Genomic DNA, 72089 nt, shown 5'->3' on the forward strand with positions numbered 1-72089 from the left:
CTTTCATATCAGACTCAGGCCGACTAAGATCTATAATTTTTCAATGTAAAAAGGATAAAAAATATGAAATTTATCGGGTATGGTCTAGGTCTAGTTCATTTAATCGTTGTAGGATTCGGGTATGGTTTTTCTTATGGTGGGTCAGATTAAACCAAAATCTGAACCCAGTACGAGCATCTCAAATCAGGTCTGAGTCTGGTTTCACTTGAGTCTAAATCAAACCCAACCTGTTGACACTCCTAGTTAGCCCATCTCAACAAAGAGGCCTTTCATATTTTACATGAGGTGTTGGTTTCCCATAGAAGCCATGCCTCTTTTACCTTTTGAAGTGAGTGTTTGCTTTAGGGTGAGTTTGAGGCTCTTTTTCTGTGAAGAAAGGGATCTCCAAGTTTTTGTGTTGCCACTGAGCCTCGCAAAAATGTATCAAAAGTAGAACATTTCTCTGCAGACTTGCCCTTAGCCCTTAGTACTAGGGGTGTCAACGAATTGGGTTTGGTTTGGACCCATGTGAAACTAGACTTGGATCAGATTTTCAGGTATGGTATTAGGTCCAGACACGGGTCTAATTGGGTTTACTATAAGAGAAATTATACCCAGACCTGAACCTTACCCGATAAAATAATATTTCTTATTATTTTTACATTGAAAAATTTTGGGTCTTAATCGGAACTCAGTTTGATCCCGGGTCTGGTATAAAATTTCACAAATTATACCTAGGTCAATGTATTAATCGGACCTTCGAGCCTGAACCTGTGTCTTCTTATTTGTCCTTGTTTTTACGATGGGTACTTGCCTTAGGCACTTAGGTATTGGGAGGGTGGTGTATGTTCTCCCCCTATGATTCACTGAATCCCACATCTGTGTTCGGGGGGGGCGAATGAGCGCCACATATTTATGCACATGGAGCTCGTATTCCCGTGTATGTTGACATAACTTTGCATCAGACTCTGGTGCTGTTGCAAAGACTTAATCACCCTTACTTGCTTTTCTTGCCCTGAAATGACGGTTCTAGGAAATGACAAAAATATCCTTCATTCAAAAGTTGGGAAACTACGGTTTGAGAAAATGGCAAAAAAGTCCTCCATCCAAAAAGTTTGATGTTAACTATATAAGGTGTAGACGTTCGCTATTCATTAAACTCTTGCGCCATCTGCTGTAACAATAGCTCCCATTGTCAATGCAAACTTTGCCTTAGTTTCCAGGTAATTCTCTCTTGCTATTTAAGGTTTCCGCCTTATTTTGTATCCTATTTTACAACACATTGTCGCCTTCTCATGCCTGCCTTGTGTTACAAAACATTCACGTGTCTTCTCTTCATTTTCGTTGTCGTTAGGCATTATGGAAGAAATCAATGATGCACAAACATTCCAACCAGTGTCATTAAGGCGCTGTGAGTAGCTTTCCATCTCATCATGCTATCGATGAAGAACACATGTCGTCTTGTGTGCCATTAAGGCATTGTTTTGTTACTGCAGGTAGATCTTGTTCTTACGATAGTTAGAAACTTATCGATATTTGTAAGACGCTGGGACCTGTTGATAAGAATGCTTGTTTATAAATGCTAGGAAGGGCCTCCACCCCAATAGGTATCATACATTCACTCATTATATGCATTGTATCTCAAACCGTTGTATTAGTAACATACTACCGATTTGTAAGATATTGTTTTCTTAGTTAATATCGATTTGTTTGCTATTATGCTAAATTTCTTTCGTATCGATTTGTAATTTATTGTGCGATATATTTATCTACCTTTTAGATATTATGGTTTTATATTGTCGATTTGTAAGTTATTATGTTGAACTGTTGTATCGATTTTCAATATATTATTCGATATGTATATCGATTTATAAGATATTATATGTTTTGTAATATATATTCATAAGATATTTGTACACACACTTTGAAAACGTGTGTGTGCAGAAATACATTGTTACACACATTCAAATCGTTGCTCTGTCAGCATTTTGTATTGAACTCGTTTCACAGCCTCTTGGATCTACTTACAACGTTATCATCAACACACATGTACGACGTTTCGAGTCTTTTATTGGCATGGTAAGTGACAACTCGATGCTCAGTATAAGAAAATATCAAACCGTTGTTGCTTTTATATTGTCGTTCATTAAATCGATTCTTTGACTTGCTAACCCTTATCAATATCCGTTGTTATATACATTCTGATTAAATCGTAGTAAACGTATGCGGTTGCTAATGCAACATGATATATTGCTTACAAAACATTCCCATGTCTTCTCTTCTTTTGCGTTGTCGTTAGGCATTACGGAAGAAAGCAATGACGCACAAACATTCCGACCAGTGACATTAAAGCATCGTGAGTAGCTTTCCATCTCATCATGTTGTCGATGAAGAACGCATGTCGTCTTGTGTTCCATTAAGACATTGTTTTGTTACTGCAGGTCGATCTTGTTCTTATGATGGTTGGAAACTTATCGATATTTGTAAGACACTGGGACCTGTTAACAAGAATGCTTGTTTACAAATGCTAGGAAGGGCCTCCACCCCAACAGGTATCCTACATTCACTCATTATATGCATTGTATCTCAAACTGTTGTATTAGTAACATACTACCGATTTGTGAGATATTTTTTTCTTAGTTAATATCGATTTGTTTGCTATTTTTCTGGCAACACAAACTGATATATTGCTTATAACATTGTTGAGCTTATAATCAGGTTGTAATGAAGACAATGTAGCTCAATCAATTGAAAGTTATGGAGAATTGAACATCTATAGTAATGACGCAACTGAAGAATTGAACATCTGCACTAATGATGCACATGATAAGAAGGGTGCAGGCATTAGACCCACTCTTGACTTGAATGTTCCAGTAGAAGAAATGCAATTCAATAATGAGGTAGATCATCATGACAGTACACATAATAAAAGTGTAGGCACTGCGAATGAACATGGAAGTACAATAGACTATGTTCCGGTAGAAGGAATGCAGTTTAATAATGAGAAAGCTGCATATAAATTTTATAATGATTATGCCCTAAAAGTTGGCTTTAGTGTGAGAAGGTTTTCTTGGTCCAAAAATGCACAGGGTGTCGTGGTGAGAAAGACATATGTTTGTTCCAAGCAAGGTTGAAAGAAATCAATGAGAAATCTAACGAGGAGCATTCCAGAATCAAGATGTGGATGTCAAGTGAGAATGGTTTTGAGAAGACATCTGAATGAGAAATTTCTAGTTCGTACTTTAATCAGTGATCATAATCATGATTTATCTGCATCATTTATGACTCCTATGTTAAAGTCACATCGTAAAGTAACTGTAGCGCATGCTGCAATGACTGAAATAGCCGATAACGCCAGCATTGCACCAAGGAAGACATATAATTTATTTGCCCACATAGACGGTGGTCGCAATAATGTGTCATTCACACCTTTGGATCTAAGAAACCACTTGAGAAGGAAGAGGACAAATAACATGAAGAATGGAGAAATATGTTCTTTGGTTGATTACTTACAGAAGAAATCAAACAATGACTCTGGTTTCTTTAGTGCAATGCAACTGGATGAAGATGGATATGCTGTGAATATGTTTTGGGCTGATTCAAAGTCAAGAGTAGATTATGAATGCTTCAATGATGTGCTTGTATTTGATACTACAATAAAGATTAATACTGAACATTGGTCATTTGCGCAGTTTGTCGAAGTGAACCATCACTCACAGAGTTGTATATTAGGCGGCACATTTTTGTATGACCAGACCAAGGAAAGCTTTGAGTGGTTGTTCAGAGTATTTACACAGGCAATGAACGGGAAGCAACCTGAAGCTGTACTTACAGATGGTGATCACGCAATTGCGGCTGTAGTGCTTCATGTGTGGCCAGATGAACATCATCGGCTATGTTTTTGGCATATCTTTCAAAATGCAGCAAAGAACATAGGACACATATTTAATCAGAAGACAGGGTTTGATAAAAAGTTTACTAGGTGTGTGCTTGAAATCGTAGACGAGATCACCTTTATGTTTGATTAGGAGAAAATGATTCAGACATACGACATTGAAGATTGTTTGTGGTTACAAAATTTATATGCAGAAAAAGAGAAGTGGGCATTGGCATATGGAAGACAATACTTTTGTGTTGGTATGATAAGCATACAAAGAGCTGAATCTATGCATGCCACACTGAAGAAAACCTTGTATTCATGTTTAACAATGTTTTGCTTCATGGAACAATATGAATTATTTATAGACGGTCTCAGACAGAATGAACTTGAACAAGACGTGAAATGCTTCAATACACAACCTCTAACTTTTGGCAAGAAAATATTGATGTGACCTGCATATTTGTATACACTAACTATATTTGAATGGATCAAAAAAGAGGTGTTTCATGTCATGAATTGCAATATTGAAGGAATCATGCAAACCGAGAATATGCACAAATACTGTATTTTATGGGAGGGAAAAAAGCATCACAAAAGGCAAGAAGCGCATGCCACGTACAATGTGGACAATAAAAAAGTTGAATATTCGTGCAAAATGTATGAATTCAAAGATATTTTATGTTGTCATACATTAAAGGCACTTAATTAAGAGAAAATACAAGAAATATCAGAGTCTTATGTAATGCAAAGATGGAGAAGACAAGCAAATATTGAAATGCTTGGAGAAGACAATGTGAGTAAATCTGGTGTCGACGAGAAGTGCCACATAGCCTTCCGTTACCAACAACTGTGTAGGTCATTTATGCATGTTGCTGATTTGACATCGAGAAGTGAAGAAGGCTATGTATGCATGAGAAAAGCGTCAAGGGAGTTACTTGAAAACGTGCAGTTAATTAACATTCAGTTTGTTCCAGTGAATGAATACTAGTCGAAGATAATGGGATCAAACAACGTAGGTGAAAATCATGCTTCGCTTGACACTCCTGAGAAGTTGCGCCATAGCCTAAACATCATCTTCAACAAGTCGGTAGTTAACGTTGTTGATTATGATGGACATATTCATGAAGCAAAGGATATCAAAAGAAAACCTGCCTCTGATTGCAGTTGTCGGAGGACAAAGGGTGCACTAGAATTGGTTGGAAGAAAATGTCTAAGAAACAACCAACCTCTAATCAAAATCAACAAAGCCCTTCTCATGAACAGGTATGTAAGACATTATATTGCTTCCCATTACGTGAAGCTTGTCAATATCTAACTCATGTAATGTTCAACATGCAGCAATACCCTAAAGACATAATACCCAACGTGCTAACCTTCATTCCTTCCGACCAGATTTTCGGCAACGATAGCTTCAGTTTTACAAGTCTTTTGGTATATAATCAATGTTGGGATGATATTTCCATTTCTTGTGAAACTTAAGGCAATGTTTTATATTTTGTGTTTCATGACAGGCTCTGATGAATTCGCAAGAGAAAACTTGTACACAGGAATCTCGTTTGGGCTATTAATTAAGTTGTCATGCCTCTTTGCATGACCTGATTACCACATTGTCGGATTTGTTAAGAGTTTAGGGTTTTCAGCACAGCTCGTTTACTGAGAAATTGTTAGGTTTCTCTTCTTATTTGGACCGCAGTAGAACTCCCAGGACGTCCACTGATCTTGCCAAGGAAGTCTTTCGTATTTGCTGGATTTTGATTTGTCGGTGACGATTTGTGCTCCGTGGTTGGTGGTGCGTGAATCGATTTTGTATTCGCTGTATAGTGATTTGTACAGTCATCCAATTGTGATTTGTATGAGTAATCTATACCAGTCATTTGTATAAGCTTAATACATATTTACAACGACTCGTAGTTCAAATCATGTGCATAGATTTTATGAGAAATTTATAACAAAGTAACGATTTCAATACAAAAATCGATGTACGTACAACATAATACAGTACAAATTGAGAAAAAAATTAAACATGAAGCCTCAACCTGATTGCCTATAACATAAACCCTATACCTTATACCCTAAACTGAATGAACATCGGACAACACATTTGCGATTTATACGGTCAACACAGGCATGTAATCGACGTTCGGAAATGATAAAAGTAAAGATCTATAAAAATTGATTGACGTTCATAAATCGCTGTAATTCTCTACCTTCTGTACTAAAAAATGCAAAATAAATTTGTGTTGTATGCTGTAAAAAAACATGCTAATGTTCCCCGTTGAATGATAATAGTCAGCAGCGACAAGGTACATTTGTCGTTCAGAAATCACAATTTTCCTCGTCGTCATTAAATGTAAATCACATGACACATATGCGATTTGTACGGACCGTAAAGGATATAATGCCAAAATTTCCATTGATCGTACATTATTCATTGATCACAGTGGTTGAGTATTAGATCTTTTACCTCATAAGTTGCACAAGTATTGGACGGTGTGATTATCTTCTACTTCGTGAATCAGCAACGGTCAAACCGATTGTTCCTTTATAAACCTAGAGTTCCTCAATCGAACATGTAACCAGCTGCATAGCAAATTGTGGTCGATGAGGCAGACAAAGACAACTACACGACCAACAATGGCGAATCAGGCGTATATTGTCTACACATCATCTTCATTTTCATCAAAATCTGTCTCTTTCATGCCGTTTTTGTGATTTTTGTTGTGTACTGTATAATGTAATTTCAATATCGTTCATTGCAAATTCCTTTTTCATTTCAGTAGAACATCCACCGACGAAGTTGGGCGAAAACTTAGTGAATCACTCCTGAAGGACATCAAACGAATGCATGATGAATTCACACAATGCAACATGATCAGTAATTTTGTTCGTATGAAACTAGTAGGAGTTGTCTATATATGTAAGTCATGTGTACGTACGTTAACAACATCATATTTGCTGCAAATAGACTATATCTGATTTCGTCAGTTATATTAAATGCAACGCAACAAGCAAAACTATAAGCATTGTCAGCACGTATTTCATGGTATATCGGTTGTATTTTATATTGTTTTTGGTTATTGATTTAGTCCAATTGATTCATATTTTAATATTGTTGTTAACAATGTTTTGGTGTGCATACTATCTTACGACGTTTGCCATACTCCAGTGGATTTAAAGACGGCCTACCTTACTGGGTTAACGGTAATCATTGCAGAGACCTTTGTCAAGTGAAAAAGTAAGTAAACAAACCTAGAGCGCAAAGTTACAACATTACAGTGCTAACAACATTTTTACGATCCATTTGCAGATATTGATTCCTACACTCTGGCAATCTGAAAAGCATTGGGTCTTATACGTGATGGATTTACATGAAAAACAACTATGGTGTTACAATTCGTTGGAAGTTGACAGTGGTTTACGGCTTGACATTTCCCATCTCGTAAGATTTCATCTATATGAGTATCGTGTCTTGTACTGGGGTCATGAATTTACTTTCGTTCACATTATTCTCAGATCAGTTTCGTCAAAGGCATTTTGGGAGTCGACATCAGTAAGTGGATCTATCGCACGGCATACCATGCTCATTTATAAAATAATGGCGTTGATTGCGGCGTATTTGTAATGAAGTACATTGAAGCGATATACAATGGTGCAGAACCCTGTTTTGATGTTGTATGTCATTTCTTGGCCTCTATTATTGGGGATTAAATGCATATCTATTGGTTCCACATTAGAGTTTTTTTATGCAGGTTGATATACCTAGATTCTGCGAAGAACTCTGCAAAAAATTGATGGTCTTTCTAATTGCGGAGGAGAAACTAACGTAGCCGTCACGAGGATCTAAAAGGCAACGAACAACGGTGACCACCACGCCAGAGTAATTTCATGTTCATCTATGCCAAGTAGATTTTAGAGACGACACAACAAACTTGTGTGTAATCTATCCTATTTCGACCGAATATTACAAGTCGTTGTTGACCGCATGAATCGCAATCCTATTTCGTGGTTTGCAATTAAAGTGTCTCAGCAAAAGAGTGATTCCTGATCATCAAACATATCTTACCGCTATTGACCTTTATCATGAGCGTATATCTTACAACAAACATGATTTATGCATGCTCTAAAAAACCATGTATGTTCGCCCAAAAATAATAATACTCAACAGCGATAAAGAACGTTTGTTGTTTTGAAATTGCAATATTCTTCGTCGTCATTGAATGCAAATCGCAAGGAAAACATGAGATTTATACGGTAAGCATGCGCAAATAATGAAAGCTTGTAATTGATTAAAGATGTGCTCTCAACCCGCATGATTCACAGTCGCAGAATTAGATTGTGATGTATGCAATCAACAAAGGCTTCTAATGTTCGAAATGATAATAGTCAACATTGATAGGAAATGCTTGATGTTTACACATCGCTTTATTGCTGACACTCACAGAATGAAAATCACAAAAGAGATTCACGACGAGTGCGATCAACAAGTGCCATTAATGTCACTTTCGTAATTATAAATAGTACACAGCGATAAGATAGGTTTGCTATTCAAAATGGTGGTCTAACGTCATCTTCACTGCTACTACCATGACATCTTGTGCAATAATTTAAAAAAAATTGGACTGTGAAACGTTGTTTCCTTTAATTATGAGTTTGCAAACATCTGAAATAAGACTGGACGGATACCTCATTTGCGTTGAAGCCGCTTATACACTCAATTCAAGAACAAGTTGTTTATGGATGAATTGTCGGTTTGTCGGTTCCTTATTCACGAAGCAAAGTGGAACACATCCTTAACCTGTGTGATGTGTCATCCATATATAAATGAAACATCCTATCATTCTCCACCAGTTTTAAAAAAAATACGACAGTTTTGATAAACACAGAGCAAATCTCAAATAAAATACACTACGCATTAATGAAATTAAACAATGTCATTTCATACAGCTGTATACAAAACTAATCATTGTGATTGGACATAGTAGTTCAAATCACGATAGCACGTATCGTGTGGGTTTGATTTTAGAAATAGTTTTTGGTCTTATACAAATCCACAACTTCGTCCACCCTCGTCCCAACAAATCGCTTTAGTATGGACTTACACCTCGACAATGAGTCGACCCGAGTCACTCTCCCAACTAATCCCTTCACAAAAAATGAGACATTGTTTAGACTGGTTCATCATTTGCGATTTTAATTCAATAACATTGAGCAATAGAACGATTTCTAAGTATCAAGCATCTTTTCTAGCTATGCACTAATTTTGTTCACGATGGGGCATATATATTACAATTTGCATTCTCATAAGTTCAGCAATACAACAATTTCTGAATAAGAAACCTTTCTTATCGATAATTACTTCGTCATTTGTTAAGGGCGAACATTATATGCCTTTGTGGACCACAAATCGTTGAAATCTATTTCCACGATTTTCGTTCATGGAGTGTGAGTTATACAAAGATTTCGAAACAGCAACAGAATATCTTTCGTTGTGCAGTATTTTTATTACGATTTTTATTCTCGTAAGTTTAGCAATACAACGATTTCCGAGGAACAAACCTTTCTTATCGATAATTACTTCATCATTTATTAAGGGTGAACATTACGTGCCTTTGTGGATCACAAATTGCTGAAATCTATTTCCGCAATTTTTGTTCACGGAGTGTGAGTTATACAAAGATTTCGAAACAACAACAAAATATCTTTCGTTGTGCAGTATTTTTATTATGATTTTCATTCTCGTAAGTTCAGCAACACAGCGATTTCTGAGGAATAAACTTTTTTTATCGATAATTACTACGTCATTTGTTAAGGGTGAACATTACGTGCCTTTGTGGACCACAAATCGCAGAAATCTATTTCCGCGATTTTCATTCATGAAGTGTGAGTTATACAAAGATTTCTGAATAACAACAAAATATCTTTCGTTGTGCAGTATTTTTAATTACTGAAGAGCAGAATTACTAGCATTGGTTCACCGCATACAACACAAAACTATTTCTCGTTATGATTTAATGAAGTAGATGAAGCAGTACAACGATTTACAAGCGTGTTTTGTAAAGTTCAAATTATATTTCAACAAAGACAGATTTATAAAATTTATATGCTTACAAATTTTTCCTACGGAAATTGGTGTAGACAGTCTTCAAAATCTGTTAGAAATCTATTTACATCCTTGTAAACTTTTCTGGAGCGTGTCGTTTGTTTCCTTTGTAAGTAATCTTGTTGGCTGATTATTTGTCTGCCGACTTTTTGAACTCAATCAAATTTTGGCATAGTTCGTCGCGTACTTCCGGTATATCTTCATGCAACAAAATATGTAATGTGAAACCAATATATAACATGATTTCCCAATAACAACGGATACAAAGCTCAGACAGCGTCAAAACAAGGTTCTTCTCTATTGTATATTGCTTCAATATGCTTCATTACGAATATGCCACAATCGACACCATTACTTTGTAAAAGACCATCGTTAGCACAGAGCAACATCCACTCGGCAATGTCGACACCCAAAAGGTCGTTTAAGAATCATGCCTGTGATAAATGGAGAACGTAGTAAAATCTGATCCACCTCAAATAGCTACAATTCACCTATAGATAGAAGCTTACCAAATGCATAGCGTCACGTTCTATACCACTGTGGCAGTTCAATGAGTTGTAGCACCATAGTTTTTTTTCCCGTAAATTCATCTCGTATAAGACCCAATGTTCGAGATTTTGCCAGAGTGTAGGAAGTAAAATCTGCGAATCGATACAATATTTTATAAATCCATAGACATATCGTGATGGGGATGTTAAGACTAAACCTTGGAGAAGAGGTTTGTTCACTTACCTTTTTGAAATTCGAAAAGTCTACACAGTCATCATCAGTATTCCAACAAGGTAGTGCATCTACGAATTCACTACTGTATGGCTTTCGTCGGACGTACGTCTGGTGCACGAAATAATAAGGTTTAACCACCAAGAAACATGAGTAAGTCATAAAAGCAAATAAAACAATAACAGAACAGACATACCATGAAATAAGAGGTGATGATGCGTACGATATTGCTTGTTGCGTTGCTTTGAATATAATTGACAAAATCACACATTGTATAGTTGCAAAAATTTTTGAACTTCAAATGCATGTCAAACCGATGACATAGAAAATGATAGTGATTACACACGTACAAAATTACTCATAGTGTTCCCGTCTGCAAATTCATCTTGCATCTGATTGATGTTATCTTCGAACTCTTTAGAGCGTTGTCGCCCACCCTTGTCTGTGGATGTTGCACTGAGTGCACCATGAACATAGTATTCAGAATTCGACATTGAAATTATTTTGTACAATAAACAATACAAATCGAATATACGACATAAAAAGGCAAATGTTGTCTTTTTAGGTCATGAGGTTCAAAAAATATACGCCTTAAGCGATAGTACTGGTCCTGTGGATGTGGTTGTCTTCTTCTTCGGCACTATGCCTGGTCGTATTGCTCCCATCGTCCTCTTCTTCGGTGCCATGACTGGTCGTATTGCTCCCATCATCATCTTCTTTGACGCCATGGTTGCTCCCATCGTCCTGTTCTTCGGCGCCATGCCTAGACGAAAATATTGATGACACCTTTGCAACGTAGCTATGGAATCGACGTCGTCAGTGAAATATAAAGGAAACGTCATTTCACATACCGCCTTTTTTGAAAACCGCCCGCAAATTAATTGATTGTATTTTAAATAAATAAAAAAACGTCATTTCGACTGCATATTATAACAATAGTTGAGTGGAAGATTGACCCGACCCGACATAACCCGGTGTCCAGGTATGTATAATCTTTGACGATTATTGTATTGATTATCATATGTGGATACATCGATATATTCATGCCACAGACTTTCCTTATCGGTTTTTTAACAACAAACGTTCATTATCGCTTTAGACTATTATCATTTAACATCGGCAAAATTGTTCCGTCTTGTTGTCCGCATACATCACAAATCGATATTGACTTACACCATTTACAAAGAGCGATTATTACCAGCCATTGGCGGTTGCATGAATCGCTAACCTATTACTCGACCAAACATTAGTAACCTTTGTTAATTGCATACAATTGAAATTAACGTGTATAGCGATTGTTAACAATATACGTCGCATTCATAGAGGTTGAGCTAATAGAGTCATTTTTTGCTCCATTAATCGCGTATGAGTTTTGCAATTTTTATTCATTGGCTACGAGGAAAATTGCGATTTCTAAACAACAGACGTTACATTTCCTACATGGCCAGCCTATTGATGACCTATATCCCTTTCCACTTAGTGTACTCTAGAACATGCGAGGCGTGTCAGTAATACGATGATTGGATGAGAATGCCTTATGACCTCGATTAATGCTTTGTGCACGTTGTTCAGCAATACTACCATTTGCGATCAACAAAATCTTCTTACCGATGACTGCGTTTACCAAAAGCCGAATATTATAAGGCATTGTTGAACTCATGAATTGAAATCCTATTTCGCGGTTTGCATTTAAGGTGTCCCTGCAAATGAGCGATTTCTGAGCAGGAACCATATCATACCACTTTTGGCCGGCAACCTATGGCGCAATTTGAATTTACTGATGATCATCAATAGCGATTTCTGAGCATCAAATTTTTTGTGTCGCTATTGACTGATATCATTTACGACGTCAGAACTTGTTCAATTATTGTTCACGGCATACATCATAAATCCTTTTTGCGAATTTCTATCAAGGCGGAGTCAAATATAGCGATTGCTGAACAGAAATGATCTATTATATCGATACTGACCTTAATCATTTTCTAACATCGATTACGGGACCTTGTTGACTGCATAAATCACATGTGTTCTGCGATTTTCATTCAAAAATGATGAGTTATATTGCAATTTGTGAACAATACATCTAATATGATTTTCATTGCGATTGTCATTCAAAAATGATGAGTTATATTGCGATTTGGCATTCAATCATCACGTTAAGACAATTACTTATAGAATTACGTTATGACAATTAGTTATAGAATTACAACAAATAACTATAGCGATTTCTGAGCATCAAACTTTTCGTGTCGCTATTGACTGATATCATTTACGACGTCAGAACTTGTTCAATTATTGTTCACAGCATATATCACAAATCCTTTTTTGCGATTTTCTATCAAGGCGGAGACAAATACAACGATTGCTGAACAAAAATGATTTATTATATCGATGCTGACCTTAATCATTTCCTAAAGTCGATTACGGGACCTTGTTGACCGCATAAATCGCATGTGTTTTGCGATTTTCATTAAAAAATGATGACTTATATTGCAATTTGTGAACAATATTACTCATGCCAATCATACATCTATTGCGATTTTTATTGCAATTGTCATTAAAAAATGATGAGTTATATTGTGATTTTCCTTCAATAGTCACGTTACGACAATTACTTATAGAATGATGTTACAACAATTAGTTATAGAATTACAACAAATAACTATAGCGATTTCTGAGCATCAAACTTTTCGTGTTGCTGTTGACTGATATCATTTACGACGTCATAACTTGTTGAATATTGTTCATGGCATACATCGCAAATCCTTTTTGTGATTTTCTATCGAGGCGGAGACAAATACAACGATTGCTGAATAGAAATGATCTATTATATCGATGCTGACCTTAATCATTTCCTAACATCGATTACGGGACCATGTTGACCACATAAATCGCATGTATTCTGCGATTTTCATTAAAAAATGATGAGTTATATTGCGATTTGTGAACAATATTACTCATACAAATCAGACATCTATTGTGATTTTCATTGCGATTGTCATTAAAAAATGACAAGTTATATTGTGATTTTCATTCAATCAAGGAGGTTAGGCAATGCCACAATTTCTGCACAACAGACATCTATTTTCAATTAAAGTTTATTTATTTACGAGATCCATAGACGAAACATCTCTGTTAGATGTAATAAAAAAGAATTAAACAATAAAAGAATGTCACGTTACGACAATTACTTATAGAATTACAATAAATAACTATCATGATAAAAAAGAATAGCTAGGGTTTATTCTGTGACACTTGACGAATCAGATGAAATATGATAGACAACTTGTCTCTTTCTTTTTCTTGGCGGACTGTCTATCCTCAGTGGCCTCTTGGTTGTGTCCATCTGATTAAAAAAATTGGTCATCATCTCTACCATTGAGTTCAATTGTCTCCCTATATTGCTTATATCCGTCATTAATTTCTTATTCTCTCTCTTCATCAGTTCGAACCTTGCGGCGGAGACAACATTCTCTTTTGTAACATGTGTTCGCTCTTCATCGCGATTTGTTACTGAGAGAATCATTGTTGTAGCCAGAGGGGGACGACAGACTGATTGTAGATGCTGGGATGCAACATGAAAGGGGGCAATTGGGAGGCATGGGTTCCCAATTTTCTCAATCTCCAGATTTCGCCGCATAGGTTTCCAATACCTTTGGAAATAGAAGGGATCAAATTGTCATCCTTTATAATCATACGATACGTCACGAACACCACCTGTGTTCCAAATTAATAATTCATCCTTGTAGCGTTCGCGCCAATTCACGTTCCTGCCCCCACCACTATTCATCTTCCTTCTTACTTCCAAAAGCTTATTTGGGATAGACTGCCCCAAGCCAGATTGTAGGAGAACTCGACTACCATGCTGCAACTCAGCTTCATAATTGCAAAACAACCACAAATCGTGGTCAGACAATCTAGCAGCTTCTGCAACAATGTCTTGGTCATCGTCCTCCCCATCTCTATACGGTCTCCACAAAACATGTACAATGGTAATTCTTTTTAATAACAAGTGACAAATATATTACAATTTACTTAAGAATGATATGACGACAATGATATGTACTATGGATGACAAAATTCTACAATGATGATTACTTAAGAATGCTAAACATTACAACAATTTATAATATTGAATGATAAATGTTGACCTGATTGTAAACAATTTTAGAACGTTTACCTCATTTAGTTGCAGCCCATCTAAAATGGACTTAGAATTATGAACTGTGACGTTTATTCTAGCTCAACGATCGATCTTTGGAAAACCATAAATCACAGGGCCACAATATGGACGCAATGAGATAATATGTTCTCACGCCCAAGCCTAACAAAAACAATATATTAGTAACACTACAACCTTTAATAAGCTTAGTCTATAATTACTAAGTATGTAATAAACAAATACCTGAACAAATGGCCAAAATTCCCTGACTGTTTTCGTACCATTACTCGCACGGTAGAGTTGATTGTACAAGTGTGCGAGCATAGCGGCACCCCATGCATAGTTGTCGACTTTGTCTAAGTCTTCCAGGTACTGCAGTCACATGTAACTTATTCTTGAACCAGAACAATCGAAAAATAAAGTAAGACCAAAAAAATAAAGAATGAAGCCACGCAACTCTTGGTCAGCTATTTCAGATGCACAAGTAGCAGAGCGACCTTCCCATTTATTATGAAAAGATGAGACTTTCATTGATGTGGAATTGATTCCACCAGAAATACATTGACTCCATTCGTCCATCAACATTCCTAGAACGTACATTTTTCCCTTGCATTATAGTTTGAATGCCGTAATAGGACAACACTGCCATCGCACTTAAGGCCAGTGATCCTCGACATATCTTCTAGAGTCATGGTGATCTCAAAAGAATCAAACTGGAATGTGTTTGTCTTAACATTCCACTTATTTACCAGGTGGGTCATGGTATTCCAGCAAGTTTCAAAATATTGTTGGTCCAAAAGACCACCAAAGTGCATGTTTCGTAATCGGTTCTTCTGATATGCACTCAACTGACCATACCACGACAGAATTACAGGCCATTGACACCGACCTCCTAGCTTTTCACCTGGTGCTCTACTTTTTCTGTGACCTCCCTGTAACACACAATAACATATTATTCCTACCAATTATAAATTAGTATCATTTGTACTTATAAATAATATTCTATTAATCGTTATAAATAATATTGGTTGCACACACACTATCACAGTAATCGCTATATATATTAATACCTAACATAGTAATCGCTATACCAAAATCGCTAAACATATTATTAAATCTTCACAGACAAGATGAATTTATTTACCTTGGTCGCACTTTTCTCCTGTTTAACTAATCCCTCCAACCTAGGCCTTTCAGGTTGGTCCACTGTCTTTCCCTTTCCTTCTCCTCTTCATCCACCTTCTCCTTCCTTTCTCTTTCCTTTTTTTTCTCGACCTCCTTCTTCTTCTGCCGCCTTTCTTTCTCTTCCTCAAGTTGTTTTCGTCTTTCTTTTACTTCCTCTTCCTGCTTCTTTCTTTCTCTTTCCTTTTCTTCCTCTTCCTGCTTCTTCCTTTCTCTTTCTCTTTCTCTTTCCTTTTCTTCATCCTCCTCCTTCTCCTTCCTTTCTCTTTCCTTATTTTTCTCATCCTCCTTCTCCTTCCTTTGCCTTTCCTTCTTTTCCTCAAACTCCTTCTTCCTTTGCCTTTCCTTCTCTTCCTTAAACTTCTTCTCCCTCATTCGTCTTTCCTTTTCTTCCTCATCATGAAGCTTATTCAGTTCCTTCTCTTCCTCCTCCTTATTCAATTGCCTTCGCCTTTCCTCCGCCTCCTTCAATAGCTTTACCCTGTTGCGCATTGCTATATGCTCCAACAACAGCTTTCGTGCTTGCGTCTTAGCATCCTCCTTTAAATTGTTTAATTGCCTTTCCATCTCCTCTGCCTTTTCTTTTCATTCTCCTCCTTATTTCTTTGCTTTGCCTTCTCTTGGTCATCCTTCTTCTGCATCTTTAGTTGTTCTGCATCCCTCCTTTGGTCTGCAACCTTGATATCTGCTGGATAATCCTCCGCATGATACAATTTCAACGCTTTTTCCTTATCTTTATCATTCTCAATGTTAAGTATATTTTGGTACCTTTCAAAAACCTTAGATAGATGGGACTGACGGATCACTTCTCTAATAGACAACGCATAGAACGCTGAGGTATTTCTTCTCTGTTGAGCCGAATACATTGCTTACCTGCACAACACATTAAACGATCATCATGATTACAAATCGTCGCAATATTTGGCTTCATAAGTACACATCGTTGTAAGATTTAACAAACTTATGTACAAATCGAGGTATCTTAATAAACACACGTCGTTATTGCTTTGAATGTATAAATCGTTGCCGATTAAAACTTAGAAATCATTGTATAAGAAGCAACCTTCAGATTGCATAACGAAAGCTTACACGAAACTCACCAAAACGATAGGATTTTGGATATTCCAACTGTAGAGTAAGAAACAGTAAGAACGTATACGGCAACAGAAGAAGGCAACGGATGATCCGGCGACAACAGATGAAGGCAAAGTATGCTCCGGTAGAGTTTTCTGCTTAGGGCGAGAATAGATTGTTTTGAACTATTTAAATCCTACAACATACAGCTTGCTACATACGCAAACTTTGCTTAAAATTTTGGCGCGATAACGATGGAGAGCAGTTTTGTCCTTTTCACGAACCACCGTCTCAGTTTTCTAGATGGAAGGCATTTATGTCCGTTCTAGGAAGAGGAAGAGAATGGCTGTAAAGGGTACTTAAGTCTTTGCGACAACACCAAATTATGATGTGATGTGATGCAGACACACATAGGGATACTACTCGGTCTGCATCTTATACGTGGCGCTCTTTGGGAACCCCCGAACATGAAATGGATCTACCGGCCCTATTGGGGGGTAACATATTCTACGTATGTTTTTTTAGAGTACTACATTTTCTACGTGTTTAGTAGTAAGTAATAAAAGAAAAGAGTAATTTCCTTTTTCTTTTTTTTTAAAGGCAAGTTCGGGTTAGTGAGACCCCACCAGTTACTATTCAACTTGTCACTGGGTTTGAACCTGCAACGTCCCATCATAAAGAGACGTACACTGTAGCTCCTACCAACCACTCCTGAATCAGACTTACCTTTCTCTGACATTAGACAAATAACAACGTTGGATTAGCTCCAGAAAATTCTTTTAAGTGTGTTTAGATTTCCTATTTTACCCTTACCAGAAATACATGATGGACCTTATAAATCACAAAAAACCCAAACTAGACAACAAAACCATGTTGAACATTAATGAGTTAAGTCATGTTGCCACAAAAGTAGAAAAATCACATACAACCAAAAACATGCTAAATAATACCAAGTTACTTCAACAGAGAAATTGAATATGAGGCTCCAAGTAGGGCTGCACATGAGCCGCATGTTTTAGCCGAGCTTGAGCCAATCATGAACAGTAGGGGTGGCAGTGGATAAGGGGAAACGGGCCCTGCCCAGCCATGCTTCATTTGGACCGGAGATGGAGGTTAAAATCAAAACCTGTGTGGGGATGAAGGTGAGGATGGACTTACTCTTTCCCTGTCCCGCCCCGTCTTCGATCCCCGCCTTGCCCTGTCCCCGATCCTTTTTTAAAGATGACAGTAGACTGAGAGAAAACAGAACTCTGCCCCACCTCGTCACGTTTGGACAGGGGATGGAGAACATGCAACAGGGATGGAGGTTAAAATCAAAACTCTTGCAAGGATAGAGGGTAGGATTTTGAGACTGGCCCTGTCCACTGCCATCCCTAATTAACAGCTATTTGTCCATGTGCACACACCCAGTTGAAACAACTTCAGTTTAAATGCTTTTTGAAACAATGTAAAACAAGTTTTGAAAAACAATGAGAAGAGCTGGTGGCTTTCAAACTCATTAACCTCACCTATAAATGACTAGGGGTAGCAAAACCTGACACGACCCGCCAACCCGCCTCTTAGGCGGGTTCGGGTTGGGCAAAAATGAACGGGTCGACCCGCCTAACTCGTTTATTAAACGGGTCAGGTTCGTGTTAGGGGTATGCCAACCCGTCAACCCGGCTAACCCGTTTAATAAACGGGTTAGGTGGACGGGTCAACCCGCCAACCTGACCTGCTAACCCGACAACCTGTTTACCTGACCCAACCAGTTTATTAAGCGGGCTGGCGGGTCGTGTCGGGTTACCCGTTTAATAAACAGTTTGTGTTTGCCACAGCCGACCCATTTAATAAACGGGTCGGGTTCGGGTTGAGGTATGCTGATCCGCCAACCCGACCCGATTGCCACCCCTATAAATGACCAACATCTAACCCATCATGGTAAGACGGCTTTATTTGTTTATTTTGTAAACAGATTATGCACTTATATGAGTTTATATCGTTATATAACTCAATAAGCTGAGCCTGATCGGGTTTATGCTTAGCTCGTTTATGCTTGTGCTCATTTATATTTTCGAACAAGTTCAAGCCGACGAAAAAAGATGTCAGGTGGGAACGATGGAGAAAAGACGAGCTGAGGAGTGCCGGAGATGGGAAAAAGAAAAGGTAAAAGGGTACTTTTGTCTTTTTAAAATATCTAACTCAGGTTAACCAAATGAGGGTAAAGGTAGGTTACAATAATTCCTTATTTGACTGTAGAAAAAGTTAGATTCATTTCAGAAAAGGTGGAACCTGAATTTTAGGAGAAAGGTTTTAATGTATCAAGAAATTAACCTGTTTTTTTTTTTTTTAATCTTAATCATTTGTTATTTTTTCTTTTCTCTGGTATGGCCATTTGCCATGTTTGTTTTTGGATATGTGATGAGTCAAAACTAAATAGCTATAGTTATTTGTTTCTTAAAAAGAGCAACATGGACACGGTAAATTAGCTAAAGGTATTTACCATTTAACTCTATTTTTTCTTTTTGTATAATTTGATATATATTTTCTTTGTTTTATTTGATTCGTTATTTTGGTAGATGTACATTTATTGATATTTTTTAAGCTTAAAATTTGAAAAAATATTGAGGTTAACGCGTCACTACGCCCCTCGTTCGAATATTCAAAAAAATCCTCTTTTCGCTCGTGCCTTTTAAAGGCCTTGCAAATGATAATAATAATACTCTTTTTTTTATTATAAGGGTAAATAAGTTACTTTTGATTTCAAAGAGGTCAGCATGGCAGCCGGCCCGGTCCACTGCCATCCTTAAGTGTAACTTAAAAAGATCATGTTTTCCAATATGATGGACCTTCTTGAGGTCCCTATTTGGCAGTTTTCAATAAACTTGTAGCACATATCAAGAAATTCAGAAATGTTAGGCCAACTTTTGAAATTAGGAGCAAAAGGTGGGGCTTCTTAAATGAAATTTTCCCTTTCTAATAAGTTTACAAAGACTCACTCCCGTGCAATAAGTCTTGTAGAAAAAATGACTATTGAGGATTCATCATATGTAAGATTTGAAAATAAATAAATAAATAAATAAATACACAATCGCTGTATATGTATATATATGTGCACTTTGTAACATATTAAATTGTGAGCCTCCCAATGTCATTACTTTCTATGTCTAAGATCATTCAAGAAAACATTTTGTAACCTCTATTCAAGTAGAGAAGCGCTATTATCATGAAAATTAATGAGAAAGCGTACAAGGAAATCAATTACTAGCGTAGTAGAGAAGTACTCTAGAAGAGCTTTGAATTAGTGATGGATTCCATACTATGAATGGCAAAACGAGTTTCATTAACAAATATGCAATTGCTAAAGATGGAGAACCAAAAATGTTTAGTTCACGAAATCATTCAGTTTGTTTACTATGGTGTAAGAAAATATGATTCCATGACGAAAATTGTCACTTTTTAAAAAGCACTAGTTATGAAATTCAGGGTTATTTACATGTAGGTACCTGATACATGGAACATTTACATTTAACTAGTTTGGTTTTCAAGCATTTAAGATAAAGACTTACCTTTTCAAATTCGGATGGGATGTGGCCGACACGGTATTCGATTAATAGGATGTTGGATAAATGAATTTGAACTCGGATTTGGATGGTCAAGCTCATAGCAGATCATTTACCTACTCAATAAAATTTCTTATTTGCCCTCAATTGTAGCTACAAGTATGAGAAGCTTATTGATGTCTTCTTTTTGTTTTATGAAATATTTTTGAAAAGATTTTTATATGAAAAGTAATGTGAAAACCAGACACCAAATATAAAATCAGTCCTCACAAGTGGTGGAGATCGGGTCGAACTCAAAGAACAGGGGATACTTGTATTCAAACACACAACTAAACTATGCTTTATTACCAAAATGAAAAAGTACTAGAAAAGTAAAGCTAATTAACTATTACAACAAATGAATACCCTACGCAGAGGGTTTAAAATAGTTTTATTACAACCCAAAAATTGAATTGAATTCCTAAATTCTAAAAGAAAAGCAAAAGGTGTCTTCTACGCTCGTGCCTCGTGTTGCATGTCGAATGCGTGTGCAACAAATATCACTCACTTGCTTTCCCTGCACAATTCAAAAGTACACAAGCAACATAAGAGAAGATAATAAAACTATACTATTATGCACTAAATGAATACTTAAAGCTAAATGCTAATACAAACACAATCAAATGCTAAAAAGCTAAACATACACACATGACAATGCTAAAGTATACTAATGTAAAATAAAAGGCTAAACACACTCACACATTTAATGAATGCTGAGTAACCATACAAAACTAAGATTCTAACTAACTAATGTGCATGTGCTAATATACATGTGACTAATATAATGTGCAATGTTGTGACTAACTACTATGCAAATACCACAACACACTCTCACTCAAACTGCTCACAACACTCACACTATCACTCTAACTCACACTCACACACATATGCTAACACAAACTTACAAACATTTATGTAAACAACACTATTGCTATTCACTCAACACACACTCAACACACAATACTCTCACTGCACAACACACATCACTCTCACTCACAATCGACACTCTCACAACACACACTATCACTCAAAGCACACACTGTAGCCGCACACTCTCACTATCTGTCACAACACTCACAATCTTGCTCACTCTCACTCTTACTCACAACACACCGCACTCTCAACCACAACACTCAGTACTCTGTCACACAACACTCTTAACCTCAGATGAATTCACTCACCAATTTGAACTCCCACAAATAAGTTGTTGTGAATCAAATTCACACAACAATAAATCAATATGATATGTGATACACAAACACTCACTTACAACACTAATTCAAACTCAAACAACAATTTGACTTTAGCAATTACCTTTACAACTCGATTTATCATATGTTGTAAATCAGCAGATCGACCTCACAGACTGATATGAAACTTAGATTAGCAAACGCTGATCTAAGTTTCAACAAGCATTTCAAGTCACGTCCAGCAGATGCACAAAACCTGATCAACCTACATAATCTGACAGGTGTGCAAACTCTGGCAGATGTGTAGAAAGAGTTCAAAGCAATTCACCGTGAAACAGAGTTTCACAGTGAATGAAAACATGAATTTCTCCTATGCTACAACAGAGAGATGGATATAAAAATCAGATACTATGCCATGATTGATGCAGTTGCAGGTTACAGAAACATGATGCATTCATTTATGTTGGATATGATCTGATGAGAATGATAAGCAACCATGGATTAAATCCAGCAAACGCTAGATCTGAAGTGGTGAGAATGATGTTGTAGATTGCGAATTAGAATCTGCTGTGTAGATGCACAAATGTAGGAAATGCAGGGTGAGTCGATACAGGATCAAAACATGATGCAATTACTACAGAAGATGCAAAAATCAAATGCATCTGAGATGAAACGACGCAATAGAGAATAAGTATAAACTAAAACTTGAAATGTGATATGAAAATTTCTGAAGCAAAATACGGCAGAACAAAGCATGAATTCTAAAACACTAAAACACAAAAATGCAGAATTAAGAACAAGCTAAAATGCAGGATCAAACGAAAATTAATCTAACAATTTTTTCTGTTTTGATTTCAAGTAGCCTATTGAATTATTTTAATGTGAAATGTAAGGGGGAAGAGAAATGAAGAGAAGAAGGAGAGAAAGACAAAAAGAAAAAAGAAAGGGAGAAGAAGAATTTTATCGTATCAGTTTGGGTTGAAAGAAGATGTGACCTCCCCTTTGTGCCACCGTCGAATGAACATCCTTACCATGGAGAAAAGAAAAGAGAAGGTGAAGAAGAGAGAAGAAGAGGGGAAGAAGGGAAAAAGGCATCTACTAAGAAAGGAAAGACCCCTCTCTCCTTTGCTAGGTGGGGGTTAAAAAGGAGAGAGGGTTTGTTATTATTTTTAAAAAATGCACCAACTATTTCTCTGAAATTTCAATAAGGGGCTTAGCTACAAGCTTTTTCCTAAAAAGTTCAAAAATTCTTTTCCTATTTAACCTAAACTACTTTTATTAATTTTATTTTTATAACCTAACCTTCTAAATTAATTACAAATGATAAACTTTGAAATAAATTACAAAATAAACTTGTTTTTCAAGCATTTTTTATTTTTTATTTTTTATTCTTTTTGCATGTTTTCTTAAAACTAATAATAAACTTGAGATTTTAATGCATTTTTTTATAAAATCATGTATAGTTTAATATGAATTAAACCCTAAAATGTATGCATGATCACTTATAAATTAACAATCAATCATTAAAGAAAAAATAAGGTTAAAAGTGTCATTTTAAACAGTTGACATGTATATATATATATATATATAGAGTAATGAGTCTGTGCTAAACCCATTTGGTGTTAAACGACATGGTCGATTGACTAAGAATCTACACTTGGATAATGTGTTTTCCGTGAAAAAAATGATGTTTGGAGCCTCAAAAGTTCACAAAGATTTTGGACAGTTGATTTTTTGAATCTTATAAAAACCCACCCATGTGTTGGAATCAAATGCTTCAAGAGCTGATCCCTCTAAAATTAAGTGCATAGATCACATTTGTATGATCAAAATTTAAAAATAAAATGAAAAAAGCTCAAAAAAATCTATTTACCATGTTGTTTAGCACCAACCCATTTTTTCTATATATATATATATATATATATATATATATATATATATATATATATATATATATATATATATATATATATCTGAAAACTGAAAATATGAGAATTAATGTGTGAACTGCAGTTTTCATAGGTTTTTTTTGTTCTTTTCTCTTGAATCTAATAGTATTGGTTTTATAAGAACCCCTCTTGAATCATCTGATTTTGATGCAAAAATCATGATTTTTAAGGCTTTATAATCATTGGCTCATAATTTTCATAAATATTCAAACATTCAAAAATCACATTTTTATCGAAAATACATGATCCAATGGTTGATTTCTAGCAAATTCAGATTTGCAAAAAAAGGGTTAAAAATGCCCAAATTTCTAGTTCTCTTATTCTAGTGAGTCTCTCTCTCTCTCTCTCTCTCTCTCTATATATATATATATATATATATATATATATATATATATATATATATATATTTTGGAGCAAATTATTAAAAAGTTCGGTTGTATCTTAAATATTTGAAAGCTAAGGCAGCTACACGTAAATGTATCACAAGTCAGGCGTCTATACGTAAATTAGCATAAAAGTTATTTTTTTTCGGCATCCTTTATGCCTAACGTGCTATTTCAGTCGTAAGCTTGATTTTGATATCCAAGTAGACTGAGTGAACTCTAAAAACAAGCCATCTGGAGTATATCTTCTAGTGGTTGACGTGGCAGAATTTTTTGAAAGATCTTGATGATGACGTACATACGATGTCACTCAGGCCTTCTCCTCAATTAACTTAACTCCTCCACGATGCCCGATAATTCCAACTTCGACGTCCATGTGTCAGATCACCATCCGTCATTGCTCCCCATATAACCCCCATCGCCACGTTCTCTCGCTCTGCAATTCCCTCCCTCCCTTCCTCTGAGGGAAGACAAGAAGGATCGAAAAATTACGGGAATACCACTGTTTCTCTTCCCTTCTCGCTCGTCTGCCCTAGTTCCTTCTCTCGGAAGCAAGATGTCGTCTCTCCACCTCTTGCAATGCTCCTCTTCCCTCTGCAACGCCTCCTCTAGGATGAAACCCCCCGGAAATTCCGACACGAAAGTCTTCCGGAGGAAGCTTCGCCTCTACCTCCCTCCCGGTGGATTGGTTCTCGTCGGACCTCAGTGGAGATCGCGCCGGGCTTCCTCTCTCGCCGTTCGCAGCGCTGCCGAGATTTCGTCGTCCGAGAGGTTTCGAATTCCTTGCTTTTTGATTCTCTGTCGGATGCTTTACTTCTGGTTTTTATCTAGTGCTTACTTTCATCAACCGGTTGTTTATTCGCTTAGATGACACAAGATTTATTGCTTCGGATAATTGCGTGCTGAGTGCAGTTATCTTGATCTTCTGCTTAATGTCATTTTCTCTGCGTTCTTTTCTGGCAATTTAGCAAGAATTTGATTCTTCGTGAAGGGATGGAAATCAGATTGAGAAATAATCTTTGTTCTCTTGTGTGAAATTTAGCCGGCAAAATCTTCTGCTTAATCTCTTTTTCTCTGCGTTCTTTTCTGGTAATCTAGCGAGAATGCGATTCTTGTGAAGGGGAGGAAAGCGGATTGAGAAATGATTTTGATCTCTTGTGTGAAATTTTAGCTGGCATTTATGTAATCGTGGCGGAATGTGTTTGCTAATTATTTTATTTCAATCTGGCTTTACATTCGATTAGTGAAAAGATGGATAATGCTTCCTGCGGTAAGCTTTTTACTTTGTGGTGATGAAATCATACTAGATTGAAGAATTTGTGGTTAACAAGTGAACAGTTTGTTCTGTTCTTGGTTTTTAATGGTTGTTTTTTTGTGATATTTATTTTTACTTGCGTTAGTCAAATTACTCACCATAAGATTAAAACTTTAGTGGCGTTGGTGGCTCCGTTGTTTATTTTAGGTGCTTTAGTGGTTTTTTTGTTTGCACATTCTGAAAATTTTGGCTGTCCTAGTCTACACCCTTTTGATTTTTGATGGAGACTAACCAACAGAGCATGGGATGTCCAGCATCATTAATCGGCAATCATAATATGCGGAATCACCTACTGACAGAGGTGACTCCAGTAAAATGATTTTACACAGACTTGGGACACGTCTGTGATCATCTGACGAATTCTAAATGCAGTTTTTTCTTTGAGGATTACCAGCTTACCTCTACCTCCTCGCTGGTTACTGATTCCTGATGCCCCGAAGGTCATTTCCCTTGTCTTCCAGTGCATTATTATGTGCTCTCCCTTGTTTATATCAAATGCTTATTTAATTATTGAAAATGAATGACTGATGAAATCTAATGATTCAAAAGATTAAAGTGTATCTGACCTTTCAATTTAATTATTGAAAGAAGGAAAAAAAGGCTGATGAAATCAGAAGCTCCTCGGAGGTTAATGGTCCTCGTTATTGCTTTATGATACTCTCTCTCTCTGTCCACACACACATACACACACTCGTTCATACTCATACCAATGATAAACTTTAGTCATAAAAAAAATCAGGTTTCCTGAGTTTTTCACTTATGTGGCTAGAGAAGTGATGACGTCATCTGGTTGGGAACATGGAAAAGTAGATCTTCATGTCATGTTAGACCATCAAGTGCAATTTGGTGAATACATTGCTATTGTGGGTTCTTCTAAGGAGTTTGGATGTTGGAAAAAGAAGGTAAAGATGTCATGGACAGAAGATGGATGGGTATCAGATTTGGAACTGAGAGGTGGCGAGACTGTTGAGTATAAATTTGTAATTGTAGCTGGAGAGAAAAATATTTTGTGGGAAGAGGGTGATAACCGAGTATTGGAATTACCGATGGAAGGGAAGTATGAAATGATTTGTCACTGGAACATGACAAATGAGGCTGTGGTTTTAATTGGAGTGCCAGGTGAAGTTGCTTCATCCCAAGAAGTATTTGCACAGGAGATGAGAGAAAGCAGTAATGGGTCTATGATTAGTACCCCTGTTTCAGTCGACGAGCCTAGCTCTTTTGTCCAAGAATGGCAAGGAAGTGATATCACATTTATGAGGTCTAATGAGCACTATGCAAGAGAAACTGAAAGGCGATGGAACATGGATGGATTACAGGGTGTGGCATTGAAACTAGTTGAAGGTGATCAAAATTCAAGGAATTGGCGACAAAAGGTATGACATTTTCTTTTTCATGATTTATAGAGCTTTGTTATATTCTTGAGCTTATGTACAGTAATACTTGGCAGGATTGAGTATTTCACTATGATGACTTCCCCATCTTTTGAGTTTCACCAAATGATAATTCCTTGTGCATTTTCAGTTTCCACCTCATTCTCTAGCAATTTTAATGATTGCTATTAAATATTTGTTTCTTTTTTTCCTTTTTTTTCATGTTTATTATGTTAGCTTTGTGGTTCATTAAAGAAAACCAGAAAAATACGCCATTTTCTCTTTTTATGTTTGAGATGTATGGAAAACATTTTACATGTATTTTATGGTTTTCTCATGTAACAAGAAATAATTGAGATCTTTGAGAAAAATATCGATTTGATTTATGAGAAAAATTTTCATGGTTTATTCGTTATGTAATGATTTAGTTTAGCTATATTTTCCATTGGAATGTTTAGCTGGTATCTGCAACATTAATTTCATCTAAGAATCAATTTCTTTTCTTTTCTTCCTTGAAACAGTTGGAAGTTGTGCGTGAGCTATTAGTAGGAAACCTAGAGAGGAGTGACCGCTTGGAGGCTCTCATCTATTCTGCCATATATTTAAAGGTTTTTCTGTTTTGAGATTATTTTTCTGGAAAATTCTATCCAGATTCAACACAATTTAGGTTTACAATGATGATGTCTGGGAATGTGTGCTAATGAACTTTTTTCAAATAGTGGATCAACACGGGGCAAGTTCCTTGCTTTGAAGATGGGGGCCATCACCGGCCAAATAGGCATGCTGAAATTTCAAGACTTATTTTTCGTGAGTTGGAGAGATTTACTTATGGAAAAGATACGTCACCACAGGTACCTCATATAATGTGCAATGATTTTACATTGCGAATTTGACATTTCTCATAACCTTCGTGTCTTTTAACTCATGCTAGAACAACAACTTATTTGAAGGGGTTCAACTTTCATATGTTAAAAGTGCATCTATTGTTTAACTTGATTGGAGCTTGTTGTGTGATGTTTTATGGCCAGCTTGTTTTTCTAGGCCTATTTTATCCCCATCACATCATTTAGCTTCAGTGGAAAATGAAGTAAATCAATTTCATCTGTTAAAGTCATTACTTCTGTGTTTCTTTTCTCTGTTTGGGAGAGGAAGGTAAATTTATATTTGGACACAAGCAGATACGTATCTTTGGATAAATCTTTCCTAGGAAAATTTTCCAAGCCAATTCCAGAATTTGTTTCACGGGAAATTCTTGGTAACACTTAAGAGAGGCAATTCTCATGGGAAAATAATCCTGATAATTTTCTATTTTAGTCTTGAGAATATTGTGAAAACTAGGATACTAAAATGTACTTTCAAAATTTGTGACCTGTGTCACATGGATACTCCATTTTGACACCTGTTCCGTATCCCCTTATATATTTGTCATATTATAAATCTCATAAAATGGCTATACTACCATATTTACAACCGTATCCATTTGACATTTTGTAACAAATTTTTGGCTTTCAGAAAAGTTGTGATAACATAGAATCTTGGAAAACTTGACATTCTTACTTTTGAATTTCTTGGTTGATAAAATTGGTAGAAATTAAAAAAATCTTATCTTTTTCTGTGTTACCGAGTCCAATCACTGTCAATATAAAAAGGTAACAATACATGGTCAACATGTGAGCCATTCATGATTGATTGATTTTTTTTTTTTATGGTTGGAGCTCTTCATGCTTCTTTTTAACACTATTATTGTGGTCATGTCATCAACGGCCAGCCATTAACCCATGATGAAAGCACTCACTGGACGAAAAATGCGAATACCTGTGAAAAAATTTGTTAGTGCAGTCTATCATCTGATGCAAAAGGCAGTTCACTTGTCACTACTTAGCTATTGTTTACACACCTTTTGATTTACAACTGTTTTTATGAACTCATGAGCTAACAATACTGCTCAATTTGAAACAACCCAGATATAACACCAATTGGTTGATTCTTCATATGGATTCTTGCCACATGAATAGCTATGGATATCCTTGTACCTTTTCTTGTGGGTGATACCTTAGTATTACCCATTCTATATGATCATTCCTTTTGCTTTCATAGTAAATTTAATTTTCTTTGACTTTCAAAAGAGAAGAAAATAACAATGCTTTCGATAATTCATCTTTTGTTGAATATTTTTGCTTTCTGTTCTTTGATCTCTTAGGCAACCTTGGTTTCTGAGATTACTGTTGGTCTTTGCATGATGTCCAGTTTTGCACATTCATTTTTGTTTAGTAGTTTGAACATAGTTGTTGCATTTTCACCCCTTGTTCCATCAGCAAAATTCTTGTTCTGTATGTGCAGGAAATGCTTGTTATCCGCAAGATTCATCCATGTTTGCCTTCATTCAAGTCAGAATTCACTGCATCTGTCCCTCTAACTCGAATAAGAGATATCGCACACAGAAATGATATACCTCACAATCTTAAGGTTTACTGTTGCTGCAAAATTTAGAGGTTTACATTTATGTTGATGCCTTATTTTGTGTAATCTGATATTCTCTTTCATGGCAGCAAGAAATCAAGCAGACAATCCAAAACAAGCTCCATAGGAGTGCTGGTCCAGAAGATTTGATTGCCACAGAGGCCATGCTTGCCAGAATAACTGAAAAACCAGGAGAATACAGTGAAGCATTTGTAGAACAGTTTAAGATATTCCATCGTGAACTTAAGGACTTCTTCAATGCTGGAAGGTATGCTCTTAACTAGGGTCTGATTACAATAATCTGTGATTATTACGGTTATTCACTTGCAGATATGTTAATACTTCTGTTACTAGACAGTGTTTGATGAGTGAAGAACCAATTTACCTGCACCCACATAGGTGCTTCATTGCAGACCTGAATATTTACCTATGTCACTTTCTTCAAAATCATCAAGTAATAATGGTTATGATTAGAAAATACCCTGCATTTTGGGGTTCATCTGTAAATATTTATGCTTAAGTGTTCGGTTATAATTTATATGTTCAAGGAGGTCTATTCATCACCTTAACATACAGAGTAATTAGCCCATGTCAAATATTCAGGCTAGATTTGTTGCACATTAAATATTTTATTGCTTAGGGAACTGTTAACTTTTAAAGTCAGTCAATTTTCTTCCTTATAAAGTTAGATTTTTATGTGAACAGTTTGTCTTATACATCTTTTACATTCTTCTCTGTCCTATCTGTAATTTCTTTTTCTTCGTATCTGGTGAGATTGTGCTTTTCCTTTTGATTTTGCCTGCATGAAGGAGCACCAGGAACCTCTATTTCATTCATTCTTTTCATATTCTTCATTGCAGCATTAAGGACAGTGGAATGGGAATTGTGATCACTCCATTTTTTTATACACTTAAACTTTAAAGGTATCAAAGAAATGATGGCCAAGAAAGGAGCGTATGCAACCTAGTTTACTGGGAGGACAACTGGGGAAACTTAAGAAAGGTCATAAGAAATATGGTTTTTGTACAACAACAACAACAACGCCTTCAAGAAACATGGTTTTTGTGATTCTATGAAATCCAAAATTTAAATATCATAAGTATCTTACTACCAAAAGAGATTCACAAATATGTTAACAGAATATAAACTAGCCAGTTACAAAATCACCATGTATTATGTACAGGTTTGCTATCATGTCAGGCTAGTTAAATGGATGGTCAATGTGATTGCATTTAAATGAACAGAAAGATGGAAGGCTATATATATTATCAATAAAACTTGAAACACACAGTAAGGGACAGTGACCTGTTTCGAAACCTCAATTTTCATGGTTGGAGTTGGAGATTTGGTAGCTAGAATACCCTTCTCAATCATTTTCATAACCAATGAAACTGCACTGAGATGTGGAAGTACAACTTTTCTTCAATCTTATCACATGTAATTGTTAAAATATATGTACCATATATATATATATATATTTATATATTTCCCTTTATCCTTTGTAATGCCCACTAGGGGCAATTTAGTCTTTTCCTTGCTTGTAAAATACGTATGACCAATAGGGTCTTTTTTAGTTTCTTTTATTTTTCTTATTTTCATTTTATATTTTTTATTTTAAATATGTAAAAGGGGCCCTGACTAGAGCCATTGGGATACCGCCCAACGGTCATAAATGTGACCGTTTGGGGGCTCCCAATGACTATGGGAGCCCACTTGGGTCCCTTTTGTGTGTATAAATATGGGGTATTTCCCCATCTCTCTTTAATGCTTTTTCAAGCATTTCATAATACATTGTGACTTGTATTTTTAAGTTCTCTCTTCTCACCTTGTGTATGTTTGGTGTTTGCGCTTTGTGTCACATTGTATTTGGTCCATTAGTGACATCTTGCTTATGTATTTGTGCCTTCTTGTAGTCACTTTGTGATATTGTTTTTTGACCCTTGTATTTCATTACAGTAATGATCCAACAGATGAGAAAAGAAAAAGCAAAAGTATGTAGGACTTGCTAATCATATGCTTTCTAGGACTGCACATCTTGACTTCTTTTACCTTAGCTTGTTAAATGTGATTTGGCGCTTCCTCCATATTGTTAGTAAGCAACAGGCAATGAACACATTGTAATCCTGACCATCTGCTAAAGGTTTTAATTTTCTTGCTTATGTATTTGTGCCTTCTTGTAGTCACTTTGTGATATTGTTTTTTGACCCTTGTATTTCATTACAGTAATGATCCAACAGATGAGAAAAGAAAAAGCAAAAGTATGTAGGACTTGCTAATCATATGCTTTCTAGGACTGCACATCTTGACTTCTTTTACCTTAGCTTGTTAAATGTGATTTGGTGCTTCCTCCATATTGTTAGTAAGCAACAGGCAATGAACACATTGTAATCCTGGCCATCTGCTAAAGGTTTTAATTTTCTTCCATATTTGTTTTGTTATAGTCTCTTATTTCTTAGTATCTATTACTGGTTTTTATTACTTATGCAAAGTGTGTATAGCTCCTTTCCCAACAAGTTGATAATACATGATTGTTCACTTGTTAGTTCCTTCATTGTTTTCCTATATATTGTTCTTAATGCTTAATATATGCAAGTTATTTGGCTGTATTACCTTCAGGTTGTTGACTTGTTTCTTTCTTTCCTTGCCCTTGAATTGCTTAGATATTCTTATGTCACTCAAAGTACATGTAATAAAGTTGTATTAAATTGAATGTTAATTACTGTTCAGTATATTTTTGTTAGTAATATACTTGTTATGTCAGCCTTGCTGAACAGCTTGAATCAATCCAGCCATCTTTGGATGGAGCATCCTTAACAGCTCTCACAGTTTTCTTAGAGTCAAAGAAGGTAAATGCCTGAGTAACAGCTTTATTTTTCATACGATAGATTGAATATTTTGTTTAAGATTACCAAGAATATGCAGTAGTACATTGGATGAGCAACAGTTAAAAGAACAGCAATAACAATTGTATTTTGAAGATTATATAGGTGTATTGGATGAAAGCCACCACCATCGCCACCAATCATAACCCATCTAGAACACTCAAACAATGATATTGGCCCAACATGCTAGTGTTAACCAAAGATTTTTTTAGTTTGTTAACCATAGAATTTTTTATATGTATTATTGAAAGTCTGCACCAATCATAACATTTTAGGGATACTATGACTCTTGTTTCTGAGCATAAATATCTCAAAACAATGGACTCATCTTATTTTCTTCTTGTTTCATTTTCATTAAAGATATGCTGTTAAGTTTTCATGGAGGTGCTAATTCTGACCACGATCATACCTAATTAATATATTGGCCCAACATGCTAGTGTGGACTTGCTTGATTGTTTAGGCAATAGTATATATCAAAATTGGATAAAAAAAGGGTTGAACTCTTCCAAGAAAATCAATGCCAATTGCCAAGATATAGCCATTGTGCAATAGAGTTTATCATCCCCAAACTTCTGATTCCAATACAAAACAGAATTCAATTGAAATATGCGATCTTATTGTTAAATTTGTGGGTGTCACATGTCACCTCGATTTTGTAATGTGCATTTCTATTTTCAGATTAACTCACGTGAGCATTCACTACTTGTATGTGTCTGCAGAGTCTGGACATCCTTGATCAGTCTATGGACTCTTTGAAAGATGATGTGGATATGTTGATGAAAACCTTGCATTCTTTAACAGAATTAAGGGCACAACTTGTAAAAGGTCTGGAAAGTGGTATCAGGAATGATGCTCCTGACTCTTCAATAGCAATGCGTCAACAGGTATTGGTCTTTTTATTTTCTTGGGCATGAAATCTCATATAAATGAGAATCATGTCAGGGTACATATTAATATTTATGATTTGACTCATGAATGTCTTTTCACACAGTGGCGGCTTTGTGAGATCAGCCTTGAGGAATACTCTTTTGTTCTTTTGAGCAGGTGTGATTTGCATTTTCCATTTTATTCTTTATGTGCAGTGAGTTCTAAAACAACCAACACATGCCTGTTTTGCAAAAACATGTGAATGATAAATGTAGTACTCTGGTAAGATTGATTATATGGCACCTTGTTGCAAAATGCATTCTTGAAAGGATGGAATGTAATTGACACTTTGCACTGGTACAGTGAAGTCTTTTGGTAGGCTATAATTAACATTATTTTGACAGATTGCTCAATGCTCTTGAGACTGTGGGTGGTTCATCTTGGCTTGCTCAAAGTGTGGGCTCAAAGAATGTGAGTTCATGGAACAATCCCTTGGATGCTCTTATAATTGGCATACGCCAGATTGGGCTATCTGGCTGGCAGCCAAAAGAGTGTATTGCTATTGAAAATGAGTTACTTGCCTGGAAAGGGAAAGGTCTATCAGAAAGAGAAGGTAGATTCTTTCCCTCGATTGATTAAAGAAACTCGGTATATGTTATCTAGGGGATATGTATGCTCAAATATCTTTATCCTTTTCTTTCTGTAGGTAATGAAGATGGCAAGAAGATTTGGGCTTTGAGAATCAAGGCTACCCTTAATAGATCAAGGAGGCTGATTGAAGCTTACTCAGAAATTCTTCTTCAACTTTTGCCTGACAGAGTCCAGGTCCATAGTCGCACCACTCTTTACTTCAAGTCAATGTTGAAATTATCGTATCAGAACCTGTATCAGAAGGGCTGGCAATACGAGTGTATCGTACCGTATCCTGTCATATCGTAAGATACAGAAAGAAACCCATTTTAACAATCACAAAAAATTTAAAAAATACAAAAAATCAGAAAAATTTAGAAAAAAATCATAGAATGAAATAAAAAAAGAAATCGAATTTAAGCATTATAAATAATTAAACATACACATGTATTACTATAATATGCGAAACGCTATTGTAACAAACTAAAAACTAACAAAACAAAAGGTTTATTATTAAAAAGTCACATTAGATAACAAACAAAAGATTTTTTTTTGAGTAAACAAACTAAATAAGCTTTAAAATAACTATAAAAAATTTAAAATATAACCACAAAGAGAAATAAAACACATTTAAGTAGTCAAACTACAATATTAAGTAAACTTAATTATGAAATAAATTTTGCATGAACAAATATGTAACAACTATCATAAAAGCTATAATTATGATTTTATAACAATGTATCCATTACATATATAAAAATAGTATGAAATTAGACATTAAAAAGTAAAAAGAAGAAGAAAGTAATAGGTCATTTCGAAAGTAGTAAGCATTAAAGCAAAGAAGTTATATAATGTATTTCACTAATTAGTTTCACTAATCACAATAAGCACAAAAGTTGAATAATATGTGCTCTTTCATAATAATGCTTCTCTTCTTTCTTGTCTTCACTAATCACAATAAATTAAGAAGAAAATTTCTACTTTTTTTTTTCTTATAAGCTTATGAAATAAGTGAATAGGACTATGCTAAAGCCTCATTTATGTAAAAAGTTGTCACTAAAAGTGAAAAAGAACCTAAAATAAATTACCTGAAAAAATTCAACAAAAACATGTGAAAACATAGCCACATCTTACAATACGGCATGTATTGTATGATATGGTACGATAGGGTGTGATATGGTCCGATACACTGCATTTTCTGATTCAAGGGGGTATATCGAGTTGCATGATACTGTGATACACTGTATCGTATCGTACCATATGATACAATACTAATAACATTGCTTTAAGTAGTTGTACATATACTATTCTAGAACCATTGGTGTGTGCAAGCTCTGACAACAAACAACATGCTCTGTTTGCCTAGGTTATATTTTAGGAAGGCTGCATTGACTTGAGGATTTGCAATAGGACACCTATGTATCTATTAGAAATGCCAGACTCGCTTTTCACTGTTTTATCATGTAGCATCTCTTAATTTCTTATCAAGTACACATTCTTTTCTTATTTGGCAACTCTTGGAAAGTTTACTGGTGAATACTTGTATTTTCCTGATTTTTTTTTCCTAACAAAATGGTACCTTTCTGCAGAAGTTAGGAAATGCTCTTGTGATTCCTGAGAACAGCATAAGAACATATACTGAAGCTGAAATTCGAGCTGGGTATGAACTTGTTTTTTTGTTGTCATACTTTGCTAGGTTAGGCTAATACAGTGGCACCTTTTATTTGCAAATATGTATTCATATACATTTGCCACTAAGTTATGTATGATGTATCTGTGAGGCAAGAGAAACATTATCAAAATGTGGCAATATAATTCTGAAATATTATACTATCAATCTAGTCCTAATATATGTCATGTTGGCTTCAGTGTTATTTTCCAGGTCTCAAAAATGTGCTCTCTTCTCTTGAAAGCACTAAGAATTACATTGGGAGAACAAGGTTGGGATGTTCTAGTTCCAGGAACAGTTGTTGGGACTCTTGTACAGGTATTTCAATGATTATTCTGATTTTATTTCAAACTGATTTTTAGGTAAAAGCATCTATTTCACATAGACTGGTCTGTGTTTTGGACCTATAGTATCATGGTGACTGCCTTTTTACATGCTTACTGCTGTGATCCTCTTCTTCTTTTTCCATTTTATCCACAAAATTGTTCATCTCTCTTGACACTGGCAAATTGTGTATCAGGTGGAGAATATTGCACCTGGTTCCTTACTATCTTCCACCAATGGTCCGGTTATTCTTCTAGTCAATAAAGCTGATGGTGATGAAGAGGTTACTTATTTCTGCTTCTGGAAAATTTCCCTTCTGCAGACTACTCAGAGCTATCGATTTGTTCTTATTTGGGATAAATTGATATACTTCAAGATTGATTTAATTTGTTGCTCAGGTAAAGGCTGCTGGGAGTAACATTGCAGGAATGGTACTTCTGCAAGAGCTGCCTCATTTATCACATTTAGGTGTTAGGGCTCGACAAGTAAGTTGCATGCGTCATGCAGGATTCCTAAATGCCTATATACCTTATTTCATGAAACTGAAATCTACACATGTTTTTGTAACAATTTACAGGAAAAGGTGGTCTTTGTAAGTTGTGAAGATGAGGAAAAAGTTGCTGGCATTCAAGGTCTTATTGGAAGATCTGTCAGGTTATGATTAAACCCCTTGCTTCTCCCGAAAATTCTTGTAGATTTACATATTTGAATTACTTTTCAGCTTTGAATTTACTTTGATCTCTTTAATAGAGCATAAACCCAAAACCTGCATGCGGTTCTGGGTTTTTGGTACATGAGTTATTCATTTTAGGTCTATTTTCAAACTTGCAATTGGAAATGTTTTATGTTGGTTAAAAAATGAGTAGAACACGACACAAACATGTGAACAAGAGGGAAAGAAGATTAAAAAGTACCTGCGTGTGCATGCATACATGCATCCACATAATATATATATATATATATATATATATATATATATATATATATATATATATATATAGGGAAGGGAGACTGTTCAACCAAAGGAAGGTCCAAAATCTACAACGGATGATAATCGATGACGTTCCTTCTCTAACAATCGAGTTTTGTATTGATCGGACTTTACATATTGGATTTTTATCATTCATTTAGCGAGCATCATGTTTTAGATTATGAATTTTTGATGCATTTTTGAAAGCGCTAAAAATCATCAGCCCAATAGTCTGTATTGTAAAGTTTTAAATGCATTGTGAGCCATCAATTTTTCAGGTTTTTGGAAACATGTCTATATGTTGTAAAGACTTCATGTAAAGCAAATTTCTTACTAAATAAATTATAAAGAACAAATATATGAGATCTGATCAATGAGATTCTTAAGCATCGGAGAAGGGGAGCCATCCGATCATTGATGGTTGTAGATTTTGGACCTTTGGTTGGACGGTCCCCTTCCTTTATATATATATATAGAGAGAGAGAGAGAGAGAGCAATTGTTTATTATAATCGAATAATGTGAATATTTGCCTTTTTAATGGACTTTCTCCATAAATGATGATATCTACTCTTTTATTGTCGCTAAATATTTGCACTTTGTATAGGTTGGAAGCATCATCCACTGGTGTCAATATATCAGCCTGTTCCAGTGTTTTTGATGAGACTAGTTTTTTAGTTGATTCGAAGGGTGATGGAATCCTTGCTGAGCGAAAGGCATCTGAAGCTAGTCCTAACTGGTTTGCAATGGATGCCTCAACTCAGGTCATATCCTCTTTAAAACTCTCGGACACAGCACATGCACGTACACACACTCAGACACAGTTGTGCACTTAAATTGAACAGAACTTCGTTTTCTATTACATGTAAGCTCATGCATCCATTGTGGGCATTATTTCTTTATTGTTTTGGTGGTATCTGTTCTAACTCTGGTTTAACGCTGAATCAACAGGCATTTGACATTGGAGTTCTGGACCTAACAAATGTAACTGTAGAGACAGCTGGGGCAAAGGCAGCTGCTTGCGGTCAACTCATGTCTTTAGCAGCAGCTTCTGGGAAAGGTAATGCACCAACCTGGCAATCCTTTCTTGCCTTGTTTCCATACTGGATGAGGGTCCTTTTGCATCTTGTTTCTGACTCTGACAGTGTGGATATGAGGCTATACTATAGCTTATTCTTTCTTTTAAGGACTTCTCCTGGTCATGATCCGACTTCATGAAAGGCTGCCAAAGTGCCTCATTTTGGCCTGCCTATTTCTTGATTCTGTTCCTCCTTTGTTATTTCAGTTTACAGTGATCAAGGCGTTCCAGCATCATTCTGTGTTCCATTTGGCGTAGCCATTCCGTTTGGGGCCATGGAATCTGCTCTCAGAAGTAGTGGGTCCATGGAAGCATTTCAATCTCTATTGGAAAAGATTGAGAGAGCAAAAGTGGAAGACGGTGAACTGGACAGGCTATGCACCGAGCTGCAGTCACTCTTATCAGCTCAACGCCCCTCCCCGGACGCCATCCAAGAGATTGCAAAAGTTTTTTCCAGTGATTCCAGCCTCATTGTGCGCTCAAGTGCCAATGTAGAAGACTTGGCCGGAATGTCAGCAGCTGGATTATATGAATCTATTCCCAATGTAAAACCTTCTAATATTGACATTTTTGGCAGTGCTGTTGCTAGAGTGTGGTCATCATTGTATACACGGAGAGCTGTACTAAGTAGACGAGCTGCTGGCATACCGCAGAATAAGGCAGCCATGGCTGTTCTTGTCCAGGAGATGCTATCTCCTGCCCTTTCCTTTGTTTTGCACACTGTGAGTCCTACTGATGGTGACCACAAACTGGTTCAGGCAGAGGTTGCTGCTGGGCTTGGTGAGACACTGGCATCGGGAACGCGTGGTACGCCTTGGCGTTTGGCAGTGGGGAAGTTTGATGGGAGCGTGGCGACGTTAGCATTTGCAAATTTCAGTGAGGAGTTGGTAGTGAACAAGGCCGGGCCAGCAGACGGGGAGGTTTTCAGGTTGACAGTTGATTACAGCAAGAAGCCGCTCTCTGTAGATCCGATCTTTCGGAGGCAGATTGGGCAGAGGCTTGGTGTTGTTGGATTCTTCCTGGAACAGAAGTTTGGTGGACCACAGGATGTTGAAGGTTGTGTGATAGGTGAAGATATCTACATTGTTCAGACACGCCCACAGCCTTGACAACAGTTCGTTCAGCATTCCAGCACGGAGGTGATCTTATACATATCGAGCATACAATAGATGTAAAATAATGGTGTTTCATGTTTGACACACAATTAGATATAATAAGATGAAAGGTTTTACCAATGTTAGCATTTGATATGGATGGTCTTGATGAACTTCCACACTTTTTTTTTGTCGAAAAAGTTCAGTACATTTACAACCTTGCTAAAAAAAAACCTGTACACGGGACAAATTCCGGTGTTATTGTAACCAACGGGGGCTCCGCTTGTCTGGCAGGAGCAGTTAGGACATGTCACCTTGTGTTGGGACGTTGCAAGTCCCAATCCCAATGGTATGATTCTTTAGCTGGTAGGGGTCTGCCTAACCCCATCTTTCTCTGTCCAAAAAAAGGTTAAATTCCGGTGTTTCAAAAGCCGCTTCCTACTAAAATAACATGTACATCACATCTACGGCCTCATTTTGGCCAAAAACAAAAGGGTGTTTGCTAAGTCGTTTTTTTTTGCATACAGAAGGTTGCATCAAACTTTAACCTAATATGATCATGGCTATTTTGTGGAGTTAGATTATGCGCAGAAGGATTTAAGGTATGATAAATAACAATAATAATAAAATATCCACCAATAATTCCTTTTAATCATCATGATTAATAAATATACTTACCAAACTTTTTCTCTCTCTACAAAAATCATCCGACGCTCAACCCCGTAAAAGTGAATAAGCTGAAAGACACCTGCCGTCGAAGTTGCCTACCAAATTGCCAATTTATTCTCGTAAAAAATAAATAATTGTCAATTTTTTTTTAAAGGCAAGCTGGGGTTAGGCAGAGCCCACCAGTTATTATTCAACGTACCCACTGGGGTTTGAACCTGCAACGTCCCAACCACAAGAGACCAGCACTGTGACAGCTCCTACCAACCACGCGGAGCCCCCGTTGGTAAATAATTGTCAAATTTGCTTCCACCATTGTAACTCATTTGCATCTGTTTAATGTTTTCAACAGTAAAGTCATTGCCCATTTTGGTGAATGTGGCGTTTCATAGTTAATACAAACCCAAGACCCATGTCACATGGGCACGGATAAAGGGGGCACGCTATTTTTGTGTAATTTTTTCTTTTTTCTAAAAGGAAAGGTAAATGGGCGGCTTACAGAATGTTCCAGAAGATGTTATTGTTAAGCAGCAGGATTTGGAAATGGGTTCGTGAATGCAGCATCTCTAAGTTTCATCTGATCTTGGGATGGGAAGCTGAATGATTGGAACTCTCAAAGACGCTTGAATCAGTTGAAGGTGATTGTGCTATAGATCCCCAAATTGTTGATCGGTATAATATTCCTGTGGAGCAGGTAAAAAGAGTAGAGATTACGTGATGAGATCAAATTGAGGCAGAGGTCCCAGGTTGCTTGGCTACGGTGGGGAGATAATAACTCATGAAAAATGATCGTAGTCTTTGTAAAATAGCACATTTTAAAAATGCCTCCCAATTTATTGAAATCCTCACCACTCTAAATTTTTTGATTCTCAACTTTTGTAGGTGAACCTATTCATGTTTGCGCGAGCAATAGATAAGTAAGTCATCTGAAGGTCGCAACATCTCAATAAAAAGAAGATTCACATGAATGTTTCATGGACTTGATAAAATTTATGTAATATATTTGTGAACATAGCTAAGTTGAATCCTAACATAGAAGATTCATATATGAAATGTACTGCCCGATGCGAACTTTCTAAAATTTTAAAGTTCAAGCTCGGTTGGTTTGCACCATACATTAGCAACAGTCCTAACATTCACGCAAACGTTATGCAAACCTTTTTTAACTAAAAACTTGCTTAAAGTCAATACATACATCCACAAATGTGTATTGTGAATGTCCTTAGCTTCACATAGTTTTTTATTCGAGCTCGATAGATTTATGTCACACATTTGCGAACGTTACGACATTCACAGAGATATCATTGAAACCACCTTTAACTAAAAACTCGCATAAAGTATTGATGTATGTTTGTAACCGCAAATATATGTTGTGAATGTCTTTACCTTCGCATATTTTCTGATTCGAGCTTGATAGGTTCATGTTACATATTTGCAGACATCATGACCTTCGCGCAGATACCATGTGAACATCCCTTAACTAAAACTTACATAAAGACTGACACTCACAAATGTGTGTTTGACATTCTCAAATGTGTTGTGAATGTCCTTCCTTTCACATGTTTTCTAATTTAAGCTCAACATGTTCACGCCATACATTTGTGGATGTCTTAACTTTCACATAGATAATAGAAACCTCTTTTAACAAAAATAATGCTAGGATGTTCGCAAATGTATAACATGAATTTCAAAAACAATATATGCAAACCTCTTGTTAATGAAATGCCAATATATTTTAACATGCGAATGTTCTTACCTTCAGGTACTTTCTTATTCATATATAGTCATTTGGTGTTTTTTTTTTGTTTTTTGATTCTCGCAAATGTATAACATGAATTTCAAAAATAATATATGCAAACCTCCTGTTAATGAAATGCCAATATATTTTAACATGTGAATGTTCTTACCTTCACATACTTTCTTATTCATATATAGTCATTTGGTGTTTTTTTTTTGTTTTTTGTTTCTCGTTAGCACCCTAACCCTTTTTTCTCTCTTTTTGTGGTGATTCTTGGACATTTCATTTTAGAGTATTTCGACGAGGATTCAACAACTTTTTGGTCAACCTTCTCCATCTTTTGACCCCCAAAAATATAAGACGAAAAGTGAGTTCCATATATTTTTTTGTTGAATAAATTTTTTTTTTGTAGATATATATTTGTTGATCTTATAGTAGTTGTATTTGATTGTTGCCATTGATGATTTATTTTTGTATACTTGTGTTTTATTTAATATTTAACACCAGATTGCACATTTATGATTACTTTTTTTTTTGGGTTATGGTTGACTTTGCACAAGCATTCAATTGACACAATGGGGTCAAGGTTGAAAAAAGCAAAGCAAGAAGATACAAAAAAAATGTGAAGGCAGCCATGACAGCGACGTGGATAACTAGTGAGGTAGAGTTAGAGGTGTATAATGAAAAAACTGCTCTTGAAGAAATGTTGAAAATTTGAAATGAATTGTTATGTACTTTAATTTATAAAGAAATATGAAAATTTTGAAATGAATTGTTATGTACTTTAATTTGAAAGAAATATGAAATGTTTTATAACTACCACACCTTTTATATTGTGATTGATATGTATTGCACTTATTTATAATATGCATTTTATAATGTTATAATTCTTTATGATTTTTATAGAAACATGAGATGTTATGTAAATAATAAGATTTTTATACTGTGTTTGAATGTATGAATATATTAGCAAGGTTTGAATGAATAAATGTATTGATAAGATTTTAATGTATTTTTATAGAAACATGTTATGTTATGCAAATAACATATTTTTATACTACGTTTGAATGTATAGATGTATTGGTAGAGTTTAAATAAAAATATATTGGCAAGATTTGAATGTATAAATGTATTGATAGGATTTAAAGGAATAAATGTATTGACAAGGTTTCAATGTATTTTTACATGAACATGGGATGTTAGGTAATAATAGGTTATTTATATTGTATTTAAATGCAATTTTACAAAAAAACATCAGAATATTTGTGTAGTAATTTAAACTCTCAATTCGATAAAATTCACATATCAAATGTGTGTACATCATTACTTAACCTTTCACAAGATAATGTTTGCATATCAGTGTGTGTACATCATGATATTCGTGCAGTCACTAAGCCTCCAAATTTGATGATGTTTCTATATCAAATTGTACGAACATCAGAGCATTTATGAAGTTATTTAACTTCTCGATTCAATGATGTTTGCATATCAGAGTATGCGACCATCAAGACATTTACGCAATTATTAATCCCCTAATTCAATGATATTCACATATTAGTGTGTGAATGTAATACCCTGGTCCAGGACCTTTAGAGTCTGGGTCTGGTTGGTATTACTTCACAGAGGGACAACATACAAAGTTCACACAGAGAAAACATGGTTGGATTTTCTTTTTTAATAAACTCAAATTTCTTACCAAGGTTCATCATTCATAACATAAAATCAATAAACATTACACAAATGTTCAATGACAAAGAAATAAACTAACAATAGTCTCTGATGCTTGATCGAAGTATCCACTAAGTCACGTCCTTCCGCCGTTAGTGTACTTGGAACCTACAATTGTAATTATTCAAGGGGTGAGTCTATAAGTCAATAAAAAATATTTATAAGCAATAAAAGACTCTAACTTACAACTGTAGCGGGTTCTATGTCCCTAATTTGAGTTTAGTTTTGATACACCATACAAGTCTGTATCTTTTAAATTCTCTCAACTCATCAACTAATACTCACTCATAACTAACTATAACGCTAGGTCGGTTATACCGGTCATAGCCGTCTGTGGGCATAGCAACCCGTGTATAATACCCCAATTCTACATTATTAGTCAGACTATGAACCATACGCTCCCAGTGATTCTTGAATCACCAAGCACTATTGTGAAAAAAAAAGGGATCCCACTGGTAGCTAGCCAAAAAAACCAGGCTTAGGCTCAGCATGGTTCATGCTATCTCCTAACCATAAATGACTTTCAACCATTTATGGTTGCTTAGAGTCATATAAATTTAAAATCCTAGGTCATATATTAAGTTTATTATCATAAACCTTAATCTCGGGTCTCACTCATTCTCCCACGAGTGTCATCGTGAAATCATCACATTATCAATCTCTTAATCTTTTTAGGGTTCGCACTTTTATCATACTAAGCATGCAACAATGTAGTATCTCCAAATCATTAAATCATCGACGACCCCACTCTCCATGGTGGCTTCACTCTAGCTGCGAACTAGGTAGCCCTTTCCATAGGTTGTCACTTTCAAGATTTAAGGGGTTAAGCATGTTAATCTTAATTTAAATTCAAAAAATATAACCAAACTTAAGAGACTCAAGGGCTAATCAAAATTCTTATCACAATGCATGTCATTCAAAGAGTATAACATAGATATGTTATATAAAATATATTTTTTTATTCTAACATGCATATCATATTACAACTGGCATACACATACATTCATCTCACTGCAACTAACCCATGCAAGATCATTCTATGCGTATCATGCTCACACTCAAAAGATACATGCTAGGCAATTAAGCACATTTCTAAACATGATGACTTATAAGATAATGATAACATGCAATACAAACGTGATTTATTTATAACTAAAGTTACTAATAATATCCTTTGCCTCAAATGTGAATGATGCACTCTAGGTCACAGTTGAGTCTCACATGGCTCTAATAACAAAGTCTAATCACCATAGAAGCACGTTTATATTAATAACAAATATTATTTATATTTTGTCAAAATTATTAAAATATCCCTCCTGAGGTGCTATCAGACCTCAATTTTTGTGCCCTTGGTTTGGTCAAAACCATAAGACATACAAAATCTCCTCTTCAATACGAACTCAACGCACTAAACCTCACTCAATTCTGATTTTACGGTGAAAAGTTATGCCCCTTTTACTTAATTAGATGTTAGGTTACACACAAGGGTAATTTCGATATTTTAATTCTCTGCGATTTGACTTGACTCAGCCTAGGTGTGATCATGCAAAATTTTTCCTCTTTTCCTTTTTCTCTTTCCTTTCTGCCTCTTTTCCCTTTTTGAAGGAGAAAAAAAAGAAAGAAAGAAGAGAGAAGAGAAAGAAAGAAGAAAGGAACTCTTTTGCAAGGTCTCACTTGACCTTTATTTGAAAAGATTTTGAAATTACTCACCTTCATTTTTGAAATATTGCGAGAAAATGGAGAGACAGAATTCGCTCGTCGGTACAAGGTTCAACCATTCCTGGCACCTTTACCAGGGGTAATTGAACCAAGGATCGAATAAATGCCTTTTGCTTTGCTTAAATGATGTCTAAAAAATTATTATAAATCTAAAAATGCACAAAAAATCATGCTTGTGCAATGAAAATGCAAAGATGTATGCTTTTGAGAAGAATAATTCAAAAAATTTGAGATTTTTCAAGTGATTTTGAAATGAGTTTGAAAATATTTCAAAGAAATGGTTTTTACAAAGTTGAAATCGATTTGGAAAAGTTAAACTTTGAATCTAAGCTTAAGACTTGAAATAGTTTTGAGGGAAGAGACTTTGAAGTTCTAAGTCTTGGAATAATCAGAGATTGGAAAATGGGTTAGGATTTGAATTGAAGGAGAAAGACTGAGTTTAGAGTCTCGGAACTCATAAATTGAGAGAAAATATTGATTTCAAAATTTCAGACTTGGAGTCTGAATGAAATCTGAAAAAATTGACTTTTGATTTTGAAATAGAGATTAGATCTTTGAATTTGATGTTTGAACTCAGACTTTGGATTTTTGAAATTTGAATTAGAAATTCAATTTGAAACCTTGAATTGATTTCGAAATTGAATTTTGATTTAGAAATAGGAAATGGATTTGAGAATTGGATTTGGAGTTGAAAATCAAGATGGGATGTAAAAATGGAATTGAATTCTGGAATTGGAACTAGAATTTGAAATGGGAATTGAATTTGAAGAATCATGATGAATTTTGAAAATAGAATTGATTTTGAGAAATCCAGATGGAATTTAAAGATGAAATTGGATTTGGAAGTGGATTTTGGTTTTTGAGATTGAATTCAGAATTTGGAATTTGGAATTTGGAATTTGGAATTTGGAATTGAATTTGAAATGAATTTTGAATTTGATATTGAATTTATGATTTGAAATTGAAATTGAACTTGAAAATACAAAAAGGATTTAGAAATTAAAATTTTCATTGAAAATAGAATTTGGATTTGAATTTGGAATTTCAAAGTTGAATTGAACTTTGAAATTGGATCTGGAATATTGAATTGATTTTGGAATTGAATCTTGAACTTGGAAATAAATTTGGAATTTCGAAGTTGAATTGAACTTTGAAATTTGATTTGGTTTTAAAAATTGAATCTGAAAATGAATTTGAAATTCCAAAGTTGAATTGAATTTTGAAATTAGATCTGGAATATTGAATTGATTTTGGAATTGAATCTTGAACTTGGAAATGAATTTGGAATTCCGAAGTTGAATTGAACTTTGAACTTTGAAATTTGATTTGGTTATGGAAATTGAATCTTGAATCTGGAAATGAATTTAAAATTTCAAAGTTGAATCGAACATTGAAATTGGAATATTGAAGTTTGAATTTTGAAATAAGATAGAATTGAGAATAAAAAGATGAATTTGATTTTGTAAATAAGAGTTAAAAATGATTTTAGAAATGAGAAATATATTTGAAAATCTATCTCAAAATCACTTAGAATTTGGAAAAAATGATTTGAAATGCAATTCTATCCTAAATGATGAATGCTTTAAAAAGATTTGAAAATTTGATTTAAAAAGCATATTTTATTCTTTAGGAGAATTAAAATAAGATTAAAATTATAATACATTTATGACTATGGTCACAAATATATTATAATATAATCTATATTTGAATTCAAATAAAGAATAAAATGGTGCCTTTATAGGATTTGAAATGAAATTAAACTTAAATATATCCTGACTATGACCATGAATATATTTTAAGTTAATTTCTAAGTCAAATTATGATATAGGAAGAAATTTTCAGAGAAATATGATGATTTTTAAAAGAGACCCAAGTGGGGGTCAAATGTTATTCCATAAAAGATAAAAACACTAAGTATTATTCATATTTTGGCTATAGCTATAAATGTGAATCATTTACTTAGGATTAATTACCTCTTATTAGAATGGTGCTTGTGCCATTCGTGTTTTACCATTGTGAATTTTTTAAAATAAAAATAAAAATAATATGAAACAGGTAATTTATGATATCTACATGCTCATACATTCTAATCTAAACAGAGTTAGCAAAAGATAACAGATGCATATAGAAGTTTGCAAAATGTTACTTTGAACCTAAAATGCAACTAATGAGATGCTCATGCACATGTGATGAAAACACAATGCAAATGACGAAATATACATTGGAATGAGGTGTTAAGCTAATGAGGAGTGAATATCAGAATGCATGTGCAATATCCTAAAATAATGGTGAAAAGTAGGTGTTGAAATATATGAATGATATCCTAAGCTGATTAGAATGCATATGTGATGTATCATCTAAATGGAAATACAATACTTGTATTTGATGAGGAAATGGATGTAACTTATGCCTATACAAAGCCAATGCTAATGAGAAAAGGTGGCATGGGATTTGCCCAAGGGTCTGATTTGATGGTGAAGCCCCTTTTCCAATCTGGATGCAAAATTTCTTTTTGCAATGTTTGAACTTCTATCAACTGATTCTGTAATATATTCTAATGAAAAGCTAATGGCCGTTCTAATGACTGAACTCGTGCTCTTATCTGCATCATCAATTTTTTTGCAAGCTTTTCTGACATTGAATTCCTTGCCATCATTCTCTTGATAACATCAGTATTCTGTGCAGAGGATTTCATCAGAGATCATGGACCAATCTCAGACAATTCAAATGTAGTTACCATTGGGAGTGCCTCTAATCAATTGGTTGAAGTGTTGAACTAAATAGCATAAAACAATGTTGCAGTTATTATTGATTGAGAATACTGAAGAGAGATGTTTGAAGGTAGATCAATCTCTCTTTCATGCCATGTCCAGCACAATCTGTTATTGATCAAGCAGAAGAAATAACAGAAATGCAGAAGTTATTTCGAAGGCATGCATTGCTTGCTTGGCTAGACTAGTCGCCAGCAACATCTGTTGCCACCTTCGGTTCACCAAAGACTACTTCTTCAGCAGGTCGGACACCAAGGGTACCTACAATTCTTGCAAAAAGTTGTTGCTTAGATATCAATGCCAACAAAGCTATATTCAAAACAAAGAACCCGATGCAAAAGAAAGCACCAAATTAGCTTATTCCCTTTAATTACAGCTCTCCTAGTTCTAGAAAAAGTGTTGCAACAATGATGTGTATATAGATGTGCAAAGGATGAAGGATTCAAGTATGCTGGGATGTTGTGAGGTGAGACACAACAAGGTGCTGCTGTGTAGCTAGTGAAGATATATAATGGAGATGGGGATAGAAGTAAGTGTGGTGCTAATGGGGTGGTTTGAAGAGCATCAAGTTACAGCAGATGGGGGAGAGATGTACCGAAATGGGGGAATGAATATCACAACAACTCTCATGAGTTGTCGTGAGTGACCCATGATCACAGTAGTTCAAAGGAAACTACTGTGCAAAGGTGATAGGAGGCATTTCACAGCAACTCCAACGAGTTGCTGTGAAAAAACTGAAATCACAGTAGTTCATATAGTGAACTACTGTGAAGTAGGGGAATGAATGAGCTGGAATGACTGAGCTGTAGGTGGTGGAGGGATTGTGCTGAAGGTTGTGAAGGCATCGTGCATAGGTAGATATCAATGTGCACATACTGTGAAAGTGGTGCAGGGAATGAGAGAGGACAGAATTAAACACATAACAAGTGGAAATGAGAGCAGCTAATCCATCATGATCTAGAAAACACATTAAGACTCTAAAGCTCTAGTGTGGGGCATCATTCAGAAGACATCCCATTTATTAAAGATCAAATGAATGCAACATCTGTATCAACCCATATTCACTTCCATATCCAGCTAAATCAACTCTGTTTCAACCTTTTGAATTCTTCAGATATACAGTTATAGATGCATGACATGAAGTAAGATTGTGAATTATATATGGAAATATATGAATTTGGTTTGAATCTCTAAAACAGGGCCGAAAACTCCCCCCCCCCCCTCAAAAAAACTAACGTTATATCGAATACTTGTAAGCTGTCCATTAAAACCAGAAGATGCATGATGAAATCATTAACTGATAATGGAAATAACTGCAATAGTTACTTATAAGCTGCCCATTAAAACCAGAAGAAGCATGAGGAAATCATTAACTGATAATGGAAATAACTGCAACAGTTCTAGTATTCACACAGATAGCCAATGATGTTTGCCATTAAAAACCTTAAGAGTGAGACAAAAGGGTGTGTGTTGTTGTATTTTGGCTCATGTTCCAAATTTGGAACTGGGATTTTCAATTTTCTGCTAATGGTGAGATAGGAATTGTTCCAAACTGAAGGAATGCCTTTACAACTGGAGATGGGCATCATACTGCGATTAAGGCCCTCGTGGTACAAAATTTTGCCTTCCCAGGGACACATTGGCTGGCTTTTGGAATTCCGTAAGACTACAACGCAACAAAGTTTTATAGTAACTTTGTTGCAAAATGGAGGTTTTGATCGATTCTTAAATAACTGTATCCATTAGGTCACCCATTGTTCAACTTTGTTCATTAGGTGGAACAATATTCTCATCTGATGATGGGCAAAGACAAGAAAGGCACATATTACAAATGCTCTTCTGGAATCATCCAGAGGATTGATCTTCCAAAAAGCCATTGCAGCAATATTCAGACGCGAGAAAAAGTGAAGATGAACCCGTTCGATGGGTGTCCCACACTAATCTCCTTGACAATCACATCTCGCATGGTGTTTTACAAACATCTTAGGTCAATTCGACCCATGGCATCCTTACTTTATTATCAGTGTTATCTCACGATTCTCACACAAAGTGATACATGTGTCAATTATATTACTTGCCTTCAAGGCTCTTACGACATACAACAACAAAAAATTGCAGGTGACAAATAGTATATACAGCGAAGGTAGAATGGGCGTGGATCAAAAGAAAAAAAAATGAAATTAAAATATCACAGATAATCAAGATTAACGAAAATGCAATAAGAGAGCAACAAAACAAAAACAAAAGGGAAATGCAAGATGATTATCAAAATGGCGTAAGAAATCAGACATTAACAGAAAAATCAAATGCAAATCGAATATCACATGGGAACCAAGAAATTGAATTGCAAAGAAGATTAGATGCAGGATGCCGATATGCAATGGGTTTTCTGTTTGAATCGGGTTCAACCCCATTGCAGGATTCCAGGTCAATGCATAAGCAATGAACCCGTCCTTGAATGCTCCGATATACAGAAGGAAAGAGGAATGGAAACTAAGCTAGTAAGAGAGCAATGCCAATGACTGATAATGAAATTAAAAGACAGAAAGTAAACTATGCAAATTATACAGAAATAAGAAAAATCAAGGGGAATTCAGAAGTAAATTGCTACAAGAGAAACGGATATTGGAATCAGACATTCCATTGTTGTTGCATACAGGTAGAGCGACATTGCTATAAACAATTCGTTGCTACTAGGGATGTTTTAATGGGGCGATTAAACGAAAAAAAATAAAAAAGAAAGAAAGAGGGAAAATCGGAAGTAACAGAGAGAGAAGAGGTGTTTACCGTAGCCAAAGCTTCAAAGTCCACTAGTTTTGAACCACTGCTGCGGTTTTCAATTCTTTCAGTTGACTCTCAAGAAGAAGGAGTCGAAGGAATGAAAGAGAGGAAAGGGAGAGGAGCAATGGATGGGATTGCAATGCTAATGGATGATCCTTCGAGACTCCCCTGTGGTCTCTTTTATAACGAGAGACCGTTGGGGAAGTTTCAAAGGAGATCCTTCCTTTTCTTGAGCATTTTTCAAAAAAGTGGTTCCCTATGTTTTCAAAATTTTCAAAAGGGGGCTCCTTTACAAGTTCTTTTCAAAAAGGGGGATTTAAAGCCATTTTTTTATTTTTATTTTTCTTTTTCTATTTTTTTGTTCTTTTCTTTGTGTTTTCTATATTTTTTTGTGTTTTTGAAAGAAAACTTTCCAAAACTATGGGGAAAACAAATGGTTTTTGAAATATTTTTGTAAAACTTAATATTTTTACAAAAGAGGGGTTTTCTAAGAATACGGGGTTAATCTCCGAAAATTTCTTCAGAAAATGGGTGTGGATCTGGAGTTTTGGGAAAATATTCAAGTTTTTGGATCTTGAATCGAGGAATACAGAGCAGTGAATCCAAATGGATCCCGGATGGACTGTCTGAGCCATTCAGAAAATTATTTTGTATTTTTATAATTTTTGCGTTAAAAATTGGGTAACAGGGCTCAGAATTGGATTTTTGATGTCAGATCTGGATCTGAAATTGGGTCAGATATAGAAAATAAATTTGGATTCCAGTGAATCCAAGAAATAAATGGATTTTTGATCAAAACTGACTCAATTATTCAGAAAATGAAGGCTGGGGGCAAAAAGAGATTTTTTTACAAATTTTAAAAAATTTGGGAAGTTCACACTAGGTCAAACTGGGTTCGGTCTAGGTTTACTGAACTTAGTTTAGACCCAACTGGGTTTGGGATCAAACTCAATTAAACTTTTAAAAATCTATAATGGATCCAGTTACTAACAAGTATGGATCCATATCCAGTTTGGTGTAACTAGACTGGACCCAAACTGCTTCAGTTGGGTTCAATTTTATCTCAGTCAAGGACAAACTAAATTGATTTAGTTCTATCCCAGTCAGGAATAGACTAGACGGGTTCAGTTCAATTCAAGTCAGGAACCAAAACCGATCCAGTCTAGAACAAACTGAACTGGATCCAATTTAATTCCAAACTAGGTCGATAACTAATTACAAACTAGATCCAAATCCAGTTTTGATCTGGATTCAGAACTGTCAGACTGGATCTAAACCCAATCTGTAATGGATCTAAAACTGATCCATACAGCTATGGCCTGGATCTAGATCCAGTTATATTCTAGATCCAAAACTGATCCGAATAGTCTCAAACTGGATTAAGATCTAATCCTGATCTGGATCTAGGATTAATCCATCCAGCTTCAGATTAGATCCAAACTCAGTTCTGTCTCGATCTGGTTCAACTTGGATCGGTCTAAGTCAACTGGATTGAACTTGACCCAGACCCGATTTTGGTCCAGTTCAATCTAGACCCAAACAAGTAATCGAGACCCTATCAGACTCGACCTGGTCGACTCGTTCTGATTTGATCATAACCGGTTCGGTCGACTGAGTTGAGTTCAAGACTCATTGACTAGACTCGGTCTAGACTAACCCAAATCAGGTCAGTCTTAGTCAGACCCAACCTGGTCTGGGTTCACACCCAGACTCGTTCGATCAGACCGTGTCAATATGGTTCAGTCCGAACTAGTTCGATCGATAGAGACCCTTTTTTTTCCTGGGTCGGTTTGGGTCACGCCCAAACCAACTCCTCTAAGTCCTGACAGACCCGACTCGATCTTGTTTACCCCTAGACCGAGTCGGCTCTGCCAACTCATCCTACCGAGGGTCGAGGTTGCCGATAACATTTGGTTGTCGACTTCCTCCTCTTCTCTATCTTTCTTTGAAATCTCTCTTTCTCTCTCAGCCATGGCTGTCGGCTATCTCTCCCCAAACTCACCGACAGTCATGGCTACTATCCTCTTAAGAAAAATAGAAAAAGGAAGAAAAACAAGGGGAGAGAAGGTTGTTACCTGCGATAGCTGTCGATGGTGCTCCGACAACTGCCTCCCTCTCTCTATCACGCTCAAACCCTCTCTCGACTCTCTTGTTTTGGGTGGGGTTGAACAACCTACCGTGAGGACTCTTTATAGAGCCCTCATGGTGGGTGAGGATAAACCTCACCCTGCCGATAATGGGAGGGGGGGGGGGGGAGGTTTATCCTTGTCCCCTACAACAAGAGGAGAAAGCAATTCCTCATTTTAAGGAATTGTTTTTCCCAAATCCTATTTTTTTCTTTTTTTTGTTAAAACTTATATTCTCTACCTGACATAATCGTGTGGGTTTATAATTCTACTCCCTTAAAATAAGATTCGTCTTGAATCTTACCTAGAAACAATTGTAAAAACTGTGCACAAATATTTGATTTACGCTCCTATGTGACCTCATTCTTGTTGTGATGTCTGTATTTGACCAATACCAGCGATATAACTTTATTTTATAGCTTCTTCTCTTTTGTGTCTAAAATATCGATTGTTTTTTCACTCATACTTATGTCATCCTTGATTTTCAACACTGACTCAATTATATCCAATATGTGGGAGGGATGTGACACATATTTTTACAACATAGAGACATGAAATACGTTATAAATTTTGAACAAGGAATGTGGCAAAGCTAAACGATAAGTTGTCAGACCAACTCTCGTGAGTATCTCAAAGGGTCCAATATATCTTGGACATAATTTTCTCTTTTGACTAAAACACATCACTCCCTTAAAGGGAGAAATCTTTAAAAACACATGGTCACCCTACTCAAATTCTAACTCACGATGCCTATGGTCTGCATAACTTTTTTGTTGACTTTGAGCTATTAAAAGTCGCTTGCAGATGAATTTAACCTGGTTTGTCATATGGTGCACAAACTCAAGTTCTAATAACTTTCTCTCTCCGACCTTATCCCAATACATGGGAGTTTGACACTGTCGACCGTATAGTGCCTCAAAAGGAGCCATGTCTATGCTTGCCTGAAACCTATTGTTGTAGGTAAACTCCATCATAGGCAGAATGTCATTCCATGAGTCACTATATTCTAAAGTATATGCTCACAATATGTCTTTCAGGGTTTAAATGGTTCACTCTGATTGTCCATCTGTCTGAGGGTGAAATGTCGTGTTTATCTTTAATTATGTCTCTATTGCCTCTTGAAAACTCTACCAAAACCGTGAAACAAACTTGGAATCTCTATCTGAAACAATTGAATTGGATAGTTCATGGAGTCTGAGTATCTCTCTGATGAAGAGTTGGGCCAACTGGTCACAAGTGAGTTGTCTTACAAGCTAAGAAGTTAATTAACTTTGTTAGCCTATCCACAATAACTCATATTGAATCCATCCCATTTCTGTTTTTTTGAAGCTCGAAGACAAAATCTATAGTAATATTTAAACATTTCCACTCAAGTATGGGAAGTGGTTACAATAGTCTTCTAGGTCGCTAGTGTTCAAACTTCACTTGCTGACATACCAGCCACCTATTTACAAACTCAACAATGTCTCTTTATTCTACTCCACCAAAATATATCATTTAGATCTCGATATATTTTGGTACTGCCTAGATTGATAACATATCTCGAGTGGTGTGCTTTATCCAACAACTGCTTTATGAGCTGATCATCTTTAGGAATACACACTCTGTGATGAAATCTGAGAAGACACTGTTCGTCCACCTTGAAGTCTGACACCTCACCCTAAATTTTTTTTCTCTAACTTTGGCCAACTATGGATCTGAGGGTTGTTTTTCTTTAATATGCTCCCATAATTTTGTTCTTAGTGTGGTTTGTATGAACAATAATCAACTCAGTAAGCACTAAGCTTTTGCTTTTTGATGAGCGACTGAGAAAAATAAATCTCAATCTATGAGTTTGGCCAATGCCCCTAACTTTCTGCTAAGGGCGTCAATGACTACATTCATCGTACAGATAGTGCCTCCATATCTTAAGGGGGAATACCACAACAACTAACTCTAAGTCATGGGTTAGATAATTAACTTCATGCATTTTCAGTTGGTGAGATGTATAAGCTATCACCTTACGATATTACATCAGAATGCAATTCAATTTCTTATGTGACACATCACTGTAATAGTGAAACTCCCAGTTTCAGAAGGTAAGACCAAGACTGAAGCAATGGTCAAATGCTTCTTTATCTCCTTAAAACTTTGCTCACACTTGTCATTTCACTCAAACTTTATGCCTTTACTGGTGAGTTTGGTTATCTGAGTTGCCAACATAGAAAATTCTCCAATGAATCATCGATAGTACCCAACCAATCCCAAGAAACTATGAATCTGTGTAAGATTCTTGGGTCTAAACCAATTGATTATTGCTTCAATCTTCACTGGGTCTACTATAATTCCATCTTTGGATATGATATAACCAAGGAAATATACCTGCTTTAACAAAAAAAACATATTTTGAAAACTTGGTGTAGAGCCGATGTTATCTAAGTGTCCGCATAACTATCCTCATGTGTTTCTCATGTTACTCCCTCGTGGTTGAATAAATAAGAATATCATCAACAAATAATACCACAAACTTGTCCAAATATGGTCTGAAAACTCTATTCATCATATCCATTAAAGTTGTTGGTGTATTAGTCAGTTCAAAAGGTATGACTAAAAACTCATAATGGCCATATCTTGATCGAAAAGTTGTCTTATCCACATCCACTTCTTTAATTTTTAGCTGGTGATAATCAGATCACAAATCTAACTTTAAAAAGCATGCAACTTCTTGTAGTTGATCGAATAAGTCATCAATATGAGGCAATAAACATTTATTCTTGATGATCATTGCATTCAACTGCTTATATAATCAATACACATCCGCATTAATCCGTCCTTCTTCTTGACAAACATAATTGGAGCACCACACAGAGATACAACGGTCGTATAAAACCTCTCTCCAATAATTCTTATAGTTGCTCTTTGAGTTTTCTAAGTTTCGCAGGTCTCATCCGATAAGGGGCCTTAGAGATGAGTGTTGTTCTCAGGACAATGTCGATCTCGAATTCAATCTCTCGATTAAGAGGGAGACCTGACAGTTCCTCTAGAAAAATATCTATATACTCTCAAACTACCTCTACATTTGATATGGTGAGGTCGTCTCTCCTATCGGTCTTCATGTAAGCCAAAAATCCAATATATTTTCTCGAATGTATTTACTGGCCTTCAGGCATGATATGATTGTCGGCCTTGCTAGTTTTCTAACACCCTAAAATGTGAAGGTTGGGGTCTGGGGGTTCTAAAAACTAATGCACTTCTTATAAGAATCGATAGTGGTATGATGAGTTGACAACTAGTCCATACCTAGAATCACGTCTATACCCTTGAAGTCTAATTGCAAAAGGGTTACATGTAGATCATGCTTGTCAATACATTCAACATGGTTTCTATACACGAAGTTCACCATAGTGAACTCTCCTACAAGAGTTTCTATCATATATGGTATGTCCAACTATGAAGGTGAAACCAGTAAGAACTTTGCAAACAAAGGCAAAGTGAAACTATAAGTGGCTCTAGAATCAAATAGTACATGAGAAAAAATTTCAAAAATAGGAAGTGTGCATTCCACCACCTTAGGACTGGCAAGGGATTCTTGGAGCGTAGCCACATACACTCAGCTAGGAACTGCTGGTTTATGCTTCTGGTTTACTAAATCCCTCTTGTTAGGCTTCAGACACTTACTGGCATCATGACCCATCTACTGACAGTTATAACATTTGTTGTTCTTAGGATCACATCGGCCCTCAAGTCTTTGAAGGTCTCAAGTCCTGCATGCATTGCCAGAATAGGCTGACTTCTGAGTCTTTTGTCTCTTAACTTGATGGCTTCCTAAAGTCTTGACTTGCTTTTCTTGGGTTTGACCTCCATAGAGCTTCTTATGCTCTCGCTAGAACTTTGCCTTATACTGAAACCTTCTTCGAGAGGACTCAGCTGCATCACTGTCGTTGGTTTTGGCCTTCTCTTCAGTTTCAGACTTTTCTTCTCTTGGGGCTTTTTCTTTATCTTCAGTTCTCAAAATTTGTACCTTGAAGCATGATCTACAAGCTGATTGTACTTCCTGATTTGTAGTGGCCCTACCAACCTCAAAATTTTGAGTCTTAAGGCTCTCTCATAGCGTCTGCATTTATCTTTCTCATTCGCCTCCAAGGACTTGGCAAAATAGGAGAGAGAGTTAAACTGTGCAATATATTGGGCTATGGTCATGTTCCTTTGCTTCAATTTTCTGAACTCTTTCTCTACCCTCTAGCATTTAAAAAAAATGCCTATAGAACCTCCTCACAAAATTGGACCGAGGCAAATATGTGTCCAAGCCGATCCAGCTTTCTAATGTATTTTGGGATCAAAGATCTGATCAGTTTGTAACCCTAATTTATGCTCATCCTCACCATGGAGAATCACAATCACATTTTAACTGATGTATTTTTTATGGCTTGTGTCAAGGTGGGGTTCACTTCCTTGATGGCTATTCTAATATGCTCAATCCTCTCGATGTTGATTTCTCATCGACCTCCCTTTCTGTATGAATTGTTGATGATGAGTCAATATGAATTGAAATGTTTTCCAATTTCTAAAAAAAACAAGAACGGTACAACATGAAGGGTTCCATTTTTGGAATGAGTAAAAATTGAATGAAAATTTTCATTTAGAGTACCACCCCTACCCAAATATTTCATTAAGCTTCCATTCTTGGAAGGACATTTCAGGGTGCAACTTTTTATTGAAAGCGTCACACAGATTAGGGATGGCAGTGGACCGGGGCGGAGGTGGGGGACAAGGTCTCCACCTCTGCCCCATCTCAAAATTTTGCTCTTCATCCCCGCCTTCATTCTCGCACAGGTATTGATTTTAACCTTCATCCCCGCCTTCATCCCTGTTTCATGTCCTCCATCCCCGGTCCAAACAAGGTGAGGCGGGGTGTGGCCCCTTTTTCTTCCAGTCCACTGCCATCCTTAAAGGCATTTTAGTTATTTTACTAACGGGGATCGGGGATGGGGCGAGAACAGAGTGGGACAGGGGAAAGCATAAGTTCATTCCCATGGGGTGTGGCACCGTTTTCTTCTAGTCCACTGCCATCCTTAAAGGCATTTTAGTTATTTTACTAACGGGGATAGGGGATGGGGCAACAATAGGGCGGGACGGGGAAAAGCATAAGTTCATCTCCGCCTCCATCCCCACATGAGTTTTGATTTTAACCTTCATCCCCACCTCCATTTCTGTTTCATATCCTCCATCTCCGGTCCAAATGAGGCGAGGCGGGGCGAGGCCCCGTTTCCCCCCTGTCCACTGCCATCCCTAACATAGATACAACAACTGCATCAAGATTAACTTTGATTTATGCTATGTATGATAAAACTAACCAAAATGCCTCTATTGCATAATTAAATAGGCACAGTCCACCTTTTAAAACCAAAGGTTACAAGTAACATTTTATATGGATCTTCACCTTCAAACTAACTTCAGGTCTTTATTTGGTAATTTTAGTGAAAAAGTTGGCCCTAAAATGGCTTTTAAAAACATGAGCTTGTTTTGAAATATCAGGCAAAAAGTAGCTTTCTAAATGGAAATTTTCCTAAATTAAAGTATTCTTGTGGACATGTGGCAGAAGGATTTGAAGGGAATTTGCTAATAAAGACAGAAAACCGGGTAATGGGAAAAGTGTCAGAACTCTGGTGGGGTTTTTAACCCCCCGATAGTCAATTAACTTGTTGAATTATCGATGATATTTTGTATGTAATGGATTATAAAATCTTACATCGATGCTTTGTGTTCATTGTCATTATAAACATCGTTTGTTGTAGAGATTCTTTATATTATATTTCCAAAGTATGGGCAATGGTTACGGTCAAATCTTCTTTAAGATGGCATGATTAGGATATATTTCTTTTTTTTAATTTTTTTTTTATGTACATGAGAGTAAGGGTGTCAACAGGTCGGGTTTGGTTCCGACCAGGTAGAACCAAGCCCAGATCTGATTTGAGATTATGGTACAGGGCCCAAAACCAAGTCTAATCGGACTCACCATAAGAGAAACCATACCCGGATCCTATGAAGATTTCCTGAACCAGACCCAAACCATACCAAATAAATAATATTTTTTATCATTTTACATTGAAAATTTGTGGATATTAATCTAAACTTGGGTTGGGCTCTGGTCTGGTATGAAATTTCAGGAACCATACCCTTCTCCATATATTAATCGGACTCTTCGGGCTCAACCTAGATTCTAATAGGACCTTCTTGTTTATCACCAAATACTGACCCTAAAGGTATAGTATGGATCGGGTCCGGGTCAAACCCGACTCATTGACAACCCTAGGTGAGAGAATAACAAATATAAATGAGAGAGAGAGAGGAGTGCCTTGAACTCTAGGGTTTGTTTGATGGCTTGTTCAGGATGAGATGAAATGAACAAAAAAAGTGGATAAAATACTGGTTTTGTTCATTCCGTAACAATTGTACCAAGTCCAATATTTGTTTGGACCGTACTTGGATGTTGTGCTTCAAATGTCAATTGTTTGATGATGATGTGTGAACAACTTGGACATACATGAAATATGGGCCAAATTACTTTATTTTGGATCATATGACCCGATCCACCCATCATTTTACATGTTTTAACACTATTTTTTCAATTTCTATAAGATCTTAGCTTTCCTAAGAAATCAAAAGACAACAAAAAAAAATCCAAAGAAAGAAATCTCGTTCCATGAAAAAAAGGGAAAAAATAAAAAAATACTAAGAAAAAAAACTAAAAATACCCCCTAATCTCATATACTATGATTCTTTTGCAACACAAACTAAAAATACCAACACGCATAAACCCTGACACAAATATATAATTCAATAGACGATCGAAGTATGATACATTTGAGCTTTCATATAAATCGAAAATATCAAATACGGGGAGAACTCTAGCAATCATCAAAACCATTATTGATTTAACAGATAAGCATCAAAATTCAAAAACAACTTGAAGTAAACGTCACTTAGGAATAAAAAATGGTCTGTCCATCAGAAAACCAAAATTTTATAGGGCAATTTTAAACCTCTAAATCATCAAAAAGATGTAATAATCTAGAAAGATGCACCTGATGCCTTATTTACACCAATGTTTGATGATGTCCTTAGAAACTCCTTCCCCAAACACCATCCAGAACAACCTCTTTACATCTCCTAGCCACAACTCCTTGCCCTCGCCTCCGGATGCAGGCACCTTTGCTACCTCTCTCTTCTCTAGTGCTCCCGCAATCATCATTGGAGCCAATGCACCTGCTTCAGCCATCTACTGCAATGATCGGGGGTGATCCGACACATCATGATCCTCCTCTTAGCCACTGCGATGAGGGTCTCCCTCTGCAGCCGCATGCTCCTAGCCTTCGATGATGACTCCTCAGTGGCAAGGGCGGTCTCCCTCGGCTTGCTCCACTTCGGCTCCAATGCATGCTGGAGGCTCATCCGGAGTGCCTTTTGTAGAGGCACTTGACAAGGCTGACGAACAAAGGTTCTTGAGATCCTCCTCGAAGGAGGAGGTTGTGCCCTCATTGAGGACTCTATTGCTTCAAAGAGAGGGGGGGGGGCACCCCTGTCAAGTTTTGAACTTTGTTCCACCTGTTCTCTGTGACCTACTTTGTCCAGTTGTGTCTAGAGTTTGTTTTGCTTTGGTTGAGTCTTGATATACTTTGGTTCAGTTTGCTAAATACCTTAAAGGGTCAGCCCGTAGATCTGAACTGTAACGAGCCTTCGAGCAAAAATGTGAATGAATGTAAATGCGAAGAGCTTTCTTTTGTTCACCCTCATTGTGATTGCTTTCGAGTGATTGTGATTTCTCTCTCTCTCTATTTTCTTTCACTCTCAGTTATCAAAGTTTTTGCTGCTGCAAGCGAGCGATTGGAAGGGTTGCGATGGTAAGAAAGGATCGTCGTGCCGCACTGACCTATAGAAGAAGTAGGCTCATGATAAGTGGTACAAGAGCCCGTTCTCGAGCTGGGAAAGGGACTCAAGAGTCAATGTTGAGAGATGCACCAACAAACCATAATTTGTGAGCAAGACATCGTGGTGCACTGTTACAACTTGCGGAGCACCAAAGAAAAGGTAGTTGTCGAAGCCGAGGAGATGGGTTCACATCAAGGCTATGAGTAGATGGCCGCAACATTCAACAAACTAGTGGTTGATGTGACTTTGCACGAGAAACTAATTTTACATGTAGTTGAGTCATTCAGAGGACTGGATGACGAGGTGATGAGTCTGAGAGAGTAGGTAAACTTGCTAATGGGACAAGTTACTTCATTGACTACGACAGTGACCAACCTAAAGACTGAAGTTGAGGAGCTTCAGGTGAAGAACTACACACTGTAGCAGATAGTTACCCTCAATGGCGAAAGTGGCGATAGACCATCAAAGCTAGATGTGCCAAGGCCGGCTAAATCCAATGATTCTAGGGATAGCAAGGCTATATAAAACTTTTTGTTTCAGGTAGAAGACTACTTAAACATTTAGAATGTATTGGTCGAAGACCTCAAGGTGAATGCGACAACAACTCTACTTGATAGAGATGCTATAGCCTGGTGGAGATGGAAGCGTAACGACATGGAAAGGGGCCACTGTGTGATTGATACCTTTGAAGCCTTCAAAAATGAGCTACGAAACTACTTTATGCCAAGAAATATACAATGTCAAGCTTATCGTATGCTGGCAGAACTCAAATACATTGAAGCCTTGATAGACTACATCAAGACGTTCTAGAAGCTCATGCTAGACGTACTCAATATGCCGGATGAAAACACATTCAACTGGTTTATTGTGGGATTATAACCTTGAGCATAGTCCAAAGTGTTAATGAGCAATTCCCAAACTTTGAAAGATGCGTATATGACGGTCGAGCGACTAGTGGATACACATCGCAAGTCCTTCACTTCATCGACTAAGGTTAGAAAGAAGCCAGACTACGGAGGCAAACAAATGGATCGGTGCGACAATAAAGATGAGTCATCAACCCAGCACCATTCTAACAAGAGGCAGAATTATAAAAAGCACAATAATAATGGCAACAAAGAGCTGGTTGTGACTTATTGGTTCTGTGGCAAGAGACATTTCAGGCAATGTCCAAAGCGCCTCATAAAGGACGATAGGCAGGCCAATACAGTGCAAGCGGCGAGCAGTGACGTCAAGGTCGTATGACCAAGGATGAGAGCCATGCAAACAATCAACACAGTTAGAAGTTGTGTAGCCGAGAGCATGCCGATTAACAAAGAACTCATGTATCTGGAAGTCATTTCGAATAGAAAGTCTACTACAACAGTAGCAGACTCTGAGGCCACGCATAGCTTCGTCTTGCAGAAAGAGGCAGAGTGGTTGAGCTTGAAGCCTGGGCCAAAGTAGAGGACTATTAAGATGATGAACTCTGAGGCCAAGCCAATCCTTGGTGAAGCAAGGGATGCAGCTATCCAAATTGGGAGTTGGGCCGGTAAAGCCAACTTTTCAGTAGTGTTTCTAGATGACTTCAGAATGCTTTTGGGCATAGAGTTTCTTCGTAATTAGAATGTGATGATGCTATCGAAGTTCAACTCGTTGACAATCATGAAGCCAAACTCTTCACACACAGTGCAGTTTCTTACTCTTGAAGGTAAATCTTCAATACTATCTACTATGCAATTGAAGAAAGGTGTCAAGCATGAAGATCATACATTCCTAATTATTGTGCGCATCGAAGAAGAGAAGGTGAAAGTAGCAGTGTCGCAAACCCTTGCCCCACTATTGACTGAGTTTCAGAGAGTGATGCCTTTGAAACTGCTGAAGCATCTACTACCGAGATGTGAGGTCGACCACAAGTTGGAGTTGGCCTCTGGAGCAAAGCTCCCTGCTATGGTCCCTTATCGCATGGGGATGACTAAATTGAAGGAGCTGCACAGGAAGTTGGACGAGATGTTGGAGGCAGACATTATTTATCATTCTAAAGTACCCTTTGGCACCCCGCATACTCTAGCCGCACAGGAGAAGGGAAGGTCATCATTTGCTTATCAGTTTGTTCGATATTGACATGAGCAGATCGAGCTGGAGAAGGCGTCTCTATACGAAGTGACCAAGAAGATGAAGAAGTGGGCATACAAGCATCATTGTTCTGCTGGGTTCCGTGTTGAGGACAACGTTTTGGTGAAACTATATTCAGATCGCACATGCATCTTTCATGGACGACACTACAGACTGATCAGGAAGTATGAGGGACTATTCACCATCATCAAGAAAGTGGGCAACCTAGCGTACAAGTTAAACCTACCCCTTAACTTTAAGGTGCACTCGATGTTCCACGTGTGTAACCTGAAACCGTTTCATGCAGATAAGAGGGATTTAAAATGTAGCGTACCAAAAAATGCTCCTATCCTGCAGAGGGCCCCAACAACACAACAGGTCGAGAAGCATCTCAGCAAGATCTTTCGCCACAAGGTCAATTACTTTGAGGAAGCAAAGAAGTATCTGGTGCAGTGGGAGGAGACAGTGAAGCCGACGTGGGGGCCAACATTTCAGATGAAGAGTCGATATCCGACTGAAGTCAGGGCCTACCACGAAACAGATGTCACCGAGGGCAGCGCATAACTTGAAAGGGGGAGCCTATTTTCCTGTGACCTACTTTGTAAAGTTGTGTTTATAGTCTGTTTTGCTTTGGTTGAGTCTTGATGTAAAGTATCAAGTCACTTGCAGCTTTCTTTGGGCCATCCATGTGCTTTGGTTTAGGTTGATAAAGACCCTAAAGGGTCAGCTCGTAGATCTGAACTGTAATGAGTCTTTAGGCAAAAATGTAAATGAATGTAAATGCGAAGAGCTTTCTTTTGTTCACCCTCGTTGTGATTGCTTTTGAGTGATTGTGATTTATCTCTCTCTATTTTCTTGCTTTCTTGCACTCTCAGTTATCAAAGTTTTTGTTGTTGCAAGTGAGCAAACAGAAAGGTTGCGGCGGTAAGGAAGGACCATCGTGCCACACTGACCTATAGAAGTAGGCACGTGACACCACCCGTACCTGTTTTTTTTGTAAGAGAAGAGGGTGTAACAAAAAAATGTAGTATTCTGGATGTGGCGGATGGCATTCCGCTGCATCCCACATTTGTTAAAAAAGGTGTGAAAATTGGCCTTTTTGTTCTGCACGCTGCCGCATCAAACATAGCCCTAAGAGATCGCTAAGCATAAGAGTCTCTACCTCTATAACCTGTCGACACGTGGTTGGTGGCAACTATGGCATAGCATTTCTCCTACCATAACTCGATAAGAATTTTTCATTACGGTAGGTTTCCCTACCTGGCATCGGTTTTCCCATGTAATAAATAGGAAAACTAAGATCACCATAGAAGGAAAAAAATATACATATAGGTCAACAAATTGTGGCAAAATTTTCAATAGCCTAAACACCTGCCTATTTTTCAAAAGCAACCGTCCTAATTAACAACTCCTACAAGATTGTGTTGTGACCACGAAGTGAAAATGCCTCAAGACAGGAAGCAAAAACCTTCTGGAAAAGGGAACAGTAATGGAAGTGGTTGAACATTAATTACTTCTCACCTAACAATTGATTTTCTTGTCACTATGCTTTAGCTAGCTCCATGATATAAAGTCAAAAGTTCATCGAAAATTAGATTTGAAAACAAATAAAGGCACCAACTAACTTGGGAAGCTATCAGAGCATTTTTCACCTCACCATTTTTTTTGCCAGTCCAAGGGCAAACCGCCGTCGATAATTGGCAGGACTCCAATTGGTAAAACCCTTGAAGCAACTTCCAGTCCACCAGGGAGTATACTCAGCTTCCACCTTGAGGTAAGGAGTGTTCCCTGCTGGTTTTGAACTCATGACATCCCGTTCACAAGTCGACATCGATAGTAGCAGTCCCTATAATCACGAATTGCATATCCTATGTGCTAATTTTGATGATATATGTTACTTTTCACCCAAGAGATCACCAACATGCGTACAATTTTGAAAGATTTTTCAATACATGCTTATGAACAGTATGTAAGCATTCATGAACAATTGTAGATTGTGATTTTTGAATTCCATTGAAAACACCTTAAACAAAAAAATTGCAAAATACATAAGTAGGTGACATGAGTTCCAATGTGATCCCAAAGATAATATATATATTTTTTAATCAAGCAAACATGGTCCAACAGGTCAGATTGTCTTTTCTCAATTTAAAAGTTCAAGATACTTATTTATAGAGAATATTTGAATGAAACATACAAATTTAGCAGCCTACCAGGACTCTGCCTTTCTAGTTAGGGGTGTCCTTAGTTTGTTACTTAACATGAGACAACAAGGTTGAGGCTAATGACCAACGGGGGGGGGGGGGGGGGGGGGGGGGGCTTCTCTTGTGTGGCAGGAGCAGTTAGTACACATCACTTTGTGTCGGGAAGTTGCAAGTTCGAATCCCTATGGTATAGTTGTATAACTGGTAGGAGTCTGCCTAACCCCAGCTCTCTGTCGAAAAAAAAGGTCGAGGCTGAGTGGACTCCCCGGTAGGCAAGATGGTTCTCTCTCATTCTCTCTGCATGCACGCAGGCTCACACGTGGAAACGCATGGACTGATCCTCTCAATACACAAATGAACGCATGCATGCACACTGCTTTTCTTAAGACACCTCAGGATGCTGATTCATCAATTCAACCATTTTGCCTAACCTGTTTATTATGTGCCTCTGATTATGAGATTCGATAAAATGTGAAATGAAGACACTTATTCTTGAAAGGCCAATATCCTTCGAAATAAATTGGAGATTCAAGAACTTGTTGCTACACAATTAGAAAGAGATCCTAAGGCTACACTGGACTATTCTATATGTTCTCAATGAGTTTTTACATATTTTTATATTCTTTTGTCATCTCTATTTCTCTGTGCCCCTTAGATGGGTAATGTTTGCTACCCCCGTGGGTAAGGATCCTCCTAGTAAAAAAAATATATTATTTTTATTTTTTGCAGTTTTTGTTACGCATCTGACATTGATGTGATCTATGTATTATGTTTAGTAGAACTGTAGAAACTGACCTTTGGTTCATGTTTTTCAAATGTATATATTAAGGTACCAAATTTTCAATTCTAAAAAAAAAAACATTTCTTCATATGAAAAACTATGATCCAAGGGTCGAATGCTATTATTTTGACCATGCTGAACACATCCGTGAGGTCAGATTAAGTCAAAACAATTTTTTTCTTGGAGTTTCAATTAGGGGGTTCCTTACCCACGAGGGTACCCAAGTATATATCTTTTGAATGAAGCATTCGTATTGTCCTTATGATTGTACTACACACACAAAAAACTGCTTAGTAAAAGCTCAAATTGGGTAGTTTTCACTGAATTCTATACAGGTTAGCATAAAAGCTACGTGGGATGCTTGGCTTGAGGTACAAACTCATGCTTATCAATCAAAATCTGCAGATTTTTTTTTCTGATAACAGGGACAAACCACTGTCATGTTGACCATGGCTCTGTTTCTGTGTCCATAAGGCAAAACTTCACAAGGACTCCTCCCTGCTCACCCGGGATAGTTTTCCATTGGCTTCGACCTTACATCAAAGGATGCACACCATGACTATGAACTCATGACATCCTTCAATTTGAAGGCTTAAAGCCAACTTACTTAACCAGGTATACAGAACCCTTGTAGGCAAAATCTGGAAACGTAAATTTCAGAAATAACAAAAGGCAGCATGGACATTACGAGCAAGAGCAACTCTTGTGATGTCATTCCTTAGTCTTGGTTTAGGATAGCAAACACATTCCTTGCACTTCTACTTGTATGGAACAGCACCATAATGGATCAGAATGCTCTGTAAAGTGTGTCTTAGAGATTACAACCAAAAGCAACTCTTGTGTTGGTTTGAAGATATGGTGGATGCACTAATGCAAATTATGGTGCAAACAAAACAGGAACCATTCATGAACACAGACACCAAGGACTTGTAACTAAACTGCAGATAAAGTCACACCGATGCCATGATTGGTTTGTTTGACATGATGAAAAAGGTGGAATTGACTCTTTCTCACCAGCTGCTTTAGACAATTAGTTGGTTTAAAGTGGGGCACAATATGAGGACTTCAGAAGCACACATACCATAATGATGATGCTTCCAAGCATGCATTTTACTAGTTCTGGTTTGGCTTTTCCAAAACTTGGCAAGTTGACCATGATGCACAGCTAGAAGGTTTTCTAGCCTCTTAAGCTTAGAATTGTAGATTCCAGCATGTGTTAACGTCTTCAGAAGCCAAATGAAAATGCAGATTTTTTTGGATCCTTAAATTTTTTATGCAGCCAGAGCGAGACATGATCAGGGTTCACAAGATCCATTTTGAATCATTTTTTGTTATTTGGATTTTTTTGGGTCTTTTGTATTTGGGTATTAAATCTATAAATCTGAACTATATATGGAATTAAGAAACTTATCTCAATTTTAAAAGTTTTTTATTGTTAAAGATTAAATACAATAGAAAGTTTGTTAGAATTGAAATCACTCGTCTATAAATAGATAAGAGGTGTAAGGATTTAGATATAGCGGGTTATGAAACAATTTCTAGTCTATTATTTCTTGTTATTTTTAGTTTTCTTAAATAATTTAATTTCTATTTTTTCAGTTTTTCTCTGATAATTTAGTTCATAATTTGGTCCTGGTATCGAATTTGTGAGTTCCAAGAACAGTCTTATCTATGATTTCTATGATTTCATGGGGACTTTTTTCTATGGGGAGACTTAAGAAAAAATGAAACTTTGCGTGGGGACTTTTTTCTAAAAAATTATGAGCTAGCAAAACCACAGCTCTTTCTCTTTAGAACCTAAGTTGACGAAATTGGCTTCAAAATTGACTTGTGCTATTCTCAAGTCTCTAATGCATAAATTTCCACATGTTAGGTGGAGCCAAACTTGGTCAATGAATAGGATGGGAAAAATTGACCCACTTGACTGAGTAAGCTGATCAACAGATGATAATCGATGGCATAGCTTCTCTAACGATCTAGTTTTTCATCGATCAGGCTTATTACATATTAGATTTTTATCATTCATTTAGTGAACATGTTTTGGATTAATTATGAATTTTTTATGTTTAAATGTGTTTTTAAAAGCACTAAAAATCAATGGTCCCACAATACTTTGTATTGTAAAGTTTTAAATGCATTGTGAGCCATCAATTTTTCATATTTCTAAAAACATGTCTATATGTCATCAAGTTTTCATGTAAAGTATATTTCTTTCTAAATAAATTATAAAAAAATAAATATATGAGGTCTGACCAATGAGATGCTCAAGCATTGGAGAAGGAGAGTTGTTTGATCATCGTTGGTTGTAGATTTTAGACCTTCCTTTGATTGGATATATATATATATATAGATAGTGGTTCTATACCATGATATTATATGGTGGTATACACTCTTGTTTGCATAGATATATCCATCAAATGGTAAATATAATCATACAAATGTGTTTAACATGATTTATTTATTACGTTAGAAGATTTTATCATGTCAAATGCACTATAAGATTCTATTTTTTTTAGATGGTGAAAATCAACAGCTCACAATTCATGAAATTAAGGGGCGATTTAAAATATAGTATAAAACATCATATGCTAAACATGGTCCAGCAGTTAGATTTTACTTTTCAAGGTTAGATCTATGTAAACCAAGTCTGTAAGTACCACTATATATATATATATATATATATATATATATATATATATATATATATATATATATATATATATATATATATATATATGGGCGGCTCCAGAGAAGTTGAGGCCCTAGGTTCAGCCTTCAAATGAGGCCCTAATTTTTTTTTCATTGTGGCCGATGACCAGAAGGATGGTGAGCTCCTGCCTATGGGTAGTATGTATGAGGGACAATGTTCATGTTGTTCGAGATGGTGGTCTTCCGGTTGACCTCTGATGTCATTAGGTCTCGGCATACCAATCTAGAATAATTGAGCTGTAACTTTTCGGTTTTGTTCTTATATGTAGTTAAGTTTCCACACTAGTAGAGTTGCCCTGGTAATTCTAGTTAGATTTGATAACTGAAAATTCTGGATGGAACTTGGTTTGATCTCGCTAAGCTCAGGCGAAACCGGATAACTGAGAAAACTTTGCTTCTCCTGGTTGCTCGGGTTACTTGAGCAGAGTCTCTCTCTCTCTCTCTTCTTGAAGTGGGCTTGAGAAGCTTCCACATCTCAATCTTCTTGGGCTACGTTTGTTAGGCAAAAATATGGTAGTCTACATGAATCCCTTCTTTCCACACCCAGTTCAGTGTGTCACTCGTCCCTCTGGCTGGAGTGGCGGAAGACACTTCGATCCTTCAGTGGCAGAGATCTTAGGCCGATCCATGGCCTGCCGTGGCTTCACTGGGCCATGGCGAGCGGAGATAGGTTCTCCATTAAGCAAGTTTACCATTCTTTGTTGTCGTCCGGGACGGACTGGTTTCCCAGTGATTGTATGTGGGGTAAGGGGCCAACTCCAAGGGCAAAAGCTTTGGCGTGGCTTGTGGCTATGGATCGTGTTCAAACCCAAATTAATGTCAGGAAACGGGGGATTTAATTTCCAAGCATGTGCGTTCTTTGCGAAAAGGCTGTAGAGGACACGACTCACCTATTTTGGCTCTGCTCGGTCGTTCTAGACTTATTTTTTCAAACTTGGGGTGCGCCACCTGTTCAAACTCGTTCGTGCTCCGTTATTCGGGACCTCTTGCTTGGTCCCAGGATTGTACGACACAAAAAAAAAATGGAGATTATTGTGGCGGGTTTGGTTGCTTTCAGCATGGTGGGTCATATGGACCAAAAGAAACGACATCTTTTTCAGGGGCATCAAATTCGATTTCGGAAGGCTTCGGCAACGGGTCATGTCTGATGTGTATCTGGCTCTTAAGTTACATAGTAGGGGGGAGGGGCTGATCGGCTTGTACTCTGATCTATGCACAATCACCATCTAGATTGTGGTTGTTTTGCTCTTATGTTTCTCTTTTGTCTCTCCCATCCAATATTCTGTTGGATGTATTTTGGTAATGTTGAATGGTGAATGTTCTCTCTCTCTCTCTCATTCATTGCGCGGGCATTTCCATCGTTAGCGTTGGTCATTATTTCTGTTGTCAAATATTAGTTTGATAGTGTGATCAGATGCTGAAAACCATTACAATACAAAACTAATACCGGGTAGGAATGCAGCCCAGTTAAAGGCGGGGAGGCAAAGAAAACAATGAATAGATTGACAAGAAATACGAGATTTTATCAACTAACTGTAGATGAATCGACAGAGAGTTTGCTATGGATGCGGGGATGATATCTCTTGATTGTTATGAAAAAATGACATAAACAAATTCCTCTGCCATCCAGTCCCTCTCCAACGCTAGCAAACTTTATAGGTATGCAAATGCGACTCCTCCAAAATAGGAGGCCTTAGGCGGTGGCCTCAAATCTAAAAGAGGTCGGCCGGCCGACCCTGTATATATCCTTGATTAACCAATTCCATTACTTTGATCATAGATAATTAACTTATTTTATTAAAAGAAGGAAAGTAATCATCTCACCCTAATATATACTTTTTGTGAAGAAGAACGAGATTGAGAAGAACAAGCTCCTTCAATTTCCTTTGTAAAGACTATTATCTTTCATACATTAATTCGTTGGCTTTATAGTATATCAGCCACAAAAGATTAAAACAAATTCTTACCAAATAGGAAAGTTACAGCGGCCCCCACAGTGCAGAGGGATTCAATCCAGCTGAGCCTTCAGCAGATTGACACAGCACCTGCTTACCACATGGGATTCCACCTTGGTGTTGCTTTTTCTTTTTTGTTTGTTACATGGAGAAACTGTACAGAGAGAGAGAGAGACAGAGAGAGAGAGAGAGAGAGAGAGAGAGAGAGAGACTATAACCATCAACATTACGAAACAAAAACAGGTTCAACCAACATTGAACCTACCGGGAAACCAAACACGGGCCCAAGACATGCCAAGGAGCCCCAAAAAAGGAAAAAAAAGAAAAGGAGAGATGCAAGGAGAAAAGGAAGAAAGAAACAAGAAGCAAATACAGTTAGGCGACGAGCATCACCCAGGATCATGAATAGTCCCTGGAGGCAGATGGTGTTGCAGATCAGGGATGTTGATGCGGAGAATGGCGTATACGTCCACCAAAATAAGGTTCACCATTTTGTTGAACACTGCCGAAATATGCCGAAAAATAGCGTTGTTGCGAGTCATCCATACGGCTCACCATGACGAGAGAAGCCAAGTTCGCCAAATAATACGCCATTTGTTGCAATGACGAACTGGTTGAAGACCCCACAACAAATCATTGGCGAACGATTCCTGACGCACGCTGACTCCCGGCTTATTCCAAGTCACCTTAAAGATGTTTTGAAAAACAGAGCACTCCCAAAAAAGGTGAAAGGCAGATTCTTCAGCCGCCTCACACAACACACATTTACTCGGCAGATGAAATTCGATGGATTTGAGGAAGTTGTCAGTCTGCACCCGATTGTGTAAGATTAGCCAAGCTAGGAAACATGATCTCGGAGTGGGACCCTTGCCCCAGATCAGGTTCGTCGGAAACCGGTCCACCCCCGACGGAAGGGAGCGAGATAGCCTTCTTTGGAGCGGAAAGATCCGTTCGGAGCAAGGTTACGACCAAAGAACAGAGACTGCGATTCAACATTGTCATTATGAGACAGAACTGCAGACCATGCTTGGATCCATGATCGCCGAAGCTTTGACATAGATCGTTGACGCATGCTTGTGGCCCCCACCAATGATTCCACACCACCGTATTTAGCTAGAAGCACGCTTGCACACGGAGACCCAGGTTGGTGTGCAAGCCAGCTCTGCTTCACGACAAGAATCATACTCCTCAGCCGGGGGTCCTTGATTCCCAAACCCCCCCTATTTTGAGGTAGTCGAAGAGTGTCCCACCCTATTAGGTGGCGCTTGTTTTTGTGACCATGCCCAGACCACATGAAGTGCGTCACTACCTGAGCTATCTTCTTACTAACCCCCATGAGCATCAGGAACATAGACATAAAAAATTCTGGCATAGCAGAAAGAACGTGCTTGATGAGAGTTAGTCTACCTGGGATAAAAAGGTAGGACGCTTGCCAACCCAAAATTTTTTTCTGAACCCTTTGGATAATGGTGCTCCAGGCTGCCGTTGATACACGATTGATTTGAAGCGGCAGACCCAGATAAGAGAAAGAGTTATCCGAAATCGAGCATCCGAATATCCGCTGGCCCAAGTCCAACATTGAAGCAGGGGTGTTGACCATGGAAAGACAACATTTCTCATAGTTCAAGGATAGACCTGACATCGATTGGAAAAAAAGAAGGACAAGCTTGAATCTTAACATTTGTTGGATGGAGGCCCTTCCGAAGATAATTATGTCATCAGCGTATGTCAGGATCTTACTACGACACTCTTAAATACCGAGAGATTCAATTAGATCACCCTCCACTGCCCTCTTAACCAAGACCACCAGGCCTTCAGAGACGACGTTAAAGAGTAACGGAGACAGAGGACATCCTTGTCGAAGACCACGACCAAGTTTGAACTATTTTCCCTTGACCCCATTGATCTGAAACTGTGATTGGGCATTGGTTACTCGCTCATGCACCCAGCTAGAGAAACGCCTACCGAAGCCCAAGTTTGCCAACATGTTGAAGAGGAACGGCCAATAAACCGAGTCGTAGGCTTTATGAAAGTCAAGCTTCAGAGTG

General features: G+C 36.8%; 1 protein-coding gene across 1 annotated transcript; it reads left to right on the forward strand.

Annotated features, from left to right (window-relative positions):
* The first annotated feature begins 24651 nt into the window (after positions 1 to 24651).
* LOC149840696 (phosphoglucan, water dikinase, chloroplastic-like) lies at positions 24652 to 39002 on the forward strand. Its single transcript, XM_090003262.1, has 19 exons — positions 24652 to 24971; positions 26285 to 26891; positions 27410 to 27496; positions 27608 to 27739; positions 29229 to 29354; positions 29438 to 29616; positions 32110 to 32194; positions 32951 to 33115; positions 33223 to 33275; positions 33503 to 33711; positions 33805 to 33923; positions 35318 to 35388; positions 35598 to 35715; positions 35918 to 36004; positions 36120 to 36206; positions 36299 to 36375; positions 37297 to 37453; positions 37641 to 37749; positions 37975 to 39002. Exons 1-19 carry the CDS (start codon positions 24757 to 24759, stop codon positions 38874 to 38876), a joined length of 3585 nt encoding a protein of 1194 aa, XP_089859388.1. The 5' UTR covers positions 24652 to 24756; the 3' UTR covers positions 38877 to 39002.
* Positions 39003 to 72089: the final 33087 nt, after the last annotated feature.

Source organism: Nuphar pumila, chromosome 4, assembly GCF_984573655.1.
Source record: "Nuphar pumila chromosome 4, dmNupPumi1.hap1.1, whole genome shotgun sequence".
Lineage (NCBI taxonomy): Eukaryota > Viridiplantae > Streptophyta > Magnoliopsida > Nymphaeales > Nymphaeaceae > Nuphar > Nuphar pumila.

Bases quoted from the DNA above. Each gene is read 5' to 3' on its own strand.
- LOC149840696 (XM_090003262.1), top strand. From the start codon at position 24,757: ATGTCGTCTCTCCACCTCTTGCAATGCTCCTCTTCCCTCTGCAACGCC. The intron at 33,276-33,502 runs GTGTGATTTGCA...TTATTTTGACAG, and splicing joins TCTTTTGTTCTTTTGAGCAG to ATTGCTCAATGCTCTTGAGA. The intron at 36,376-37,296 runs GTTATGATTAAA...CACTTTGTATAG, and splicing joins CTTATTGGAAGATCTGTCAG to GTTGGAAGCATCATCCACTG.